The 60,948-nt window shown below is 44.2% G+C and overlaps 1 protein-coding gene across 1 annotated transcript; it reads right to left on the reverse strand.

Annotated features, from left to right (window-relative positions):
- Positions 1 to 46,496: 46,496 nt before the first annotated feature.
- Positions 46,497 to 59,351, reverse strand: ANGPTL5 (angiopoietin like 5). Its single transcript, XM_032844093.1, has 8 exons — positions 59,220 to 59,351; positions 57,507 to 57,651; positions 55,776 to 55,879; positions 55,196 to 55,289; positions 52,997 to 53,097; positions 51,232 to 51,352; positions 48,979 to 49,164; positions 46,497 to 46,816 (listed from the first exon to the last, which is right to left on the reverse strand). Exons 1-8 carry the CDS (start codon positions 59,310 to 59,312, stop codon positions 46,497 to 46,499), a joined length of 1,164 nt encoding a protein of 387 aa, XP_032699984.1. The 5' UTR covers positions 59,313 to 59,351.
- Between the last annotated feature and the right edge of the window lie 1,597 nt (positions 59,352 to 60,948).

Raw genomic sequence — 60,948 nt, forward strand, 5'->3', positions numbered from 1 at the left:
ATTTTTTATTCGGGTTGTCTTTTTGTTGTTGAGTTGTAGGAGCTCTTTATATATTCTGAATAATAGATCCTGACCAGATGTATCATTTGCAAATATTTACTCACATTCTGTAGGTTATCTTTTCATTAATATCCTCGTTAATGTCCTTCAATGCACAAAAGTTCTAATTTTGATGATGCTTAGTTTATTTTCTTTTTTTGTTTGTTTGTTTATACTTTTGAATTATCCAACAATCCATTGCCAAGTCCACCATCATGAAGATTCACTTCTTTTTCTAAGGTTTTTATAACATTAGCTCCTACATTTAGGTTGTTTATCCCTTTTGGGTTAATTTTGTACATACTATGAGGCACAGGTGCAACTTTATCTTTAACATGTGACTGTCCAGTTGCCCCAGCATCACCTGCTGAGGAAACCATTCATTTCCCATATGAGGGTCTTGGCGCTCTTGTTGAGAATCAACCGTATGTGTGAGGACTTATCCCTGGGCTTTCTGTGCTCTTCCACAGATCTTTATGTTAACACCACACTCTTTGGATTACAGTAGCTTTTTATTAAATTTTGATATTAGGAAGGGGGAGTCCTCCAACTATGTTCCTTGTCAAAATTGTTTTGACTCCTTCCAATACCATATGAATTTGTGGACTGGCTATTTCTGGGGAGGAAAGAAGGCTATTGGAATTTTAATAGAGCCTACACTGAAATCTGTAGGTCACATGAATATTAAGTCCTTCAATCCATTAACATATATAATCCATAAATGTAACCTTGATTATGTTTATTTATAGGTATTTCATTTTTTCGGATGCTACTGTAAATGAAAGTTTTCTTAATTTTATTTGTGGACAATTCGTTGTGGGTGTATAAAAATAAAACTGATTTTTGTGTATTGATCTTGTATCCTGCAATTTTTCAGAATATGTTTATTAGCCCTAATAGTATTTTTGTGGATTCTGTAGGATTTTCTACATATAAGAACATCTGTGGATAGAGATAGTTTTACTTCTTCTTCTCCAATTTGGATGTCTTTGTTTCTTTTTCTTGCCTAATCGCTCTGGCTAGGATGTCCAGTATAATTTTGAACAGAAGTGGCAAAACTGGGCAGCCTTGTCTTGTTCCTCATCTTAGAGGAAGGCTTTCAGTCTGTAACCATTGAGCATGATGTTAGCTTTGGGCTTTCCATAAATTCCTTTTGTGAGATTGAGGAAGTTTCCTTCCTCCTAGTTGGTTAAGCTATTTTTATCATGAAATGGTGCTGAATTTTGTCAAATGTTTTCCTGCATGAATTGAGATGACTGTGTGGTGTTTTGTTGTTGTTGTTGTTGTTGTTGTTCTTGATTGTATCAAAGTTATATTTATTTTCATATATTGAGCCTCACTTGAATTTTGTGAATACATCTCATTTGGTCATGGTATATTATGATTTTAACATGTTGCTTGATTGAATTTTATTGAGGATTTTTACATATATATTCATAAGGAATGTTGGTCTCTAGTTTTCTTTTCTTGTGATGTCATTATCTGGCTTTGGTATTAATGCTGGATCTAAAGCAAACCTCTTTTAGAATGGATGTAGTTGTTTGTTTGTTTGTTTTAAATCCAGTTTGCCTATCTTTGAATTTTAATTGGAAAGTTAATTCATTTACAATTAAATTACTGCCAAGGAAAGAATATTTCTATCTGTTTTCTATATTTCATAACTTTTTTCCTCAATTCCTTCATTATTGTCTTCTTTAGTGTTTAGGTTTTTTTTATAGTTTATCATCTTCATTCTTTGATTTTATTTTCTGTGATTTTTTGTTCCTTTCTTACTGCTTATTCTCTGCACTTACACAGCTCTGTCCTACCTCCCTTATGGTACTGTCATCACAAATTACATCTTTATTTGTTTTGTAACCATGACCATGTATTGATAATTTATGTTTTTGCATTTTAAGTCATGGGGGGGAAACAGTTACAAACCAAAAATCCAATCAAACAATGCTACTATCCCTTATATTTACCTGTGTAGTTAATTTTCTCGTGTTCCTTATTTCTTTGTGTGGCTTCAGGTCACCATCCTGTGTTCTTTCATTTCCATCTGAAGGATTCACTTTGGTATTTTCGTAGAGCAGGTCTGCTAGTCATGAACTACCTCTGCTTTTCTTTATCGGAAAAATGTCACAGTTTTTCCTTCATTTTTGAAGGATAGTTTTGCCAGATATACAATTTTTGGTTGGCAGATTTTTTTCTTTCAACACCTGAAATATGTCGTTCCATGCCTTCTGAATCCATGGATTAGGCTGAAATATTGCCCATTAATTTTAGTGAGAATCATTCATATATAATGCCTTGTTTATCTCACTGGTTTCAGAATTCTCTGGTTTTGTTTTCAACAGTTTGATTATGGTATGTGTCAGCATGGTTATCCTTGTGTTTATCCTCCTTAAAGTTTGTTGAACCTCTCAGATGTATAGATTCATGTTGAAATTGGGGAAGTTTGGGGCCATTATTATTTCAAATTTTCTCTCTGTCCCCTTCTCTCTGTCTTCTCTCTTGGGACTTCCCTGATGAATATGTTTGTTTGGTTGACAATGTCCAACAGACCTCGATTTCTCCATTCCTTCTTCTTTCTTCTCCCCGGACTGGGTAATTTTAATTGACCAGTCTTCAAGTTTGCTGATTCTTTCTTCTACCTGCTCAGATATGCTATTGAAACCTACTACTGAATTTTTCATTTCTGTTATTGTGATTTTCAGGTCCAGAATTTTTGTTGGGGTCCTTTTTATAATTTCTGTATCTTTATTGATATTCTCTGGTTTTTGAGACATCATGTTACTAACCTTTATATCTTTGTCCATGGTCTCCTTTAAGTCTGTTAGTGCAGAGGACAGTTGGTTTAAAATCTTTGTCTCATCAGTCCAATATCTGTGCTTCCTAAAGGACAATTTCTGTTAATTTCCTTTGTGAATTGGCTCTACTTTCTTTTTTTCTTTGCATATTGCATATTTTTTGTGGAAAACTGGATATTTGAATATTATAATATGATAACTGGAAATCAGATTCTTCCCCCCTTCTTGGATAATTTATTTTATTTTATTTTATTTTTGCTTGCTATAGGTTATACTGGTCTGTTTCTTTTATTACTTTTCTAAACTGTTTTTATAAAGTCTGTTTTCTTTGTTGGGTATAGTCTCTGAAGTCTCTGTCCCTTTGGCTTGTAGTCAGCTAGTGTTGACAGAGATTATCTTGAATGCCTGGGTGAAAGAAAGAAAGGGAGGAAGGGGGGAAGGAAGGGAGAGAGGGAGGGAGGGAGAAAGAGAGAAAGAGAGAAAGAGAGAGAGTAAGAAAGAAAAGAAAAGGGAAGGGAAGGGAAAAAGAGCCTCTCTCAATGTTTGCAGATTGGCTCTCTCAATTCTTGGCCAGGCTGTTTATAACTCTGCATTAGCCTGCACTTTGTGCTTTCCCAGCCTGAAGAATGGCCAGAGATGGAAGAATGGGTGTTCTCTGGTCTTTCTGAATATGCATTCTGCCCTGGGTTTGCACATGACTTTCTAGATTCCTGGATGTATGCAGGCACTTCTCAGTGCCCTAATCACCCAAAGAAACTCTCTCCCCAGTTTCTCTTCCTAGACTGTTGGAGTGTCCATTTTTAAAAATATTTATTTATTTATTTGCCTCAAATGCAATCTTTCACCCCAGGGAGTAGCACATTGTTCATTTGTCTTACAGTGTTTTTAAGAATGTCCTCTGTATAGCCACCCTTTGACCCCAAGTGAGTTCCAGGTTAGGTGGAACCAAAACAAGCACCTTACATCAGTCCTTTAGGTTATCTCCAGATAGTTCAAAACAGACAAAACATAATTCTTTGAGAATATGATCTTTCTGCTGCTTCCAGAACCAGAGACCAGGGTCCACATGGGGAACTCTGGCTGCTATCATCTAAGACCACCACCAGGCCTAGAAGGGGAGTGAGGCAAGAGCAAGCAAAATCCTACATAGCTTTCCTATTATGTTAAATTGCCACCACCAGCACCCCTTTCTTGTGCAGCATTTGCTTGCATTCTGTAAACCTGTGGCTATTTTCTAGAGTTCTGACAAAGTTGCTTATGACTGGTTTTGCTTTATTTTTGGGTATTTCTGTGAGGGATGGGCCTCTGGAGTTACCCATTCCATCTTGTTTGCTGACATCACTTTTTCAGATAGTTTTTTTTAATTTCATCTTTGATGTCTAGAAATTTTCAAAGGGGAAAAACCTGTTAAGAATTATTATCAAGAGGGGTGCCTGGGTGGGTTAGTGTGTTAAGCTGCTGCCTTCAGCTCAGGTCATGATCTCAGGGTCATGGGATCAAACCCCACATGGGAGTCTCTGCTTGGTGGGGAGCCTGCTTCTCCCTCTCTCTCTGCCTGTCTCTCTGCCTTCTTGTGATCTCTCTGTGTCAAATAAATAAGTAAAATCTTTAAAAATTTTTTAAAAAAGGAATTATTATCAACACCTACCAGATGATAACTTTCATGATGATTTCCTGACCATATTTATTTATATAAAATATATTTAAATACATATTTAGAAAGGTTTGTAATAAATGTCAGCATCATTTATGAAAGTGGCACATACCTGGAGAGCAAAAGAAACTTTAATGGAGTGGGCTTCCAATTCTTTTACACTATTCTCTTTATGTATAGGCTTACATCAACTCCACATGCAAAATCCCACCACCATCTTGGAACAGAACCCCACAATCAAGACTTAGGATGCTGGTGGAAGAGCACTTTCCCCACTGTAATCTGACAGGACATCTACTACCAGCCCATTGTCAGTGGCCATGAGTGAGAGAGGAGTGGTGAGTCAGCAGTATCTGTGTTTCCAGCCTATGTGCCCTCCCTCCCCTCTCACCAAATAACACCTTCTGCTCATCCCTCTGGAAGCTAGATCTAAGTCAAGATCAGCCATCTTAATGAAGTCTGAGAAGCATTCCCACATGCACTGATCTCTCTTTCCTCAACTTGTAGAGAATAGATTTTTAACATTTATTTTTGTTTTTTATAAAATAACATAAATACCTCAAACTCTTAAATGATAGTAGAATAGTAATCCTTGAAGATTAAAAGTTATTAAAGGCAAAAAAAAACCCCAACCCTATTTAAACATTTTACTTTTATACCTCTATCAATGCTAGACAAGTGGGATATACTCCAAAACACCATGATATCATTTTCCTTGTCTGTTAGACCCACAAAACACTATGTTGGTCATAAATCTACATATTCTTACTATTTTTCTAACTCCCACTATTTTTTACAAATAAAATTAATAACAAAGTGACGAGTTTATAACCAAAGCAAAAAAGGAATCAATTTCGTAAAAAGGCAAGTTCATACTACATATCTATGTTTTACCTTCATTCCAACCAATTAAAAATCCCAGGCATCTTAGACTCACACACCTGGATCTAAGAAAACAACATGTTTTCCAATTTTCCTTCAACTATTTTGAAGGCTGAAATATTTTGAAAATATGTAACAAAACAAATAGTTAGAGAAACATATGTACCAAGAAAATGTTATTTAGGGAAAATTATCAAGCATCACAAACATCTTTTGGGTTCTGTTTTGTTTCTGAGTCATGCCCAATTAATAACCTTTCCAATTGTTCTTTTTCTGTCTGATAGAGAAGCTGGAGTTGTAGTGGTGTGAAGGTAGGAGTGCTCCTTAGAGTCAAGGAGGTGCTGGCCGGAGGAATAAGTCTGCACGAGGCACGTGATAATAAAATGTGGAATGTGATTAAAATGAGCAAAATGTGCTCACTTTAAAAAACTTCTTTGAATTTTTTTTTAATACAAGGAAAAGACAAGCAACGATTGGTACATCTTCAAAGCATGACTCAAGGAGGCAATGAAATGCTCTATTTGAGGTTCTTACTTTATTTGTTATAAAGGATTTTGCAGTCCAAAGAGATGAGGACATGTTAATCACTAATACAGTTATCCACACTTTGAAGAGTGGAATCAAAATCCCCATCAGTCTTTGCTTTGTAATGAAATTTTCATGTGTTAATGTACTTCAAAATTACACATTGGCTTTTTTGTTAATCTGACAGTTTGAATTGCCATGAAAACCACTCATCCTGTTTTAGTGTGAATCCCATGGTGAATGGAGGGTCTCCAGGGCTCACCTTCAGAACCACTATGCCCACAAAATGTTGTTCTCCCTGTGAGGACATAGACAGAATTCAAAGTAACAGAAGAACAGTCGATGGCGGGCGTGAAACGCCGAGGTGCGATTATGGAGTACTAGGAGTGTGTTTCTGTGTTTGTTTTGGGTTTTTCTGACAAAGATTTGTAATTTTTCCACCCTCTCTATTGCCTTTGTTGATGGGCTCCTCAGGGGGCCTTTGGTCTTTTTGGATGTTCATGTTTGAAGGTACAGTTTAGTGAGGGTAGCCTGCAGATCTCAGGGACGCTAAACGGAGCCCTGCAGTCCCTTTCATGTAAAACTGCTCTACCTAAGGTCACCAAAGACTTCCTAACCATCCAACAAAGGCGTTTGCAATAGCAGTCGTGGCAGTACTGACCAGTTGCTTTTTTCCCCTTGACTTCTCCAGGGACATTCTCTGCCAGTTCTTGACGTGCTTCCGTTTCCCCATCCTTGCTGTCCGGAGTCTCCTCCCATCTGCCCCTTCCATGTTATTGCCCGCATTACAAATGGAGTTAAGTGTCTAGAAGAATCTTTAATTGTAGGGACAAAATGCTAGAAGGATCTATCTGAGACTACTTGAAAACAGTTGTGGTTGAGGTGGTAGGCATAAAGATAATTTTTTTATTGCAAAAACATAATTTTTATTTATTTTTTATTTTTTTCCCTTAAATTTTTATTTAAATTCTAGGTGATTAACATACAGCACAATAGTGATTTCTGTAGTAGAATTCAGTGATTCATCACTTACACACAACACCCAGTGCTCATCACAAGGGCCCTCCTTAATGCCCATCCCCCATCCACTGGTCCCCCACCCATCTCCCCTCCAGCAATCCTCAGTTTGTTTCCTATAATTAAGAGTCTCTTATGCTTCGTTTCTCTCTCTCCTTTTTTTATTTCCTCCTTCCCATATGTTCATCTGTTTTCTTTCTTAAATTCCACATTTGAGTGAAATCATATGGTACTTGTCTCTCTCTGACTTGTTTCACTTAGCATCATACACTCTGGCTCCATCCACATCGTTGCAAATGGTAAGATTTCATCCTTTCTGATGGCTGAGTGACATTTCATCTTCTTTATCCACTCATCAGTCAGTGGACATTGGTGTCTTTCCATAGTTTGGCTATTGTTGATAATGCTGCTATAAACATCACGGAGCATGTGCCCCTTTTGAATCAGTATTATTGGACCTTTTGAGTAAATATCCAGTAGTGCAATTGCTGAATCAAGAGTAACTCTATTTTTAACTTTTTGAGGAACCTCCGTACTGTTTGCTAGAATGGCTGCACCAGCCTGCATTCCCACGAACAATAGAAGAGGTTCCCTTTTTTTTGGCATCCTTGCCAACATCTGTTTCCTGACTTGTTAATTGTCACCATTCTGACATGTGTGGGGTGGCATCTCATCATGGTTTTGATTTGCATCTCCCTGATGATGAGTGATGTGGTGCATCTTTTCATGTGTCTGTTGGCCATTTGTTTGTCTTCTTTGGAAAAGTGTCTATTCAAGCTTTTGCCCATTTTTTAATTGGATTATTCAGGTTTTGGCCCTCGAGTTATACAAAACCTTTATATATTTTGGGTTCTAACCCTTTATAGGATATGTCATTTGCGAAAATCTTCTCGCATTCTGTAGGTTGCTTTTCAGTTTTGTTGATCACTTCCTTCACTGTGCAGAAGCTTTTTATTTTGATGTAGTCTCAATAGATCAATTTTCCTTTTGTTTCCCTTGCTTCAGGAGATAGACCTAGAAAGATGTTTCTAGGGGCACCTGGGTGGCTGGTTAAGCATCTGCCTTTAGCTCAGGTCATGATCTCAGGGCCCTGGGATCCAGCCCCACATCAGGCTCTCTCTGCTCATTGGGGAGTCTCCTTCTCCTTTTCTCTCCCTCTGCCTCTCCCTCCTCCACCCCGCTAGTGCTCTCTTTCTCTCTCTCTGTTCAATAAATAAATAAAATCTTATTTTAAAAAAAGAAAGATGTTTTATGGCCAATGTCAGAGAGTTTATTGCCTGTGTTCCCTTCTAGGATTTTATGGTTTTAGGTCTCACATTTAGGTCTTTAATCCATTTTGAGTTTATTTTTGTATATGGTGAAAGGAAATGGTCCAGTTCCATTGTTTTGCATGTAGCTGTCCAGTGTTCCCAACACCATTTGTTGGAGATACTCTCTTTTCCCACTGGATATTCTTTCTTGATTTGTCAAAAATTAATTGGCCATATAGTTGTGGTTTTGGGTTATCTGTTCTGTTTTATTGATCTGTGTGTCTGTTTTTGTGCCAGTACCATACTGTTTTGATGAGTACAGCTTTGTAGTAGAGCTTGAAGTCCAGAACTGTGATGCCTTCAGCTTTGCATTTCTTTTTCAAAGTTGCTTTGGCTACTCAGGGTCTTTTGTGGTTCCATACAAATTTTGGAATTATTTGTTCACATTTCTGTGAAAAGTGTTGTTGGTACTTGGATCAGGATTGAATTAAATGTGTAGATTGCTTTGGGTACTATAGACATTTTAACAATATTTGTTCTTCCAATCCATGAGCATGGATTCTTTGTGTCACCTTCAATTTCTTCCATCAGTGTCTTATAGTTTCCTGAGTATAGGTTTTTCATTTCTTTGTCTAAGTTTATTTCTAGAAAATTTATTATTTTGGTGCAATTATAAATGGGATTGTTTTCTTCATTTCTCTTTCTGCTGCTTCTTTATTAGTGTATAGAAATGCAAGATTTCTGTACATTGATTTTGTATCTGTGACTTTACTGAATTCATTGATTAACTCTGGAAGGTATTTTTGGCAGAGTCTTCAGGGTTTTCTATATATAGTACCATGTCTTCTGCAAACAGTGGAAGTTTGTTTCTTCCTTACCAATTTGGATGCCTTTTATTTCTTTTGTTGTCTGATGGCTAGGTCTTCTAGGTCTCTGCTGAAATAACGGGTGAGATGTTGATTGTTTCAACATCCTCGTTTTGTGTCTGATCTCAGGGGGGTAGCCCTCAGTTTTTCACCATTGAGTCTGATGTTAGCTGTGGGTTTTTCATATAAGGGCTTTATTATGCTGAGGTGTGTTCCTTCTGAATCTACTTTGTTGAGGGTTTTTATCATGAATGCATGTCATACCTTGGTAAATGCTTTTTCTGCACCTACTGAGATCATCATATGGCTTTTATCCTTTCTCTTGTTGATGTGATGTGTCACGTTTATTAGTTTTCAGATATTGAACCACTCTTGCATCCCAGGAGTAAATCCCACTTGATCTCAGTGAATCATCTTGTAATGTATTGTTAGATTTAGTTTGCTAATATCTTGCTGAGGATACTTGAATCTATGTTTGTCAGGGATATTGACCTGTAGTTCTCTTTTTTCGTGGAGTCTTTATCTGGCTTTGGTAGCAGGGTAATGCTGGCCTCAGAATGAATCTGGAAGTTTCCCTCCACTTCATTTTTTGGATTAGTTTGAGAAGAATAGGTATTAAATCTTAATGTTTGGTCTCCTGTGAAGCTGTGTGGGGGATCCTGGACTTTTGTTTGTTGGGAGTTTCCTGATTACTGACCCAGTTTTATTACCGGTCATCAGTCTGTTCAGATTTTCTATTTCTTCCTGATTCAGTTTCAGTGGGTTATATGTTTTGAGGAATTTATCCATTTCTTCTAGGTTTACAATATTCCCTCAAAGTTGTTTGTATTTCTGTGGTGTAGGTGGTTGTTTCTTCTCTGTCATTTGTGATTTTGTTTATTTTGGGTTCTCTCTCTTGTTTTGTGCTGAGTCTGTCTAGAGGTTTGTCAGTTTCTTGATCTTTTTAAAGAACCAGCTCCTGGTTTCATGGATCTGTTCTACTGGTGTTTTGTTTGTTTGTTTTTAGTTTCTATATTACTTATTTCTGCTCTAATCTTTATTATCTCCTTCCTTCTGCTGGTTTTAGTTTTTGTTTATTTTAATTTTTATTTTTATTTTTTAATTAACATATAATGTATTAATTGCCCCAGGGGTACGGGTCTGTGAATCATCAGGCTTATACATTTCACAGCACTCACCATAGCACGTACCCTCCCCAATGTCCATCAGCCAGAGAACCTATGCCTCCCCCACAACCCCAGCAACCCTCAGTTTGTTCTGTGAGATTAAGAGTCTCTTATGGTTTGTCTCCCTCCCGATCCCATCTTGTTTCATTTTTTCCTTCCCTAACCCCCAAACCCCCACTTTGCCTCTCAAATACCTCATATCAGGGAGATCATATGATAGTTGTCTTTCTCCAATTGACTTATTTCACTAAGCATAATACCCTCTAGTTCCACATCGTCGCAAATGGCAAGATTTCATTTCTTTTGATGGATGCATAGTATTCCATTGTGTATATATACCACATCTTCTTTATCCATTCATCTGTTGATGGACATCTAGGCTCTTTCCATAGTTTGGCTATTGTGGACATTGCTGCTGTAAACATTAGGGTGCACGTGCCCCTTCAGATCACTACGTTTGTATCTTTAGGGTAAATACCCAGTAGTGCGATTGCTGGGTCATAAGGTAGCTCTATTTTCAACTTTTTGAGGAACCTCCATACTGTTTTCCAGAGTGGCTGCACCAGCTGGCATTCACACCAACAGTGTAGGAGGGTTCCCCTTTCTTGGTTTTAGGTTTTATTTGTTGTTCTTTTTCTAGCTCCTTCAGGTGTAAAGTTAGGTTATTTATTTGAGATTTTTCTTGCTTCTTGGGGTAGACCTGTATTGCTATAAGCTTCCCTCCTAGAACCATTTTTGTTTCATCCCAAAGGTTTCGGATAATTTTGTTTTGATTTTCATTTATTTCCATGTAATTTTTTGTATCTTCCTTGATTTCCTGGTTCACCCATCATTTAGTAGCATGTTGTTTAACCTCCATGTATTGTGCTCTTTCCAGATTTTTTCTTGTGCTTGACTTCTAGATTTATTGCACTGTGTTCAGAAAATATGTGTGGTATGACTTGGATCTTTTTTAATTTATTGAGGTTTATTTTGTGGCCTAATATGTGATGTTTTCTGGAGAACGTTCCTTGTGCACTTGAAAAGAATGTGTGTTCTGCTGCATTATGATGGAATGTTCTGACTGGGTCTGTTAGATCCAGCTGGTCCAGTTGTCATTCAAAGCCATTGTTTCTTTATTGATTTTCCGTTTGGATGCTCTGCCCATCGATGTGAGTGGGGTGTTAAAGTCTTCTACTATTCTTGTATTACTATCAATTATTTCCTTTATGTTTATAATTAACTGTTTTGTATATTTGGGTGCTCTCATATTGGGAGCATAAATATTTATAGTTGTTAGAGCTCCTTGTTGGATTGTCCCCTTTATTATCATATAATGTCCTTCTTTGTCTCTCATTACAGTCTTTGTTTTAAAGTCTAATTCACCGGATATAAGTGTTGCTATCCTGGCTTTCTCACAACCTGAGTTTAATTTCTCTACTTCGATATCCTCATTCTCAGTACAATTGATAAGGAAAAGAGGAAAAGGAAAGGATAGGGCAAATGTAGGAGTACAAAAGACAGGCAGCTTTTGCAGAATTATTACATCTTTTGCTTGGCTATTTGGTCACCATATCTACTTAGATTAGTTAACCTGGACTTTTAAAATACATGCTCACCAGCGTTTGGAGTAACTCTGAAGATGTGTCCGGCTTCCTGGCAAGCTGGAAATCTGGAATTCCTGACCTATGGTTTGCATTTGTGTGTCACCTCCCAGGAGTTTGTGTTTTTTTAAGATTTTATTTACTTACTTGACAGACAAGTAGGCAGAGAGGCAGGCAGAAACAGAGGAGGAAGTAGGCTCCCCGCTGAGCAGAGAGCCCGATGTGGAGCTCGATCCCAGGACCCTGGGATCATGACCTGAGCAGAAGGCAGAGGCTTTAACCCACTGAGCCACCCAGGCGCCCCTGAGGAGTTTGTTTTTTTTTAACACATGGAAGATTTTTATCCCTACAATTTTCTGAAGATAATTCATGATGAATTCTGGAAACCAAGGGACTTAAAAAGGGACCACAGTGACAGTTAGTGACAGAGCATTAGCTCCTGGTAATAACACAGTGAGTAAAAACATCGAGCAATCAAAGATTTGGGGCTCAACCTTCAACAGAAGCATTATCTTTACAAAGGTTCACAATCACTACTTATTATTTTTATTGCAAAGTAAGGAGTACAGTTGCCAGACCTGACTTTCATAGGAAGGTCATTTCTGATCCGGGCCACACTGACTGACCTTGGTGTTGAGATAAGAGCAAGAAATCAGGGAAGGCAGTCCTGCTGGACAGAGAACAGGCAGTCTCGAAAGATGCGTGTGGCTTTTGCAATGACTAACCCTCGAGGGCCCAGCAGCGTCTGAGTCCGCTGACCCACAAGCACGGGGCAGAACTTAGGTTTCAGCTCAAGGCTTTGCAGAAGCTCGAGAACCAGATACCTTTTAACTCGTCACTCTTGCTTCTCTAAATAAAACATCATGAAACATGAAAAAAAAATAATGAGGGTCCAAGGGGAAAAGCAGAAATGCCTTGACATCCTGGAGTATGAAGATTAGAGGAGGACCCTCAGGAAGTCAGTAATTCTTGCCATGCGTCCCACGTGATGGCGGTGCTGCGTTCTTGGCTTTGGTGCCAAGTCTTAAACACCTACTTGCATGGATTGTAGTATACGGGAGGAACCATGTATGTGGAAGGTCTACCAATGTGCATACTTCCTGAAGAGAGCCAACAGCAGAAAGTGCACAAATAAGTAAGAGTTCCCAGAGCTAAGAGGACAAGCTCTTTAAAAAATAACAAGGAGAGGAAGGAAAGTAAGGTGAACGACTGTGGTGACCAGGTGGCATTTGTAGATGGAGAAACGAGAGGGAAACATCCACATGGTAAGTCTGCTGTGCTGTGAATGACGTTTAGACTTTAAGACAAGGACATCACGGAACAGTAATATAATGTCGTGGACACAGGAGTCACTGTCTAATCTGTTCAAAGCCCTTAATTGTGGAGCCTACTTGTGAGTTGATATTAATTGAATTTAAAACATCAAAATTCTCTTAGTCTTTATTTTTCATATTCAGATTTTTCTTGCTTAAATCTTTCTGCTTTTAAATAATTGGCAAACACCTAAAGCAGCACACATCACGTACCGTATATTTAGCACACCTGGATAATGGATTGGGCATGGTGTGAGTCAGGTAATCAGCAAGCTGTTATTTTTACAGAATACATCCATTACATCCATTTCACAGAAAATTATCATTATTACCTATTCAGGTGGTCTGGATGCATCCGAGTATATGAGGCTCTATACTGCACATACTTGTATTAAATACAAAAATGAAATGTGTGGCCAGTCATCCTTCTTTCTGAGTTTGTGGTTTTGTTTTGGGTGTTTTTTTTTTTAATTTATTTATTTGAGAGAGTACAAGCAGAGGGAGAAGCAGGAGAGGGAGAAGCAGGCTGCCTGCTGAGCACAGAGCCCGATGTGGGGCTCGATCCCAGGACTCTGGGATCATGACCTGAGCCAAAGGCAGACGCTTAACCCATGAGCCACCCAGGTGTCCCCTGAGTTTGTGTTTGTTTTTTTTTTTGTTTTGTTTTTTAGATTATTTATTTATTTATTTGACAGGCAGAGATTACAAGTAGGCAGAGAGAGAGAGAGAGGAGGAAGCAGGCTTCCCGCTGAGCAGAGAGCCCGATGCGGGGCTCGATCCCAGGACTCTGGGATCATGACCTGAGCCGAAGGCAGAGGCTTTAACCCACTGAGCCACCCAGGCACCCCGAGTTTGTGGTTTTTAATCACATAAACTTTTATGACAACCTCACAGGTGTCCTAGGACCCCGGCTCCATCTCTTTTCCCAGATTTTCAACCTCTCCCTTCTTGGCTATTTTCTCTAGACACAGAACACCCAAGAGTCGGCGTCTTGGAACGTGTGTGTGCACACACATGTACAGGCGTGTGCGCACGTGAACACATACCCCTCCTTACCCTGTTCCCGAACCCATCACCCTTACGGTTCCGCTTGGTTTCCCAGCAACGTGCGTGGTGCACGCGTCTGAACGGATGGGCTTCTGTGACTCCCCTCCCATGCATTTCTTGTCCACTCTACACTGACTTTCACCCAGTTTTACTAGTTACATCCTACTCTGCATATCCTAAAAACACATTTTGAGATTTGCTTTCCTTGAATTCTTGTCTTAGCGATCCTTTAATGATTCCCCAGAGCCCAAATCCCAGGCTGGTTTCTACAGAGCCCACGCTCTCCAGAGGAGTCTCGGGGTGGGGGGGGGAGTTGCCAGATGGGGACGAGGACGGAGAGGCGAGGGGGTGGCTTCAGGTGACAACAAGCCTCCCCTGATCCCACCGAGGCTCCGGAGGTGCTGCAGAGTCTGTTCCACCGGCAGCGAAGGATCAGCACCCTTGCCCCTGAGGCCAGATGCGGGGGCGCCTGCCAGACCCCCCCCCACTGCTGCTGCGCAAACCTCCAGCGCACGGAGAACTTGGGACTCCGGTGAGAGCACCGGCGGCATCTGCCACAGCTTCCTTCCCGCTGTACACCAGCTGCCATTTCATTCTTGAAACTCTTTCCCGGCTTCCCTGACAGCTGGCTGCTGTCCTCCTCCTCATGGTCTCGCGGTTGCCTCCACGATCCGCTCGCCTCTCGCCGTTGCTCTCACTCTGTGCCCTCCGGTGATCTCACTCGCTCGCCCGGCTCCAAACGCCGCGGAAGGCTGCTGACTGCCAGCAGGTGCCCTGCAAACAGCCCGAGACCGGGTCCCCTGTTAAGTTGTTCACTGAAGGAGTGATCTCAAGGGAGCCAGGGGAGGCAGTGGAGCGGGAGGAAACAGCCAGGCAAGAACGTGGTCCCGTCCGGAGGCTCGCTCTAATTCGATCCCCGACAAGGCTCTGGAAGGCCAACCGCAGGCTCCGTGGAAGGAGGCTGTACCCCCTCCTGTCGTTGTGACAGTCAGGCTCTGGTTTTGGTCAGCCCGGGGCAGTGCAGGCAGGGGCAGGGCTGGGGCGTCCCTGTCACTGCGACCGTCCCCATGCCTGAGCTCAGGGCACAGGTGTCGCAGTGGCCGAGGACGGAGACTCGCCGTTAGGCCCTGGTCATTCCACGTCCTGGTAGGCAGTGCCCCTTCTTGAGGTGGACGTGCCAGCGGCCCTTTGCTCCCAACGGACTTACCCCCACGCGGTGCACCCAGACCCCACAGGGTCATAGCCGTGTCTCTTCTCACGTACTCCTTGCCCTTCACGTTCCAGTTTTCTTCCTTTTAGGCCCCGGCAAGCTGTCGGCCATGGCCTCCGACCCCACACAGGCCCTTGCCTCCTGCACAATTCCCTCCACGCAGAGCTCCGCCCACAGGGGCGATTTTGCCGCCGGTGCTCAGAGCCAGCCTCAGCGGCACTTGGGGGAGTCAAGCGTCCGCTTCCAGCCAGCCTCTCTGTGATCTCATTGACCCTTTTCTTGCTTCACCATCTCGTCCCAGGGCACCCTCGCCGACCCTTCAGAAATAAATTCAGGCTGATAGGAATCATCAACAGTAGTGGTCAGTGCTGTGTGTCTGGGCCATTAATTCGTGGAAGCCTACCGGTGCCTTCCACCCTGGCCCCGAGGTGTGCAGGCCCCTCACAGGAGCTTCTCATTCACCTGATCTGAGGACTTGCCACATCCAAGCCTTGATGGGCAGCGCTGGGGTCATGGTTGCTGAGACCCCACCGTGATGCTGGGTTTCTTGTAGAGCTGTTTGAATGGTCTATAGTGCTTGCGAACCATGTAAGACTTGTCTTTACTCCAGAACTTTATGGGGCTGTGCTGTGTTTCTCTATTTGGTCTTCCAGAAACTCCACACAGCATCTTTCTTTACAGCAAATACCTCTGGAATTATGGGATCTGCTGGGTTGTAGAGCCCAAGCGTCAGGACTCCTCACTGTGCAAACTAGACCAGCTATAGTGTCCTTTTTTGATCTTCATCTGAGTCCCTCTCGCGGTGAGAAGGCTTTCATTTCACTAAATAAACTGAGCATTAAATTAACCCCAGGTGGAGACCCAGGAATCCCTACCAAGCTTTATGCTCCTTGCTTAGAGCAGGAAACACAAGATGCAGTAACCATCCCACGTTCTCGACGGTGTGTCAAGGTAGACCCCACACCCCAGACCACTACCCTAAATACTTGGGTAACATGTCACGTCCCTAAATTCTTCTAGGAAAACATGTCTGTTTTTTTCCTGACTTCTGGAGCACAAATGTTTTACCAACATGTTCAGAATACTTGCAAGTTCTTGCTGTTCAGATCCCATCGACATGACATCATTCATATGGGGGAACAATGGTCTTCTGAAGAATTTCCAGACAATCCAGCTCCCTCTGGACTAAACTATGACAAATTGTAGAATTAATGCAGCCTTGGGTAAGACTTGGTATACTGTTAACCCTCCCTTATCTGTTTCCAATCTTCCTTCTTGATGAATAAGCAAATGAGTGCATTTACCATATCAATAATGCACCCCGGGTGCGGACACAGCAGTGTTCATCTTCTCCCGCAAAGACGCTACACTTGGCATAGCAAGAGCTGGAGGCATCCTGCTGGGTTGGGTTCATGGTGGCCTATCAACGATGAAGTCACAGACGAGACTTTAATCCAGCAGGTCGTCCTAAAGCTGGAAGGGCTTTTCAGAATTGTCCTAAAATGAGGCCAAAAGCCTTTAAACCTCCTTTATCAGCTAATCATTTGCAGAATATTGTGTCCTGGGCAAGGCGGTGTAACCTTGCATGATAATCTGACGTGTCTGGTATGGAATTAACAAACGTATACTTAGACGTAAGTGACTGGGAGTGAGAATATCCCCATGAACGCACGTTTATACGTGATTATGAGGATGTAGTCACGACGCTCTGCTAATGCTTTACATGCATCATTCTACTTGATTTTCCTAATGCACCAACCTACGAGGCCAGTACCAAAAAGGATGCTGAAACCCAAGCAGGCCGACCTCAAAGTCCCCGCTCTTCATCTGAAGCATAATCAATAAACCCATAAAACGTAAGCAAACCACTCTGAATAACAAAATTTTAAAAGAAAGCTTCTTTTACTTTATGTGTAATTCACCTCAATTCTCTTATTTTGCCCAAACACATTCAACTTCTTGGAGTGATACTCAAGCGTCTATAGGATGCATTTCCATCCCATAAATATTTCCATGCTCCTTCTGATTCTTTTGGCATCATTTCAAGACACCATAATAAATACTAAATACTAATGTCTAAAAGTACGAGGGAGACCACTGTGGGTCAGACGGGTGTGTCAGGAGGCCATGGGAGCAGAATGTTGTTAATGAGTCATCCAACTTTATAGGGACTATTTTAGACTTCTTGTTAAAGCACGAGAACCTTTATACCTAGGTTTTCCAGGAATGCTTAATTCCAGCCTGTCTTCCTTTGGCGGAAAGTCAGCTGCAGTGGTACCTAGACAGTGCTTCGTGGGGTGAGAGCGGCACACAGGTGTGGGGAATTAGTGCCAGCTACATGGGACTCAAGCCATAACTTCCCTTTTGGAAAACAGAAGTATATTTTGAAAGCTCAGTGATCATCCTTCACCCCCCGAATGTTAGGCTGTTTCATATGGGATGGGGGGAGACATCTGGTTTCCCTGCACAGGTGTTCTCTGGGTACCAGCCTTTTGTGGGTCCCGGGGCGGAGCTGCCCCCTCCGGTGAGGGATCTGTTGAGGCCAACGCTGCCGACTGCACCTTCCCACAGCTACTCCTAAGGAACTTCATCTATGACAGCAGGGATTTCCATCCTTCTTGCCTTCCCCTGAATCCTGGGTGGAAATAGCGGTTGTCACCAAGGAGGCATTCAGTAAATTGTTTTGAATACGTTAAATAAAGGAGCAGATCTTAGCAGCTATCGCTCCATTGGCAGCAACCACTAACGAAAATTGCCTTCAGCATCTGCTCACCTTACCCACTCTAAGTTTTAGGGATTTCTTGCCTCTGGACAGCTCTTAGATTTCTAGCCATTGGATAGCTCAAAGGTAATTTCTGAGCACTATTTCTATAGAGCAATTCAAGAAGGAGTCCCTGCCGATCCCTCTAGGTAAAATCCTACACAGCCCTTTCCAACAACTGCTGTCTTATGGGATGGATCCAAAGCTCTGTGGCATCAGGATCTGAGCACAAATCCTATAGCCATCCCGGACTCACAGAGCTAGGGGTCAGTTTCCAGTCCCTGTGCGCAGCTCGGAGCCCTCTGCCTTTGACCGTCCCAAGGAACCTGTTCGGATCATTGACATTAACCGTCGTTCAGTTCAGCAAATGTGGACTGAGCAGCTACGAGGAGGCACACGCTGTCCCATGTACGTAACATACAGCTCTGATGACTGCAACCTAAGTTAAATGTGAGAATGTGCACATCTCCTCATTCCCCTTCCCGTGGGGATTTCTGTAGCGCCCTGGAGCTCACAGAACACCTTCGCAGGTGTTTCCTAACTTGGAGCTTCTCGTCAGTTCTGCGAGGCAGACATGTTTTGATTTTACAGATGGAAAAACTTAGAAGGAACGTGTTGCCTAAAGTCACACCAACTCATAGGCTCCTTGGAGGCCAGAAAACAGCAGAGCTGGGATTTTTACTCAAGTCAGGAACATTTACCACTGGATCTCTGTCCACTTTTAGGGACTACAGATTTTTTTGTTATTGTTATTCAAAGTAGGTGTTTATTAATTTATTTATACTTCTATTTTTAAGTACCTATTCAAAATACTGGAAATAACGATGTTTAAAGCACCTTTTCTCAAGGCTGTTTTACATTCTAACAGGAAAAATGAAACACATTTAGGTATCTATGAGCTAAAATAGGAAGTGAAATATGTCATAAAAGAGATCCAAAAAATAAAACCTCTGAGCCACATCACTTCCAGCTGGGGAAGGAGCAAGTGGGATTTTCTGCAAACAGAACATTAGAAATATGGACTAAAACAAAACAAAACAAAAATCTATTTAATGATCTCTGCAAAACATCCTACTATTTTAGTAAGTCACAGGCTACGGGGGAGAAAAAAAGAAAACTATGACCCCTTTAAAGTTCACGACATTCTTCGTGCATCAAAAAAAGCTTGAAGATGAAATACATCTGCACCAGTTTCCCTGCGGGCAGCTTAGGGGACATACGTGGGTGGGGGATCTCCGCCCACCTCCCGACTCCCTTCTCACTGAAGAAGAGTTTAAATTGTGTCAAAGTTACCAGCGTCCCACTTCCACGGATGGAACACACATCGGAGATGTGTCGTGGTCCCTGCCTGAGACCCCTCCTCCCCCCGGATTCCGAGCTCTTCTACTCTTTTCGCGGACCGTGCGCAGCTCTGACAGTGGCTCTCACACACACCCGATCCGGGCCAGCCCTGCGCGCCCCAGTGCCCGCGCCGTCACAGCGGGCTCACCCAGGAGGGAGCTCACCAGCCAGCATCGTGCTCCCGCAGCCTGCGCTCCTCCAAAGTGCCCTTGGTCATCGGTAGCCTGTCTGGTTTCTCACGTCAGTTTCTCGTCCAAGTTTCAGGTATTATACTGGGAAAAAGAAGAGACCCAGGGCTGGTTTTGCTTAAGAGGCCACCCTTGGGGCCGTTAGCTATATTTTCTGTCATTGGGTTGTGGTTACACGTGTCCCTAAGGATAGTTAGTACTTGTTTGGATTTTTCTTTCAATGTGCCGTTAACATAGAAGGTAAAATCATTTATCCGGAGGGTTTTGAGACGTTGAGATTAAAGACCTCAAGACCGTTGGAATAAAGTGGGGGCAATCACAGACTTGCCAACAGCAGCCCGGAGGTGAGGACAGGGGCCTCCAGGAGCAAAGGTGAACGAGCCAGAAAGCACAGGCACTATTTCGTGACAATAACCACAATTTAGATCATTGAGACCTAAAGAGCCGTGTAAATAAAGCAGTTTGTCTACATTTCATGTCTGCAGAGTGCCTCGTGGATCTGCACTTGGCAACTTCTTGGCACTCGTAATACTGGGTGCCTTCATGTGCACCATAAAGCAGATACGTTCATTTTCCAACAGTAGAAACTGAGGGTCCGAGCCATTGGTTTGGAGCAAAGTCATGTGATGAGTTGGTGCAGGAGCTAGGACGTGTCTCCGGCTTCTGGTGGCCACAGCCCCGGGGCTTCTCACCACCTACACACACGCTGAGGGGTTTCGAAACTTCCAACAGTGAGACTCGATCTGGCTTCTTGGTGGAAGTAAGTAGTAGAAGGAGCAAGTGAATTAGAGACCTCTGTAGAAAATGGGTTCCCGTCCTTTAAATCCTTTCTAACAGATTAATTACAGCTCCTCAAAGAAAAATAAATAAATAAATAAATAAATAAACGGTTGGGAAGACTTGGGGTCATTGAATAACAAATAGAAAGTTAAAGCTGGTTTCAGGTCATCCTATGACAAAATTGGATAATATGATTTTTTATGAATAGACAATGATCACTGAGAACTTACTACGCACCAGGCACTGTACTGAGTTCCTCAAACACGCTGCGTCATGGGCCCCTAACGATTTTAGGAAGGAGGCGTGGCTGCACCATCCATTTTATAGAGGTGAGATGAAGAAACGGGGAATTCTCCCAAAGTCACACAGCTGCAAAGTGACACAGCTGGGACATGAACGCAGGCGGGCTGAGTGCAGACCCCAAATCCTGACCGCGATCCTGCTCTCCTGGCTGCTCGTCACTGACCCAAACTGTGTCCAGGTGCTGTGCCGTCCCTATTACTCCGAATACACGCGATGCGTAGAATGAGCAAATTTCAGAGTCTAGGCAGAAAACAGGGGCGCCTGGGTGGCTCAGATGGTTTGGTGTCTGACTTTAGCCCAGGTCATGATCTCCAGGTCCTGGGATGGAGCCCCGCGTTGGGCTCCCTGCTCAGTGGGGCGTCTGCTTCTCCCTCTCCCACTGTTCCTACTTGTGCTCTGTCTCAAATCAAATAAATAAATAAATAAATAAATATTTTCAAAAAAGAAAAATCCTTAGAGACCAGGTAGAAGGTAAAAGCAGCTGGGAAGGGACTTCCATGGAGTCAGAAGAGGACCAGGAGAAAGTGTCCTCACGGCCACGAAGCGGGAGCCTCTCACGGGAGACAAAGGGGCTCCATCCTGACGGTGAACTGCACAGCGAGGGACGTACGATATTGAAGGGTCTTGTTTCTCGGTTCATCGGTGACCAGGAGTCCTCGAGTGCAGCCACTCTGGGTAGGGGGTAGGAATCGGATGCCCTGGGTAGGGGAGGACGTGGTCAGCACGGTGGCAGCTGGACGGGAGGGCGGCCGCTGGAGGGAAGGTGCAAGAGATCATGGCGACGCACAGACATTTGAGCATGTGCGGGTGGGGGTGACCAGTCCTCTGCAGGGAGACACTGGAGCTGAAAGAAGGGGACCGGGAAAATCCCCGAGAAGGGGAAGAAAGACGGACTCCACGCACCCGTGGGTTTGCCTGAGGTAGAGGAGGGCTGGCGTCTCAGGACGTCTGCGATGCCAAGTGGGGGCTGACAAATTGGAGTAAAATGCAAACTGCTGAACTCGGGGATTATCGGGGCAGGTGGAGAGGAGGGGCATGGCTGGCTGAGAGCCGTCCGAACTTGCCGGGTCATGGGAAGACTTGGGAATTCAAAGTAGGCGGAAATCGCTATCAGCCAAGGGCAGATCAAAGCGGGACACTGGGAACGCAGGGCCTGGGGGACAGGGTCAGTAAGAGTGTGTCACTGGGGAAACACAGCATGTAAACATGACACTGTCCCACGGAACTCGCTGTGTTTCGGGAAGTCCATTTATTAAATCTTCACCATGTTATTTTAGTGCAGGCAAATGATCGTGAGTCACTGGGTATGTGAAACTGCTCCCACCATGAAATTCTGATCGTTTCCAAGTTAATTGTTCCTCTAACATGCTGTGCCTGCCCCTCGGCCGCCTCCGCTACCAGCCGTCCCAGAGAGCCTGCCGCTCGCTCAGACCCTCCTGCCGGCATCCCGTCTCCCTGCGGCCATCAAGGGCTGTGGCCCCTCGCACACCCGCAGCCTGGACATCACCGGGAGAGGTCAGGCCGCCGCACACATACTCATCAGGCTCGGACAGCGTCGGCATCCCAGCCCAGCTGTGCGCACGCTGGGACTGGAGAAACGATGGTTTAGACTTCTCTGCGTCCTCTGTCTTGACTTGAATGAGGTCTGCCTGTTTCTATCTCTTCCGATTTCCGAATTAAATCTCCAGAAGAAGAGCAAGCGTCTTTCCTTCCTATTTCCTCCAGCACATTGATTCCTCTGGAATGAAGTTGCAAAGCCCCTGAGCTCAATAGAGATGTGACGCTTCTGTTCATCTTCAGGTTTGTCTCCTGCTGTCACAACCCTCCCAACCCAGGCCACCCAGCTCTGCCCAGAGCCTCCCCGAGAGCAGGCCACCTCTGCCAACCGCTGAGCCATCCTCCCCATGGACCACGGGTCCTTACAAAAGTCCAGGTCGCCTGTGGCGGGGGCCCCGTCCGCACACGGACCTGCTCTCCCCCAACTCTCCTTCCTCTGCTTTCGAGCTCCGCTCTGTCGGCTGGAAGCCCCGTCACACACACCTCTTCACCTACTTCACCAGGTAAAGTACTATGTGGCGGTGGCAGAAACTGTGTTCTGTTCGCCTGCAAACCTAGAGGCTTCCTAGCGCCTTGTCAGCACATGGAGATGGGGAGACTCTGCGGACGTGGAGACTGATTTAGACGACTTCCCGGGATGATGTCCCTCGGCTTACTTCACTCTACTGGAGTTTATCCGAGTAATTCTGCATAGTTATACTTTGTATGCATCTGGTTTCCATATGTGACTCATGAACGTGTGTGTGTGTGTGTGTGTGTGTGTGTGTGTGTCTTTGTGTGGATTAACGGAGTTTCTCAGTAGAAAGTATGACGAGACGACCATGAGACTGTGTTAAAGGCGGGGAGTTGGGGAAGGCGTTCATTCCCACAAGCCCCAAAATGACGAATACAGAGGCACAAATCCCATCAGCTTATGGCCAAAGCTTCAGATGCTGAACCGTTGTGCCAGCGTCCACACCACGTCGGTGGGCGAAGCCGCCTTTGCGGTCGTGCGACTTAGGCTCTGCACGACGTCACGCTCCTCCAGTTCCTCCTGAACCACTTCTACTGAAAATCTTTTAAAAAAATATTTCCAAGGGGCGCCTGGGTGGCCCCGTTCGGTGGAGCGTCCCACTCTTGTTTGGGTTCAAGTCATGATCTCAGGGGCGTGCGGTCAGACCGAGTCGGGCTCTGCGCTGAGCAGGGTCTGCTGGAGAGTCTCTCCCTCTGCCCCTCCCACCTCTCTCCCTCTCTCTCTATCTCAAATAACAAGATAAATCCTGAAAAAATACTTTCGATAATCAGTAAAATAGAGAGGTGTGTTCACAGAATGTCCAGGTTGTCTAAAAGCCGTCAGAGGAGGAACGGTAGCTGCCACCAGGGAAAAGGAAGGAGCGGTCTCTGGGCCCCGCGCCAGGGAGAGAGGTGGGAAGCCTGTTTGGAGCCGTCCGGTGTAGCAGACAGTATTCTAGACGAGCTACCTGCATTCTCACTCTTACCCATGGCAACTCCAAAAGGCGACTGCTCTGTTCTCCTCCAACCACGTTTTTGAAGCTGAATATTCACAGATTACTAATTACTTAATAGAACGGGCTACATGTTGAAATCACTGAGAACAAACCCCATCATCCTGGCGCTCGTCTCTCAGGGGACCGGTCAACGCCCGTCTTGCAGGGACATCCTCACGGCACTAACCCCTCCTGTGAGACAATTCCCACACCACCAATACCCACCGACAGAATGCTGCTCTAAGACCCAAATGTGGTGAAACCTTACGGGGAAGCTCTTTTGGTCAATAAATACTGGTTTTCTTTCACTTTCCTGCAGGTCAGCAAAATCCCAATAGATGATTGCCCAAACCAATCCTAGAGTTTTTTTTCTTTTTTTCTTGATAACTGTCATGGAAACTTGCTCAAAAAGAATAATGGAACGGATCAAGCTCTACCCTCATATTTTCACACTAAAAAATACGAGTGAGCCATTCTTCAGCCGATCAAGACTCTTTCATAAACCAATGAGAAATTTCTAATTTGATCCCACCCAGTGAGTCTCAGTATCCGTGTATCAAGATCTTTTACGGATGTCATCATTAATGTGCTCTTAGAAATACGATTTTGTCTTGACATTATTTTCGAATGTGGTTTTCTGTCCTCTTAAGTGTGACGCTTCATGTGTCCTTGTCACCATATGAGCTCTAGGAGATCACAGCGACCAGTTTCCACCACGCAGATGGTGCGTAAAATGAAATTCAGTGCTACCCACGAGCACAGTGCCCTCACAGGGACCTGCCGCCCTCTCTGAGCTCTCTCCACAGGGCAGTGACTGGCATCATTGGGCCAGTCCTTCCCTGGCCGGTAAAACCGACTCCACGTTTGAGAATCGTAGTGTAAGGAAACAGGAAATCTTCCTCTTTACCCTGTAGAGCAATTAAGTGTTGTCATGGACTCCTCATTTTAAATGCACTTCTTTTTTTTTAATAATTTTATTTTTTATAAACATATATATATATAAATGCACTTCTTTTTCTTCGTGTGTCCACACCGCTCCACTTTCGCTGGAGGCATGACCTCGCACTATAACCTAAAGACAAAAACCAGCCCTCGTCGTGGAGCCCAAGCTTGATGACAAAGTAAGTGCAAGACATCGTCCAAACATTTTTTTATATTTTAAGTTCTTTTTCAAACGATTATTTTCAGGAGTGCTTTTTAGAAGAGTAGACACACATGCCTTATTTAGTCGTTTGTTTCCAACGGCGGGCCGACACGCAGGGGTCCTGTGTCCGTCTGCGCTCAGCCTGTGCTCCCATTCTGCACCTGCGTCTCGTGAAGTCTAACTGGCCCCCCGTGACCGAGAGCTCGAATGTCTTTGGGGCGGTTTAGTTCACCTTGACGGGGGTCAGACCGACTCCAGGCTCAGACCTTCACGCATAGATCGTGGGCAAGTTTAGCCAGATGGTGTTACCCACGTTCACGAGGAGACAGTGTGCCCACTCCAGAGAAAGACAGCGATGGATGAAACAGAACCACCGTGTGCTCTGTCTCCCTTCGTGCATCGAGAGCTCTTCACGCCACCTGTATGCAGCGGGGAAACAAAGCATCACAGGAAACCGTGAGCACCGAATCATCCTCTCCGCTCCTCTCACGTGGCTTTCCTTTTTCCCATTCTCTGTCCCTCTGGCAGCCCCAGCAGCCCACCAGCCCCGTCCCCGGCCGCAGTTCCCCGGTGTAGGAGGCGCAGTTCTGACCACACCGAGGACAACCGGGAGATGATCCCGCAATGAGCTGCATCTTGGACCCGCCCCACCCGCCATCCTGGTGCCGGAAACCTGTGCCTTCCCACAGTTTTCTCTGGGTCATCCTTAGAGGAGCCCTAGTTAGGGACGTTAGCTGATAAAAACCCCTGTTCTCCCTGCGGTTGACTCTTCCGGGTCCCCCTTCACCCGTTCAAGAGCAGCAGCAGCGTCTGCAAACGTTTTGTGTCTCACATAGGTTGACTTTCCGTCCGTCAGCCCGGAAGCTACGCAGCACCTTACTGGCGTCAGCAGCGACTTCCCTTTTCCAAGAGATTTAACCTTGTTTTTTAACACAAGCAGAGACACCCTCGCATATCAAAAACTTGTTCCACTGACTTAACTGTACAACCCGAGGAAACACTAATGGGGACAGTGTGTGTTGTCCTGCGTGATGAAGTCAGAGCTTTTGCTCAGAACTACCCGAAATCTGGTGGAAAGGGTACGTCCAGCCCCCGGGGAAAAAGAACAGGATTCATAGAAAACATCCTTTCCGCTGTGCTCAGCTAAATGGAGAACGCAACTTCAAAACGTCCCCAGGAAACATGACTTGCCAGTAGTTTTAGAAGCCGTGATTTTCCTATTATTTTCCAAGGAGGAGAGGTTGATCCCACACATATTTTCGTTACCTCTGAGGTTTTGGGTACCAACTCATTCCAAACGGCTCAGAGATGGGGAAGAAACCTTCCCTGCTCTTCAATGACATTCTTCCAAAGTCATCCTGACCTAAGGAAAGCTCCCAAGTCAGAGTATTGTCTTAACAACGTCACCCTGCGTCAGAAATGGCTTGTTGGAACAGAGCCGTGAGCCCCACACCCTGAATTTCTGATCCGGTGGGAACGGGAGAGGGCCTGAGAATCCACAGTCCCGGCAGGTGCACAGGGGAGGCTGCAGCTGAGATGTAAGCAGCACGCTTCGGGAGTAACGGGAGGCTTACACCATAGGCTACCGTGTTTATGACATCACTGTCTGAAACTAATGATTTGTTTGTGAAGAGAAGTTAACAGTGAAATGGAAAAGAGAAATTGCTCTTATTACGTTCGGCTAATGGAAAGAAAAATTTATGTTGGGTGATCTAAAAAACAGTTCTTTCAAAATAACAAGGTGATGTCAGGATTCCTATCCGGGGTCAGCTGCCGGCACAACGGTGAATGCATGGTGCCGTCCCACGGTAGCAGGTCAACTTCCAGCGACTCAAGCTTCACATCGGAAAGACAGCTGGCATGCTAGCAGGCACGTGTCACTGAAGCCATTCACGAGGGAAAGGAGATCTGGAGTGGAGCAAGTGGGAACGTGGGGGAGAGGGGGTTTGTCCAAGTGGGAGGTTTGAAAAGCAAAACACAGGCTCACCTGTGCCGGGACAGCCCAGCCCACCAGCACAGGAGAGTCTGTTGCAGACTGCACAAGTGACTCCTGGCTTACACTGCAGAGAACCTTTCCAGGCCTGGGTCTGTGACCGTGGTCTGCTTCTGGCCTTTCTTCCCAACTTCCCAGCAGAGCAAACTTCCCATTTTTAATTACATGATGCCACCCTCAGGGCCACCTAAAAATGATACGTTTCATGTGGTTTGATTTAAAGGGAATTCATGTTATAAAGCATTCCTGGAGGGCAATTTGACTGTGTTAAGTCAAAAGCTCTCTAGAAGCATATGCTTTTTGACCCAGCAAAGCCACTTCTTGGAATTTATTCTGAGGGAAATCAATGTGAATGTGTCTTCACGCGTTTAGCAACATAGATATGTGTCAGAGCAGTCTTTACTTTAAAACACTAAAATTCTGTCTATGAGCCATTTAAATATTGTAGATGAATTTTTAATTAGCATAGAAAGATATTAAAGATACAGTATTACATTTTCAAACACAAATTTAAACAGTTTGTTCTAAGTTACTAATTTTGGAAAAATGTGATAGGAATATGTGAAAGACCAGAAGTAAACACCAAAATATTAGCCTCCCGTCTCACTATTTAGAGACTAATAACTTCCGAACATTTTTTTACGTGTTCACATTTTTACACTTATTTGATTAGTTTTACAGTAAGAAAAACAAAATTTGAATCATTTAAATATTTCATTTTTTTAAAGGCTTACTTATTTATTTTAGAGTGCAGGGGTGAGGGGCAGAGGGAGAGAGAAAACCATCAAGCCGACTCCCCCCCTGAGCAGGGAGCCCAAGGCTGGGCTCGATCTCACCACCCTGAGACCATGACCCGAGCCGAAACCAAGAGTCCGACGCTTAACCAACTGAGCGACCCAGGAACTCCTTAAATATTCTTAAATAGTTATGACTATAAACTTCTGGTTCCATAAAAGATAGTGAAGACAACTGAGACTTTGAAAAAGTTCATTTCATTGGCACCTGTGAACAGATTCTTGTCAGGTGGTGTCAGGATGGTGAGATCTTACTCTGCTCACCCACAGCAGGAAGACAGCGAGCTAAGCTGATCGGTAGAAATATTCAACAAGACAATTTAACTCTGTTTCACAAACAAAAGCCCTTTTTCCCGAAGAAAATACCCCCGGGTGAAGGACTGACCAGTCTTTCAGGAGGGTCCTGTCACTTCTCTGAAAGAAACTCTGTGGTTTTGAGGATTCTGCTCGATGCTTACTGAAGATAAAGGAGCAAAGTGGGCGTGGGACTTGGGTTTGGTTTCCAGTGGAGAATACTCCTGCTCGCAAGAAGGCAACTATTCCGGTATCTACTCATGACCAAACACGAACGTGGTTTCCTCTGGGTACCGAGCGCTCGCACGCTCTCCTGGAGGTAAGTGGGCCGGCTGTTCACAGCCTGGTCGTTGCTCCGGGTCAGGAACCCTCGGGACACGGGTGGAACCGCAGGGCGGCCGGTCACCCTTCACGCCGAGCATCGGGGCTCGCTGGCGCCCGCACGCGCGCCGGTTCGGCCGGAGCCTGAAACACCAACAGCAACTCCTTGGGAAGTCAAGACGCCTCAGCCCTGGGTCCTGCTTCCTGGCTCTAGTGACAGAGTGTCCACGAACAGCTCTGTGGGTTCTGGATTCTGGATTCCCGGACGCCTCCGCTGTCATTGTCTCAAGAAGATGACTGGAAAGACGTTCGGAAAAGGTCATCTGTAAAGCACATGGTTCTTGTGGCTCCCACATTTCTGTTCCAGGCTCCGCTCGCCGCTGAACACATATTTGTCACTTTACAAACGCACCAAAGACATGACACAATCACACACATAGTTCACCGTGTCGCAGGGGCGCTTTATCAAAATGCAAACTGGAAACAATTACAGGGTATTTATAAGGACTTCCTGTTGGAGGTGGAATTTTCCATTCTGAGCTGAGCAATGAAGGACAACTTCCTATTAAGAAATTGAACACTAAGGAAATGCCTGTGACTGTAAATGGCCATTTCCCGTCTATTTTAAAATTAAAGCTCATTAAGGACTTGGTTTAAGTATTTCATTATAGACTATGTTTAATGTCTATGTTTGGATGTATCTGAGTTTAATCCTCATTTTGGAGTACTCGAATTCATATCCTTGATTTAATTTTTTTTTAAAAGAAGATCACTTCCAGAGTTTCTGGGTCTTACCCAGTTTTTCCCTTGAGTGGCTTTGGTATCCGTACCAAGTTACTATTTGTGAAGCACTTTCCCATTTTCACAAGCTATTCACATAATTTATTGTTGTGAGCCTCAGTTCAGATAATGTTGCACAGGCAAAACATAATTGTTTTGTTTTTTTAAGTAGAGGAATGGAGAAAGAAGTTAATATTACAGTTTAGCACTTGTAGACCATCATTGAGTTGGTTTTTGGTTTTTGTGGGGTTGTTTTTGTTTTTAAAGATTTTGTTTATTCATTTGACAGACAGAGATCACAAGTAGGCAGAGAGGCAGGCAGGGGTGGGGGGGGGCAGGCTTCCCGCTGAGCAGAGAGCCCAATGCGGGGCTCGATCCCAGGACCCTGAGACCATGACCTGAGCCGAAGGCAGAGGCTCAACCCACTGAGCCACCTAGGCGCCTGTTTGTTTGTTTGTTTGTTTGCTTGTTTTTTAATAAAAGTTCTCGTTTAAACCTCGCAGGGACGGATTATAGAAACACTCCAGATGAGGAAACAGAAACTCAAGAATCCTCAGAAGTCACTCAAAACTGAGGAATCAAGAATAGTGGGTTTGGGGCCATAATTGGTTAAATACATAACAACATCTATAGCTTATGACTCCATTTATTGAGTATTTCTAACTTTCAGTTTAAAACGTAATATAACTTCCTTTGGATATTTGGAAGTTTTCCCTTTAATGTTCTGAGAACAAACGTCCTTCTCCTCAAGGCAATTCAAGTGAACCACTGAACCTTGAGAAGTCAGGAGTCCCACATCAGTTGTTGAAGTACTGCGGCCCCATGCGATATCCAAAGCAACCCGTATTTGTAATAAGGTTCTCCAAAAGCTAATTCTCCTAAACAGGCTAATTCTTCCTTCTCAGCCTGCGTGCCTTGTCTTCACTTGCCCGTCCATCCTTCCGCTCAGCCACACTCCCTCCCTGTGCCGGTGTCTGTGCCGTGGGCTGTGATAGTCCCACCTCCTGGGAGCTCAGCAGCGGGTCGACTCCAGGAAAAGTGATGCAACTTGAAAAAAAAGATATATTAAGGAATGTGACCAGCTGCTTAGGGCCTACAGAAAGAAGAAAATATAAATATTTATTTATATGTTTAACGTACCTTTGCCAGTCCTGTGTCATTTTTGAACTTGGCATTTGAAGTAATGTTCTCTAAGATTCTGGACAAACGCAGCAGCATCCCCAGTGTGAATTTTAGTTCAACAAAGCAGTGCTCTTTAGTGTCTCCCATAAGCGGTTTCATATCTTGTCATAAAAATGTTCAGTATGGAGCCAGAAAAAGAAATAGAGTCGACATTTTAAAACTGATAAATGTCATTGAAAAATCCATGAATTAAGATTTGCATTTGGGATGGTGTTCCCATATGATGACCCCAGGGCCCGGCAGGGTCAGGGATAAGCTCTAACACAAATAGCCCGTGATTTGGAGGACCAGTGGTTCTTTTATTACTGCGTTCTTTCTCCTATAGCAGATTGGCAAAGAAGGATAAATGTTATTTGGGGACTTTTTCGGGTTTTTTTTAAATTTTTTTATTTGAGTGTCATTGACACGTGCGGTGTCACGTGAGTTTCACATGAGTTTCCGGTGTCCAACACGGTGACTGAGAGTCTCTCTGTCCCGCCATGCTCACTGTGTGTCCCCAGCTGTCCCCACACACAGCACATTGACAACACCACTGACTGGGTTCCCTGTGCTGTGTCTTTCATTCCCATGACGCACTCATACCGTAACTGGGAGCTGGTGTCTCCCACTGGAAGCCCGCCGCCCAGCCCCTCTGCTCCGGCAACCACCAGTCTGTTCTGTGTATTTATAACTCAAACTTAGTTAAACGATTAAGTACACTCCTGCCCATACGTCAATAAATTGCTTCTTAAAAACCTTTCAAGTTCTATTTTCCCAAACCATAAAAATATCAGATATTCTTAGAAGCCAAGGGAGACCTATGATTACAGTTCAGCTCTCTGTACAGTTGCTAAAATAAATAAAGGTGCGCCCACACACAGTCTCCCGGGAAACAGGGCCCAAACTTTTAAGGTACACAGCATGACCCACAATCCTAAAAAGGATATGAACCACTGACATAAATGATAGCTATCGAGTCTCTCCTGCTCTAAAATGCTCTAATTCTATTACTAAACCTGATAATTATAAAGAGCTACATTTTCACAGTCAAATATTTCATAATTAACATGGATTGGACTGCAATTACACACTACTTTAAGCTTCAAGAAAAGAATGAAATTAACTTCTATTTTTAAGACAATACTGAAATAAATGTTTTTGTCCTTTCCGCCTTGGGATCACGCATTTTGGAACAGAGGCCATGAATGGATTTTACATCACAAAGGAGGGCAGGAAGGGCAAAGGTCGAGTGCTCCCTTCCTGGAAGGCCCCGTGACTTGCATCACATCACATCACAGTAAAGCCCCCAGGTATCCCAGGCTGTGCATCAAACATTCCAGACGCGTCCTTCCTCCAGTCTGTCACCTCCATTTTAAAAAGCAATATAAGGGCACCTCGGTGGCTCAGTGGGTTAAGCCTCTGCCTTCAGCTCAGGTCATGGTCTCAGTGTCCTGGGATCGAGCCTGCTTCCCCCTCTCTCCACCTGCCTCTCTGCCTACTTGTGATCTCTCTCTCTCTTTCTCTCTGATAAATAAATAAAATCTTAAAAAAAAAAAACAAAAAAAACCAATATACTCAGTTAGAAGCCGAATAGAATACATTTGGTATAGGAACCAGACACGGAATGGGAGAGATCACGTGGTCTCTTCATCTTCTGAGCAGACCTCTTAACCTCGTCCAGGTCTTGGCTTCCTGTGTTATAAAAATCAGAAAGTGGGAAATCACCTCTGCTCCCGTTCCCCGCGTCTGCCGAAAGCTCCTCGGCCCAGACACCCCGCCGTCAAATCGCCTGTGGCTGGTTGAGAAGAAGGCGGAAGCCCCAGCAGAGGAGGGGGCCCACCGAGCCCAGACTCCCGCATCAGAAATGGGCGTTCAAAGATGCCAGGAGCACACATCGGAAGAGTCCCAGCTGTCTGGGAGGAAAGAGCAAGAAGACCACACAGGGACACATTCAGTCAAACCGTTCACTTGGACTTTGCCACGTGAGAATTTGGAGAGATTCTGAGATTCTGGACATGAGCTGCCCTTCTCCCCAGTCATCACCGAGGTTAAGTGCGGACCCTTCGAGGGAGATACTTAAGGGAAGTTTTGTATGTGGGTGTTTACACTTTTTTTCTATATCTATGTCAGTTAAAAGTGTCCAAAGACGAAAAATAAAACCAACATAGTGTAACTTAGAGATTGACTTAAAATTTTAATCAAATCTCTGTGTCCTCTGCAGCAGGGCTCAGCAAACTACAATCTGTTCATATTCTTGTAAAATACATTTTTGTTGGGGATGCAGGGAGGGACGTGAGCATTGTGGCAACATAACAGGTCCCTCCTTGTCTCCCTCCCCTTCTAACAACTGAGCGTTGCGTCAGCAGTTTCTCCAGAGGGAGGACGTTCTGCTACACCTCCTGTGCCTTTAGCCGCCTTCACCCGCCCCCATCTCCAGCAACTACCGGTCTGTGCTCGGTGTCTGTGAGTGTGTGTGTCTATTGTCGATTCCACGTGTAACTGTATTCATCTTTCTCTGTCTGAGTTATTTTACTTAACACAAAAGCCGCAAGGTCCATCCAGGTTTTGCCAAATAGCAACATTTCCCTTTTTATGGCTGAATACTATTCCATCGTGTGTGTATAGACACCACATTTACCCAAGAGAAATGAAAATATCTGTGCCAAATGCACTTACACAAGTCTCAAGTCTTTCTTACTTTCTTTGTAAACAGTAAAGAAACAAACAAACAAAAAAAGGAAACAACCCATATATTGTACCAACTGTAAAATGGACATATTTGGGTGCATTCATTCAATGGAAAACTGCCCAAAAACAATAATGAACAAAATACCAGAACACACAAGTATATGAACTTCAAAAACATCAGCTCGGACTAGAGGAACAATACACGAAAGAGAAAAGATGGACCAAGAAGAGGAGAAGAGGGGATATTAGACTGGTGATCAGCGTGTCCTCTGTCCTAAGGAACATGGATGCTTACTTACATTGATCAAAACACATCGAACTGCACACTTAAAATTTACATACAATAAAACAACAGATTTTAACTAAAAAAAAAAAGAGGCCATCTACAATACCACACACGGTGGCCATAGAGATGAAAGCCCCAGGTTTGCCTTCAAGAAAGGGCCTTGCTGTCCCTCAGCGCTCTGCAACCGAGACGGGGCCTGAATGGTCTGACGGTCCCCAGCCCTGTCCCTACTGGGGCAGCCTGCCACCCGTGACTGGGGGGGCCTCAGGAAGCCTAACCCTCCAGCCTGACCTAGGCCACCCTGACACCCTGACCTTTAATTTTTTGAAGAAACTCCACACTGTTTTCCAGAGTGGCTGCACCAGCTTGCATTCCCACCAACAGTGGAGGAGGGCTCCCCTTTCTCTGCATCCTCGCCAGCATCTGTCCTTTCCTGACTTGTTAATTTTAGCCATTCTGACCGGTGTGAGGTGGGATCTCACTGTGGTTCTGATTTGTATTTCCCTGATGCTGAGTGATGTGGAGCACTTTTTCATGTGTCTGTTGGCCATTTGGATGTTGTCTTTGGAGAAATGTCTGTGCATGTCTTCTGCCCATTTCTTGATGGAATTATTTGTTCCTCAGGTGTTGAGTTTGATAAGTTCTCTATAGATTTTAGATACTAGCCCTTTATCTGATAAGACATTTGCAAATATCTCTTATCTCCTGTCTTTTGGTTAATAGCAACTTTAGTAGGTGTGAGGTAATATGGCATTGTTATCTCATGGTTTTTATTGGTGTTTCCTTGATTATTAGTGATGTAAAACACTTTTCATGTACGTGTTGGCCATCTGTATGTCTTCCTTGGGAAAATATCTGTTCAGATGCTCTGCCCATTTTTTAATCAGATTGGGGGTTTTGTTTTGTTTAATGTTGAGTTGTGTGACTTCTTTCTATATCTTGGATCTTAGCCCCTTGTCGGATATATGATTTGCAATAATTGTCTCCCATGCAGTGTATTGTCTTTTCACTTTGATTTTTATTGTTTTTATGCAGAAGGGTTTCAATTTGATGTGGACCCAGTACTTACTTTTAATTTTGTTGTTTTTGCTTTTAGTAGCCCATTGCAAAAACCGTCACCAAGCCAGGTCAGGGAGCTTACGTCCTACGTTTTCTTCTAGGAGTTTCATGGTTTCAGGTTGTAACTCCAGTCGCACAGGTGTGTGTCTCCCGTGCTGGGTCAGTGTCTGTGTGCGGGGTAAGACAGTGGCCCAGTTTCAGTCTTTCACATGGTGCTGCCCGGTTCCTTCAACACCGTGCGCTTAAGAGACTGTCCTTTCTCTAAGGTATATTCGTGGTTCCTTTGTCACAAATTAATTAACCCTATTTCTGTGGGTTTGCTTCTGGGCTCTTTATTCTGTTCTACTGATCTGTATCTGTTTTTATGCCAATACCATAATGTTTTTTATCATTTTGTAATATAGTTTAAAATCAGAGAACACAATGCTTCTAATTTTGTTCTTCTTTCTCAAGTTTGCATTGACTCTCTGAGGTCTTCTGTGGTTTCATACAAATTATAGGATTATGTGTTCTATTCCCATGAAAAATACCATTGGAATTTTGATGAGGATTGCAGTGAATCTGTACATAGCATTCAGGAGTACGGACATTTTAGCAATACTAATTCTTCCAGTTCATGAGCCTGGTATGTCTTGTCGTTTATTTGTGTCATCTTTCATTTATTTCATTAATGAGATCTTTCACCTCCCTGGTTAAATTTATTCTTAGGCATTTTGTTCTTTTTTTTATGCAACTCTAAATGGGAAAAGTTTCCTAAGTTTTGTTTCTGATAGTTCATTATCAGTGTAAAGAAATGCAACACATTATTGCCTATGGAGTTTGTATCTCCAACTTTGCTGAATTTATTACTTTTAATAGTTTTTTAATGGAGTCTTTAGGGTTTTCTATATATAACATCTTGCCGTCTGAAAACAAATTTACTTCTTTTCCAATTTGAATGCTTTTTCTTGCTTGCTTGCGTAGTTGCTCCAGTAGGACTTCCAATGGTCCTATAAATTAAAAAGAAATCTGATTGAAGAAATTCAAGGTAAATTATAGAATATTAGAATAAGTTTACTTTTTGCTAACTTGCTTCATTTTGTATTCAGGCACATGTTTAGTTTATAATGTGCTATGGAAAAAAGCAATAAAATTTAAGAGTGCATCCCCTGTGTAAGCACTTCAAGTTACAGAAGTTCCAGATCCTACCATTATCAGCTGCTGATTGCAAAAGTGTCTAAGAATTGCTTAGTTGGTTGGGGAAAGCTGTGAATTTTAGAAGGCTTCCCCTAATAAGTAAGGACCTGACATTTAACAGAGGGTATTTTGGCGGGACCTGGGTGGCTCAGTCGGTTAAGTTTCTGACTCCTGATTTTGGCTCAGGTTATGATCTCAGGGTCATGAGATCGAGCCCCGAATCAGGCTCTGCGCTTACCTTAAGTCCGCTTAAGCTTCTCACTCTCTCCCTCGATCTCTGCCCCTCCCCACCACCTGCACATGCGCTCTCTCTCTAAAATAAATAAATCTTTTAAAATAAATAAATAATAAATAAAAAGAAGGTATTTTGAACCTTAGAAGTCAATAATACTTGCTTATAATCTATGTCTGAATTATCATAAATTCAGAGCTAGTGTAGATAATTTTATTTTACAATTATAGGTGCATTGTAATGATACTACATATTTTAAACTCATAAAATTAGTGACTTTTTCAGTCAGAGCAAGACAAATACCATATGAATTTATGAACTAAAACAAATGAGCAAAGTTAAAAAGAGAGAAAGGCAAACGAAACAGACTCGGAACTACAGAGAACATTGTCAGCAGAGGGGAGGTGGGCGGGGCTGTTGGGGAAACAGGTGATGGGGATGAACAATACAGTTATCATGATGAGCACTGAACAATTGTCCAATAATAGTATCATTGTTGAATCACTATTTTGTACACTTGAAACTAGTATAACTCTGTATGTTAACTGGAATTTTGAAACTTAATTTAAAAAATCAATGACTTCTTGTGGCTTTTAAAAAGACATTTTAAAAAGACAAAAATCTTGGTGTAGGAAAAACCTACATCGTTATTTTCATTAATTAGTTAATTAAACTTCATTATTTTAACAAATTATTTAATCGCCTATTACCAGTAATATTAAAGGTTATATTGCCATCTGCTGGTGGATATTTTAAGATTATCCCATAATTATGTAATGCTTATTTTGTTTTAAATTAAGCTTAACATTTTTGCTATGGTTTTCAATGAATGTAAACTTCATATTAAAATTGGAAAACTCACACGAGAACACCGTTGGACCATCATGTAAATCTGGAACACAGTTAAGGTGTTTTCCAAACTAGGCTCTGGGGAAACACATACACGTGGGTCTGGCTCACCCCCCTCAGCTCTAGTCTACAGGACACCCAGTCGTGTCGCAGAAGCTAAGGCCGTCCATACCTGGGTGGAGAATATTCCAGAAGCCTGGGGTGGAGAATATTCTCCAGCAAAGGCACGGACGCTGAGACAGCAGACAAGTCCAGGGTTCCCCGGAATCGTGCAAGAGCAGTGCTCCCATGAAAGCAACCAGTGGCAAGAGATAAAGAAAAGCATAAAGAAACGGAAAATATATGCAAAATCAAGAAAGTTATGGGGTCCCTCAGACAGGGCCCTTACAGCCTTGCCGCCGCCGACACAGACGCTGATGCGGATGACCTCGCATCCTGAATGCCAGCAGGGGGCTCCGTGAACTATTAATTATTCTCCTAAGAAGCATGGCCATGTGCTAGCGTTATGGTCAGTGCTGAGGATTTTTTTATAAGATTTTATTCGTGTATTTGAGAGAGAAAGAGAGAGAGAGAGAACAAGCAGGGGGAGGGGCAGAGGCAGAGGGAGAAGCAGCCTCCCCGCTGAGCAGGGAGCCTGACACGGGACTCGATCCCAGGACCCTGAGATAATGACCTGAGCCGAAGGAAGACGCTTCACCGACTGAGCCCCCCAGGCATCCCTGTGTTTAGGTTCTCGGGTGTCTGTGCAATGATAAATTTCACAAATGTTGACCGACACAAATAGCTAACATTCACAGGTATCAATAGAAGTTAGATGAAAACAAAGCCTAAATACACGTGAGCTCAGAATTCTGTTTTGTTTTGTTTTCATAAAACAAGAGGAGTACCAGAGGTCCTTGTCTAGTTTCCCACCCCTCTTCCTTCCACGCACATAACCAACTGGCCAGGCTTCTATGAATTGCCCACGAGGGTCCCCGAACGTAATCATCAGCTGAGTGTCCCAGCTTTCCACATCATGTCGCGAGGGCCGCGCCTACTGCCCGAGCCTCCCAGGCCACCCACGTGTCTGCATAAGGGTCGCACTGTTTCAGCTTCACTCAGCCCGAACCATGAGGTTGCTTGCACTTCTGGACCCATCGTAATGGTATGTTTGCCTTCTTTCTCAGTACCCCTGCCAGTCTTCCCTCTTTTCTCTCAGGGGAGCACGACCGAGTCAAGAAACCTTTTGTGTTGGTTCTGTGTCCCAGCCTGAGGGTCGAGCGCTCACCGTCCAGCGTCCGTTCTACTCCTCTGACTCCTGGTGGTACTTCTGCAACTCCTTCGGGCTGGGTTCCCGTTCCTCCCTTAGCAAATCCGGTGCCTCTCAAACTGGATTATTCTGTCACTGAACCGTGACAGACCCAGAAGCCAGGACAAGAAATGGGGAGCAGGTTCCACAAGGGCTGGGTTACTCTTCAGGATGGATGTCTATGCATCTGCTGTCTTTCCACATGAGAAACCACTAGCCCTTATTAGGAAGGTGTGGGCCGTGTCTGCAGAGTCAGGGAATCTGACGAGCCAAAATCTATGGTCATCTACACAGATGTCCCCATCTCAGGTGTGAGGGGCCCAGATTCTCCCAGCAAGGGCCCTAAACTTGACATGATGGGTCTGCCTGGACAGGACATTTTAACCTTTTTGGCATTCTATCAACTCCAACCCTTGGACGCTGGGCTTGGTCATTCTTTCTCTGCCTTCCCGATAGCAGGAAACAAACAGTTGGGTTTTGTTTTGCTTTTTTCAGTTTCAAGTTTTTATTTAATTCCAGTTAGATAACATACAGTGTAATATTTGTTTCCCATGTAGAATTTGTGATTCAGCATTCTGTACGTCACCCGGTGGTCATCACAACAAGCACCCTCCTCCACCCCCTCACCCATCCTCCCGTCCCCCCACCCACCTCCCCTCGGGTCACCATCAGTGTGTTCTCTGGAGTTCAGAGTCTGGTTCTTGGTTTGCCTCTCTCTCTCTCTCTCTCTCTCTCTCTCTTTTATCCCCCTATGTTTTCCTGTTTTGCTTCCTAAATCCCACGCATGAGTGAAATCATGTGGTACTTGTCTTTCTCTGACTGACTTATTTTGCTTCGCATCATACACTCTAGCTCCGTCCGTGTCATTGCAAACGGCAAGATGTCATCCTTCCCGATGGCTGAGTTATATATGTATATACCACATCTCCTGTATCCATTCATCTATCGATGGCCATTTGGGTTCTCTCCATAATTTGGCTATTATTGATAATGCTGCTATGCATATTGGGTAAATGTTTCTTTATACACAATTAATAGGCCTTTTGTCTGTCTTTCATATCTAATTTAACTTGCCTGTTTATTATCTTTCTGAGTCATGAAGATGCTTAGCAATAGGAACCCGATTCATTCATGCTTACTGCTTCTCCTTCCTCCTGGTCTCACACACTGGAGGCTTACCCCTGCCAGGGGCTTCCTTTGTCCCTGCGGTCGCATGGCAGCAAGCCCCGGATGAAGGTTTGTATGTGCTTCTCCTGCCACCCGCAATGGAGTCCTCATCACCCCCGGGGCAGGGAGAGTCCCAGCTCCAAAACCCCTTCTCCTCCCCTGGTTTTGACTCCTTACCACATCTGGTAGTAATTGCTGCACACTGCGTGTTCAGGAGGCTGACCCTGAGGCTGAATCTGGGGTGCAAGGTTTTTTAGGAATTTACATTTATGAAGGGAACAGGAGGAAGCAGAATTGGGGAGAAGGAGAAGCGGAGCTTCGGCGCAGGCCCAGCAGGTCCAGAGTGGATATGCGCTCCGGAGTTCTCCAGCCTCGCTGCGCTGACAAGCCTGTCTGCTTTGTGCTTCTTAGTCACCGGCTGTGAGCTTCCCTGACCAGCGGGTGACCTTGCTAAGCAAGGTGACGCTGAGACCGCAGCCTACAGCGGGCTGCATGCTGACCTCCCCTCGAGGGGGCTGTGAACCCTGACCCGAGCGATGCGGGTCGCACGGCTCCACGTCTACCACGCGGTGGCAGTAGGGAACCGGGCTGAGCTAAGGGAAAAGCACTGCGGGTTGCGGCGGCCTGGAGCTGGCGGAACCCGGGGAAGGCCCCTGGAACTGGATCCGAGAACGCGCGGCTGAGGGACCCAGAACGTGCACCTGGGGGACCGAGAACGCGCACCTGCGGGACCAAGAAGGTGCACCTGCGGGACCTAGAATGTGCACCTGCCGGACTCAGAACGCGCACCTGCGGGTCCGAGAACGCCACCTGGGGGACTAAGAACGCGCACCTGGGGGACCTAGAACGCGCAGCTGCGGGACCTAGAACGCGCACCTGCGGGATCGAGAACGCGCGGCTGCGGGTCCGAGCTGCGGAACCCCGCGAGCACCACACTCAGGCAGGCTGTCTGCGGTGATAGAGTTACCAGATTAAGAATTAAACTGTAAAAGCAGGAGCACCGAGGAGTTGTTCTCTGTTGGGGGCCTCACGCCTAGAAGGGGTTAACCCAATAGAGCAACAGTTCTTGGGAACCTCTTCAACCGAGGACCTTCACAGGTGGCGAGCTATCTCTAGAGTGCCACCGTGTCTCCCTGGTGATTGTTATGAGAATATTGTAAGGTTTGGCTTGTTGCCATTGCAGCTGCTGTCTCAAGACTAAGCTAATAAGGCTCCTATGTTTTGTGAATATTGAGTTATGGCCTAAGAGTCCAAACCACGAAGGTCAAAGCTGTGTGATATCTCTGCATGACCAGCTATTCTCAGGCCAAAATAGAAACTAGCACCAGATGTACAGGAGGTGATTCCCTTACTGTGTGGTATAAATCAGAACTCTGTAAAATAAACTTCGGCACTATTGGACATCCTCCTTGGTGCTCCTCCTGCTCCCATCTCTTTGTCTCTTAATTTCTTTTCAGCATCCTCTTACCCTCACGTTCCTGGTCGATTTGTCGCGCCGGCCGCGACAGCTCTCTTGCTTCTCCACTGATGGACAGAAATTTAAACTCAAAGGTGGCCCCAGCCAGGTTCTGGCTTCTATGTTGTGAACAAAGAATTTCTGTCAACTGAGGACTTCCCAGGAGGGAAGTCTCGAGTGGCTTCCCAACACGAACTAGGTGATCACCACCGACCCTCAGCTGCGTCCCGTTAGGGGATGCGGAAGGCACTTCTTGTGCGGTGTCGTCGGAGGGCACAGGCCGTCATCTGGGGAGCCCAGGCCGGCTCTCCGCAGGCAGACCCGCCGGGGGACATGCTGAGAGTCAGCTGCTCCCCTCGTTTCAGAGACAAGAAGCCTCGGGAGCAGCGAAGTCGAGTAAGAGCCCTCACCACAGGGCCCTATAGGCCCCACTTGTTCAAACCCTTTGTGTTAAAAAGCTCTGCTGCGTGTTATAGAAATGATGCTGTTTTTGGATTTGCTCGTTGTTATTTGAACATGAGGCCACTTAGATCAAAACACATGGGCATCCCAGGAGTGTTCAACTTTATCTGTGTAACAGAAATCCTATGTCTTGAAAACAAGGGTCTCAGTTGACCCCCGCCCCCCCGTCCCCCAACCCCTCCGCGTGCAGAAAGCCATGGGCCTTCACCTAATTCCGGCAACCCTGCCTGGTCACAGGCCAGCCCTCCTAGTAAGGGGAGGCCATCAGGACCAGGGCACACGAATAGCCACAACTTTAAAGGACACCAGTCACTAAGGGGATGGTTTGGCAGCATAAGACAATAAGGTATGTTGAGGACCAGGGGCTGTTTTCCAGTCTGGCCAAAGTCAGCCCTGGCAGAGGGGGCCGCCTGGGGCTGAATCTTACTCTAGCATCCAGTGGGTACGGAAGCCCATCCTAGCTTTCTCCGGGGGAACGTGCTGAAAGGCTCAAGGCTCACCATGCCCTGGAAAAGGAAAGACCCAAACCTTCCAGGGATTGTTGGCTTGTAGTCTTGGTGGCTAATTCCTGGAAAAACGAGATGCTCCTGAGATCTTCTCATCACTATGGACACTTGCAGGGATCAAGTAAATAGATGCTTGACCCAAGACTGCTCTATCATAAGCCTGCTGGGTCCCAAAGACACCACGTGATTATTCCCCCAGTTCCTCAAAGTTCTATTGAGTAGATGTCTTTGGCCAATAATATATAAAAAATCCAGGGGCTTCTGGGGGCTTCTGGGTTAAGCATCAGACCCTTGGTTTCAGCTCAGGTCATGATACCCGGGTTGTGGGATGGAGCCCTGCCTCGGCTCGGTACTCAGCAGGGACTCTTCTTGGGATTCTCTCTCTCCGTTTGCCCCTCCCCCAGCTCAAATAAATAAATAAATAATATCTTTTTAAAAAAATCCAAACAGAAGCCCCTTTATCCCCCAGTTCCGTCACGAATCAATCAAAAGCAATGTCTCAAGCGTACAAACATCTCTAACGTCTTAGAGAAACTCAGGGTAAGGATGTGTAATTACATCCCCTCTTGGTTTCCTGGTGTGGCGACTGATGACTCTAGATACATCGTAGAAAATAAGGAAGAAAAATTTAAGTTTAATCAAGTGGGGACTCCCTTTACCCTTGTTGTGCATGAAAGCCTGGTGGGATATAACCCGGCTGGGGAACAGCCCTCTCAGGGCCAGCGAAGACCCCAAGCCCAGACAGCAGTCAGCAGCAGCCCTACGGGCATGAGGAGAACATCTCACTAATGTCACACTCTTTCTCTAATGCTCTAAGTTCAGGCGGCATGTTATTACCAAGCCAGCTCCTAGGGAGAACATGGGCACGAGGAGGGACGCGAGACAAGCTGGAGGCTGCAGGCGGAAGGAAAGCAAGGGCAATCCCAGGCCAGAGCACCTACATGAACAGGAACCATGAAACCCGCTCTGCGGCGAAATTCCACTGTCAGTTCCACGACGGCCCCGCAAGGGGGAGCATGAGACGAGTTGTGCCTGTAGCCCAGGAAAGATGTTTGTGCTTACAGCTCGGGGGAGGAGGGGGCCCAATGGGAACAAAGGCAGTGGGCTTACACAATGGGGCTGTTCCCTGGCAAGCCAGCCAGCAGCCCAAAACCAGCAGGAGAATTTCATAAGCATTCCACGGACAGTTCCGGTCCGCTGGGGCCCTCCAAGTAAAAACTCCATGCAGAATTTGGGGCCAGATGTTGTAGGCTTTAGGGAGCTTTAGAGCAATCCATCCTTTGTTTCTCAGAAAAGAGAATCAACCCGTAAGTAGAGTGCGCAGCAATTCCCAGAAGAGAGTGCAAGGCCACTATACGTGGCCTGACGTGTATCCCAGGCCAGACTCTACCCATGGCTGATGGGCCTGTTCTCTCCACTCTGCTGTTCCTGCTGGTGACTCGACGTGATTTTTGAGTACATGGCCAGGACCCTGACATCTCACATTTCTAACATCAGTGTCTCCCAGCCGTACATTCTGAAGACGGAGGCCCTCACTAGGCAGTTCAAGCAAGGTTTGCAAAGTTTAGAGCCTCCCTTCCGTAGGTTCCAGTCTCTGTATCTGTGATCAGTTGTCAGGACCCCTGTTGACTATCACCGGCATAAGGTGATTTTTTTTGCCTGTGCCCATGGGTGTCTCTCAGTCTGGTTTACCAGAGGTTCAGCCCACAGCTTCTCCCTGACGTCAAAGAAGAGGTCATTGGGAAGCCCAAAGATTTTATACCCCTCACCACCAACACTCTGCTCCAGCTTATCCCCAAATGATTTAAATTCCTAAAGTTGTAGACATTGGATACTCAAAAGGGAGTCATCCATCAATGTACCAACCAAATGAGGGACGAGTGGGAGTCTAGAGAGAGCCCCTTCTCTGGCAAGAAATAAAATGATTCTTTCCATTTCAAACAGAAACATTTCTCTAGTCACAAAAAAGAATAAATAACTGTTTTTAAAGTCAGGAAGATAAAATTCTTATTTGAAAAAAAACTAATTCCAAGTTCTCCTTGGATAGGAGTCAACACTGTTATTAGCTCCTGTGGGCCCACGGGAACACCATCTACCCAAACCATGAACCACAGCCACCAGAAGACTCTTCCATTTCCCACCATACCACTGCCTGTCAAGAAGACTATAAGCCAGACAGGGAGGGGTTAAGCCCACAAACACCCAGTTTGTATAAGTTCCACTCAGGACACGTCTCTGCTCCCTCAGCTGCTTGTACATCACGCTACCACAGCCAGGAACTCTCTTGCTCGGGCCAGACTCTCGGGTCTAGCATAGTGTCTGGCAAACAGGATGGTTAAGTCTCTCTAAAAAATATTCTCCAAATTCCACGTTGAAGTAAAAGGAAGTACGTAGGCCTCCATCCCTGCTCACAGCTGGAGAAGCTGCTTGTCTACAAAGCTTCAGTCCTGGAGAGGATTAGAGCAACCAGGCATCCCGAGGCTCGGAAAAGCTGTCATTGACTGCCGGCCACCACCCAGAACAAACCATTTTCTTGGGTTAAGAAGCAGATGTGATGAAAGGTGGTGAAGGAACTCTCCTCCCGGCCTGAAGGGGGCTGCTGGGAAGGTGCGTCTAGCGTCCAGGAAGAGAGTGTTCGTACACAGCCAGTGGAATGGATTCCCAGAAAGAATAATAAAGACAGAAAGGACGAGGGACCCAGGCAGCCTGGGAAGAGCTCAGAAGTGGAACCATCTCCCCCACATCCCACTAGCAGGGTTGAACGTTATCAGTTCACTGAGGCACCGGTTCCAGAGCTCACAGTTCTGCAGGGCCTGGATCTTTAAAAAAGTAGGATTGAGGAAATGAGACATGTGCCACCCATGATGGAAGAGGAGGGACTTTGTCTTCAAGCCCCAGGCTTAGAAGTCCCGGGAATGGAATCAGTGGTGAAGAATAGCTATTACCAAAAAGACAGAAGGTGACAGATGCTGGAGAGATGTAGGGAAAAGGGAGCCCTCGTGCACTGTTGGTGGGAATGTAACTTCGTGCAGCCGTCATGGAAAACGGTGTGGAGTTTCCGCCGAAGATTAAACATAGAAATGCTACGTGACCCACCCATTCCACTTCTGAGCATGTATCTAAAGGAAATGAAATCACCTTCAAAGAGGTATCTGTACTCCCATGCTCACTGCAGCAACTTAGTGTCCATCAGCAGATGCGTAACCAAAGAAAATATTGTATATGTGCACAATGGGCTGTTATCCAGCCACTTGAAAACGGAAGGAAATCCTGCCATTTGCAGCCCTGGATAAACATGGGTGGGGGCCTCACCTCCAGTGCTCACACGGGACGGGGTCCTGACCTCCAGTGCTCACACAGGATGGGGTCCTGACCTCCAGTGTTCCCGGAGGATTGGAGGGAGTTTTGACCTCCAGTGCTCACACTCCACTGTTAACACGGAGCAGGGTACTCTTGATGGGGCTCAGTCGGTTAAGTGTCCAACCCTTGGTTTCAGCTCAGGTCGTGATCTTAGGGTAGTGAGATCGAGCCCCACATTGGGCTCCACTCTCAGGGCAGAGTCTGCTTCAGATTCTCCCTCCCTCCACCTCCCACTCAGGCTTTCTCTCTCTCAAATAAATAAATAAAATCTTTTTTAAAAAAATCCCTTGGTGTTCTCTGGGTCTGCCGTTCCCTTAACCTCTGCCCAGGTGTTTCCATTCTGCGTTTACCCACAGTGTTCCCACAATCTGCCGGCCTTTACGGTGGATGAGCAGGCAAAGCCCCAGGACCTCGCCGTGCGGGTAAAGGAGAGGGTGCCTCTGAGCCTCCACGAGCACCCCAATGTCCAGCATCCACATGAGACACGGCGAGCTAAGTGACAAAATGATCTCCTGAATCTGTAGGTAGATGTGTTTCTGGAGCTCATGTCACTGCAGATGTCCAAACCAGCGGACCCTCAGCTCTGTGTTCCTCCAACCCAGCAGACGTCTCCCCCCTGCCGAGGCACAGAACCTCAGCGGTGCCTCCAGGAAATGCACGGGAGGCCAGGGAGAACCGTGCTCCCCACGTGCGACCTGACCCGTGCAGATCCGGGGTGTGACTTGGTCGCAGCCTTGAGAGGTGATCGGGGCGAAAGCCATCTTGCATGGTGACCCTGCCAGTTTTGCCCGTCCCTGAGCTCAGAGCAGATTCTCCATCCCGATCGAGCTCAGCCCTGTGTGGGCTGATGTCTCCCCTTGACCTACATCCTCACATGTATTTCTAACCCAGTCCGCGTCCCACCGCGGTGTGTCACCTAACTCTGGACCACGTTTGTTTCAGTTCAGTGCCGACTCTTGTCTCGCTTGTCTTTTCATCAATGACGGGCGCTCAGCTCAGGATGTCCCCTGCCGTAGTTCCGTGGAAGACGGAAGAGCTGCCTCTAGACCTCTGAGTCATGGCTTTCTCCATTGTTCTGCACGTAGTGCGGTTCCTGCCATTCCCGCTGGCTTCACACAGGATATAAAGGGTCCACACGTGCAGTACGTTTACTGCAAACTAGAGTAAAATTATTAACCACAATGAAATGAAAGAAAGGACTTTCTTTGTGCAGTAAACTCTTACTACCTGTAAGATATTGTGGAACCACCTGGAAATAGTAGTCTTTAAGCTGGATATATATATTAGCCTGCACAGTCATACCTTATATCAGCCTTCAGTAGAAATTATCTGTGGATTATAAAGTTAAGTGTTTCCAATGAATACAGAAATAACTGTGATGCTCTCTTCTATTTTCCTAACCATCTACTATAGTACATGTGCTTTGAAGAGAAGGGACAATTCTTTGAAAGGACAGTAGACTCCAGGAGGACAAGGTGAAATTCCCTTAAAACAAATTTTATTATGGATTGTTAATGCACTTAGTAGTAAAAGCATACATTGAGCCATGTTTTATAAAACTCTACAAAAGTAAAGATTTCTAATTAAACCCTTAACACCTAGATGTCATCTATATCAAATTCTGGCTGAAATGTTTGAAACAGTAAAAAAGAGAAACCATTTAAAATCCCTTCTGTATTATCAAAAATATCTACGCAATACACACAGTTGGAAAGGACATTACTTAAAATAAGGCTTGTAAGTTCTTCTGATCTTCATTGAAACAGATTTAATCCTGACGGGCACGTCGTTTCTGGTCCAAGTGCCCCACTGGATTCCAGCCGCAAGCGGTCTTCCGGGGAAGCGAAGAATGCCGTTTAGGTTCACTAGCCCACACCGGCTGAACCACCAGCCGGTGTTGTTCCTCAGGTGACTACAGCTTGTCACGGACTGACCCCCGACCAGGCACACAGGGCGACAGCCATCATTATCCACGTCCGATGTGCTGAAAGGCATGGCATTTTGGTTTTCTTCTTTTCTGAAGCCCCGGAAGGCATCGCCTGGGTAAAACAGATTTTGTTTGCGTGAGTACACTCAGACGCACTTCTTGTCCTTTTAACTGACCTTTACCCAACCTGTTGTTACAGAGCTTCGCATCTAGAGCTAAGGTTTCAGTTATTTTCTACCGCGTATGGGTATGAAAATCTCTCCTCCAGACTGCAGTATAGCAGAATCTGGAAATGAGTTCTGCAGCAGGACAGGTGTCTGTCAGTGGATATTTGATATAAAATCACAATCCAGCTGGAACTTTGGCTCTGGAGACAGAGTCAGATCAGTGAGGCCAAAAATGATGCTGTAGAAACCTGTCATTCTCTGGGGAAGGGTCATATGGTACTTGGTTAATTTAGGAAAAAGAAATAATAATTTAGAGAAAATGATAATTTCTATAATTTCTGTGCTTTCAAATCCCACATTGGGTGTAGAGATGACTTACAAATAAAATCCTTAAAAAATAATACTATACTATACTATACTATAATATAATATAATATAATATAACATAATGCATAGGTCCATTTTTAAGAACCAGCCCAGGAAAACTCACTGCCATGTTTCCTGTGAGAGAATACTTAGAACATGACACTGTTTTCTCTGAGAACCCAAAGAAAGCTCTCTCAAGTTTTAGAATCCAGAATATTTGTGCTCCTGGAACAACTGTGTTGTTCCAAAGTTCAAATTTCGTATTTCTATCTTTGCTCTGAGGTCAGAATCAAATGTGCAGCTCACCTCCACCATGCACCTGATCACACGTAACCCCCCCCCCAGTTTTATCTGTGTTTTATCTTTATGTTCTACCAACACCTTTTCTTTATCTCGATTGGATTATGTGATCATCTGTTGAAAGTCCCTTCACCTTATTGGGAAAATGAGGAGTATTTTCTGAGAGCAAGTCTGAGGGCTCTGTGACGAAAAACTTGTGTCATTATAAATCGTATCCTCAAGACCCTCGTCCAGTAGAGAAACCCACAGAAACGTCTCCTAACATAACAGGGTCCATACTGAGTTTTCCTCTTTTACAGATGCAGCATGAAAAACCACATACTGTAACTCTCGAAACTTTTCCTTCTATACCGAGATTGGAATTTCAGACTGTCACCTAATATCCCAGGGCTAAGCCCCTTTGGATGTCAGGGACCCCAAGCTTGCCCAGCCCTCCCTCACACTCAGCCGTTTTCCTCCCTCGGTGCTTGGCTCAAACAGCTGTCTTTGCCAACATCCATTGGCCAGAAAGCCCGTCCCTTCTTCCAAGTACAGATTAGTGGGATCAAGAACAAGGATGCCACCATCTCCGTCTGTGGATACAAACACCTGGGCCCACGCTTCCTGAATCAGTTCTGCAGTAGTGTTACTTTTGAAAAACCTCCCCACGTTGAATTTCACATTACTCCTCGTTAGAAACTACCCTTCCTGGATCAGTCAGCTGGGATCCTCCTCTCCCTCTGTGAATCCCCAAAGCTCTGTCGATACTCAGTATTCCAAGTTTTTGGTGTTCTTTATCCTCCCACTGTATTGTACTCGGTTAAAGAACTGGAAACGTATCTCACTTGTAAATATACACAATAAACAAGTGCCACGATGAGTAAATTAGGAGAGTTGAATTTGGTATGAACTCAAATTTAAGATCTCAGCATCGAATCATAAATTTGACATGAAGAATTACATTTATTTGGAAATGAGTAGATGCACCAAAGTATAGTGGGAGGAAAATAACCCACTAATCTAGTTGTTCCATCAACCTGGCTTCTTGCCCTGGCTCAGGTGTGACGAGCTGGGACTCGTGGGCAAGTCCCTTAACCTTTCAGGTTCTTCAGCTGGAAAGTGAGAAGAACGGAGATCAGCTCTGACACTCTACCATTTCTAAATGCCAGATTGTCAGAACATGAAAACGTCAGCAGTTCCTTCCCAGCCTGGCCCACTCACTCTCCCAAAGAGTCAACTGCAGCCACACACGGAAAGTAAGTTTTAAAGAGTAGAAGCTCTTCAAAATCATGGGGTAGTTCAATGGTCACAGCAGGGCTTCAAAACTGAGTTTTCTCCTTTCTAATCTGCTCGTTACCAGTTATGTGTCCTAGACCAAGAGAAACGCATTACTTTGTCTTCGCCTGTTACTGAGTCAGCTGTATTTAAATATCCTGCATGATCTGGGGAATAAAAAACTTACCAGCATTTCCTGAATACCGTCCTAAGTGCATCTTAAAAAATCTTGTTTCGTCTTCTAGCCAAAAGTTATCATATGACGCATAAGCAACGGTGTCATCTTCCGATTCCAATGTAATATACAGCATAAAACTGGTATTTTTCTGATTTACTATATAAAAAATCTTTTTTAGTCCTAGCCAAAATTCGCCTGTTAAAAAAAAAGGTTTTTTACATATTTCAATACAACTTAGAATAACCTTCATTATTGAGCATTTGCTGTTGTTCAGTTTTTAACACTGAAGGGGCTCACCTAAATTATTTGAGAGACTAGATGGTCCTCGCTCAAGTTATCAGTGTTTGCCTAATTTACAAAATATATATAGATATATATGTATTTGTATATGCATCCATATGTATGTATACATGCAGTACACAATGTGTGCGTGTATATGTAAGTGTATGTATTATGTGTGTATGTACACACGCACACACATACAGTCCTCCCCCTTCTACTTTACCAGACTGGGGTAACTAGACTGCTTTATGTTTATCTCACCAAAACAAACTCAAAAATCCACTTAATGACTAATGAAAATTTCAAGATTTACCTCAAGGTATGTCAACAAAAAAGCTGTTGAAATATTATGGCAGGTAACAAAATGATGTGTGCCCATAAATGTTAAGTTTCAAACTCCAAATCAGCAGCTCCTAAGGAAACATTTCCTGAACACGCTCAGTTGAAATTACTTTTTCTGTCTTTCAGAATGATGCCCGGTGAATAAGCGTTTCTTCGCTAGAATGCAGCGTGTCGGCTTCCAGTGAATAATCATGTTATGTCATGTGGTGAATGAAAATGCGTTCCAGGAAGAATGAGGAAACTCGGGGCTGGGACAGCATGCTCCCTGCATGGTCTAGCCTCGGGCTTTGGACCTCCCCCTGTACACCTTGGCATGGCCTCTGCTCTGACATACTTTCCCCCAATGAATCCTGAGGTGACTGAAGGAAGGACAGGTCTAGAGGAAGCCAACTCCGGAGAGTTAGGGGCGGAGAGACCAGCACTCACACCGTGGAAACCCTGGGTAAGATGCCAAGTTCCCCTCCAGGGCTGACGGGGGCGCTCTAACTGCACACCCTCTAGGAAGTGAAAATTGCCCTGAAGGACAGGAAGGAAGGGGAATGGACCACTTGGTGTCTCCAGTCCATGACACTCCATTATACGTGTCCTCACCATCTTGCCCCTCTACCCAAACCCTAATTTGAGTTTACAATGTATTTTCCTTAATCCCAAGTTTATTTTTTAAACTATACCCAGTACAGCCTGTTCCCCTGAGATACACCCGCCTGAAGACCTTTGTCTCAAAACTCAGATAATTTCTCCTTAGAAATAAGCATCAAGTGAGAAGGATGACAATTCAGAGCCTGTAGATCTAGGGCTACTGAAATCAGGAGGTAGCCCTTGCCAGAAAACTAGAGGCAACACTGAGAACATACAGTATCTTAACCAGCCGCCTTCGTAACACTTTATAACATGTGACGTCCTTTCTAAAATCATCAGCGTGCAGTTGGGATTGTAGCAAGAGAACTGACACTGCCGCTTACTAAATCCTTGGATGATGTTATTACGGGATGTTACAGCTTTTAAATTAGAACAGTAACTTAAGATAAGCACTTAAGCATGAAAGTGGTCAAAATCTCCTGCAAAACTTCCAACAAAGTTAAAATTCTGCAGTGTTCAGACGTCCTGGCATTCCCATCTGCCAGCGAAAGTAATGCTGTCATGTGGCATAATGTGAACAGATTTCACAATGCCCTCGGGGTGTACAGTTTTCAACTGTTGAGCACAGGGAGTTTTACTGATATTTTTATAAACTATTACTCCAAGGTCATGTCATTTGAATTTGTACTGCCGTGCTCCTCAATTCTCCCTTCGCAGAGACATACCACTCAGGGCAAACATTTCAAGGTTCACGACAGCCCAGCCCGCCCATTCAGTGTTTCATTCCACAAATAGTTGTTGAGCATCTCCTGGAATTCTGCTAGGGGCAGAGTAAATACTTAATAAATACCCAGGTTAGAACTTTCACTCAGTGCCAATTTAAAGATAAGGATTTCCAGATCCCAAATGAAGACCCACTCATTCTAAGTAATATGAATGAAGAGAAAGTAATTTGAGAGAGAGGATATGCTGTTTTTGCTAATGATGTGACCAACAGAGGTACAGTACACAGGTCTCATGCCGAGAAGAAGAAAAAAAAGAGGAGAACTAAAACCCGACCTAAAAGATCACCAAATCCATCCAGATAATCACACCAGAGCCTTTGGAAATCAACGATCCCGTCAACCCTTTTCTGTATCACAGTCCATCCACCTCCTCGGTAATCCATATCACACATTACCTAAAACAGACGCAGAAAAGACAACAATTATATACCATCCTCTTCATTTGTTGACATAAAACTCATGCTTCACCCTTAAGCCTAGAGAACGGGAAGAGTGTCCCACTGAAAGTTCCAGTGTAGCTGTGTGGGCCTCATGTATTCAGATGTAAATCTCTGGAAATAATGCTGTGTGTTTTAAGCAAACGCGTGGTTAAGCGGATCGCAGTCCCTGGGGCAGCCATCCGCTCACGTGCAAAGCGTCGGACTCTCGTATTCCTCAATGCTGTGGTATTTTCCAGGGGAGGGGTAGTGCTACCAGGTCTGCTGTGGCAGAGCGAGGTATCTGCAGATTAAGCCCTCCCTTCCGTGAAAACACTGCTTTTTTAAGTGTCCATTAAATATGCCCGTGCACCTGTCTTTGATTACTCTTTTCTCCAACAGCCCAGAGGCCCGTGTGCGGACTGGAAGCGGCACACAGAAAGTGTGACCTGTGTCCCCACCTCGCCAGGGCTTCTGGCTGCACCTGTCAATGCCCCAAGAGGACAGCTGAACAGACCCAGAGGAGCGACCTGGGAAGAAAATCCAAGCAAGCATCCTCATCGGAAACTCCCTGCACACGCAGAAAGGCAGTGTGGAGAAAGTAAGGGAGTAACACCTTCCCACGACTTGGAAAGGTAATTGTGCTTCCCACTCTTGACAAAATTAGAAGCCTTCCCTCTCCACCTATGTTCAGGCTCATTTTTGAATCTGTAGGTGAAGCAGGTTAGGTAATTTTAAAATTATTTCCCACCTAAACCCCAATTTTTGGACGTGTTAGCAATAGATGATAAAGTAACGGTAGTAAAAAAATAAATAAATAATTTAGTAATTTCGGGATGAGAAAGTGATAGTATCTACTCAGGAGAAAAATCACTTTATTGTGTGATGAGATTATCAGTAAGGTGTGATAGTAACATCATAAACTTCCTTATGCACCAAAGAGTAATCAGGAAAAATTAGATATAATTTCCATGTTCTTTTATATGTACTACTAGGTTACTATTATACTGTGATATTATATATATCCTGTCAGTAGCAGTAATTTCTGATAGAAGTCTCTTCCAGAAAGCATAACACAGGACTACTAAAGGTAGACAGGAGGGTAATTTATCTAGACGGTTTTAATTTAAAAATGGTTTTGTTTAAAAAAAGATTTTCTCAATCTGTCTCAAACTTTAGTGAAAGGTTTTTTTATAATTATTAATGTCTTATATAATCACATAAAGTCATTTGTCACCTTCAGGCGTAGAAAGGGAAATCAAAGTTCCTGTAGCATGTTCTGTGGCAGAGCGCGCTACTTTCTGATACCCACAGCAGTTAAAGCAAGCATCTGTGTGCACGCTTCTGCCTACTGCGAAGACAATATAAGCTCCTAACATCGGATGGATTTCTTTCAAAGAGCACAAACATGTAACATCAAACGGAAAAGGGAAAGACTCTCAAGCTGTTTCACAGGTTCCTGGTTTGGGCAAAGAATTTCAGAAAACCGAAATTTGCAACTGGAACTTCTATCCATTTGTATGAAAAATTTCAAGAAAAAAATATTGAAACAATTGAATTCTTTATGTTAAGTAAGTAGATTGGCTGCTTATCCTGTTTCATATGATAAAGGGAAAATTTTACCTCAAACGGGTAACTAGATCCTTCCGGGTAGATTATATACAAACCACTTGGGGTTTTGGTGACAGAACCAATGGTATCTTTAATATCCGTACAATCTAAACCTAGAAAGGTAAAATCAGTGAGTTAGGGTATTTTCAAGGACACATTTAAGACTTAATCAGTTTACTGGAGAGATCTGACAGTGCTATCTGAAATTATAATTTCCATTAATGATATGATGATTTTAACTTCTTAGACATGAAAAGTGATTTTAATTTTAGAAATCAGGAGAAAATACATGCAAGAAATGGGATTAAGGAATTTATTCTGCTATAACCCTTCCCTAATAACATCGCTGTCAGTGATTAGCACTCCATACTGCTCTAGTGTTCATTTGGAAGCCACATTTATTTAATATACTTTATAGTTACATATTCTCTCACCCAATAAATAATGTTCTTTCCAGAATCTAACCTTCTTTTGGGGGCATAATGTGTAAAGAAAATCTATATGAATGGGAAGGAGAAACCTAAATGAATACATAGATTAACGAAAGTAACACATCCTTGACCACTGGAAACTTCAGAGACACTACAGGGGAACTGCCATTATAAGGGCCAAAGTGAGAGGACAGGGAAATCAGTCTCTCCACCAAGAAGAAGTTGTGCTTGAGGCCAGAGCCTGCTCTGAAGCCAACAGTTAGGACTGGAACACTTGGTAACCATCCTCTGCAAAGATCCCACTTCCCAGGGGACTGTAAGCATATTATGCAGATATGGATATTACATTTTCTTCTAAGATACTTTGTAGTATCTTTTATAAGTGTAATAAAATAAACGCAACCCTTACACTGCTAATTACCCGGAGAAACAAACACATGCGAGCCTGAGACTCCAAAACCAGAAGCCTGGGTGAGAGTCTGAGCCCTATTCCTTCTCAGCCAAGAACCCAAGAACCCGTAGCTAGGTCACGCAACCCCCTTTCTTCTTCTCTCATTGTAACAGTACTATCTACTTCACAGTGTTACTTTGGCGATTACATAGTGGGGCATAATAGAAAGCACAGTGCCTGGCAAACAGTACTTATTCAGAAAATGTTATGTAGCAAAAATCAGCTGTTAACCATTGTTTGCTTCCCTCTTTATTTCCAGAAGACATGGATTTGTCGCCTTTGTTCTGAATTGCAAAGAGACATTTGTACAGAAGCTCACACTCAGAGACAGGGTAGGTGCTCACAGCAGAGGACTGGTCTGGGTGGGAACACGCTGCCCCATTGCCACCCAAATAAACGTGAGCATACTCTTTAGCTTTTTCTGGGCTGCGTGTTCCTCCTCTGATGGTGGCCATCCTCACAGCAAAGCCTTACGTCCTCTTATGGTGCACCAGCCACTATTTGAAGAGCTTTTCTGGCACTTGGTCGTGTCATCCTTGCAACAACTGTAGGAGGTAAGTGCTCTCGCCGGTTTGCCGGTACGGAAACTGCACGAGGCAGTGGAAGGCGGGCGGTTCAGCCGCGGAGCCCACACTCCCAACTACATGAGGCACACCAAACCAATTTAAAATAAAATAACACATGGAAGTGCCCGTCTCACACCTGACACTTAGGAGATTCTCAGCAATTGTTTATTTCCTCCCATTGTGAAGAAGAAAGACCAGACCGTAGCCCTCAACAATATTACTTACTCGGAGCTCTGTTAGAAAGTCATATTTATGAGATATGATACAGTATTTTCCTTAGAAACCCAGGCCTCTAGGAGTTACTATGCTATATTTTTATACAAAAAGCTCTACATGCCACTTCATTTCTGTCTTTAAGTTTCTTTTTCTTTTCAAATTTTACGTTCCAATCTGAAGTACTTGCAACAGATCAAAAATGCTCTGTACACGTGGAAAGACCCTGAAACCTTCTTCTAACTAAAGATTAGTCATGAATGAAACGTAGGTCAGCCCAGGAAGGACGTCCCTGAAACCGTGGGGTTTGCAACAGGCCCGGGAGGCACCTTTGGCTGAGCGCGGGCCTTCAGGAGCTGGAAAACCTTCCCACCTGGGGACCGCTCATTGCTGGGACTGGAGTCTGCCCCGCCAGGTAGGACACCCCCAGTCTGTCCGGTAAAGCAAGCTGTGTTTGTAAACACGTCCTCCAAAGGCACCCGGCCGGCCGCGGGGAAGCTTGAAGCAATTAAAGGCGACTGGGAAAAGTCTGAAACAGCAAAGTTCTCACCATGCGACTGCACCGGCCTGTGAGGAAAAGGCTCCAGCGGCCTTCGGAGGACTTCTGTGGTCAGGAGGAGGACCCGGTTCGTGAGCTCGTTAACCTGAACACACGGGCGCACCTTTAAGCATTCTATACTCAAACAAACCCCTAACGCTGAATTCTACAGCGGGTCTCCCCCAGCTTCTTACAACCCCAGCTCTGCAGTCTATAATAATGCCCACTGCCCCCTGCCCTCCACCGTGGCCCCCGTCCCTGCAGCAAAGCCAACAGGGTCCCTGCAGGTGTGGCCCGTACCGGCCCCGCCCGGGCGGTGAACAGCCCTGCAGGCCCCCAGCCTGGCCCTGCCAGCTCCCTGCTCGCACCTGGCAGGGCTCCGGGCGGGGCTGCGGGGTGCCACGTAGGGCCTGCGTCTGCCTGTTCTCCTCCCAGCACCGGCCCCTTGTCCGCCTGAGGCTTGCTGCCATGCCTCTACCGGAGGAGGGCCTGAACACGCGTCCGGACCTGAACGCGCCACGGAATGAAGCCGCTGGGCCTCTGACCGTGTGGGCAACAGGTGCCCCAACAAGGCGGCCGCGCGGATCCGTACCTGATTGGATAAATAATCCAAGGAACTCTGTTGCTCGTCCATCATATTTCTTAGCAGCTTTTTGGTACTCCGGGTGTAGGAAACAATAGAATTTTGCAAATTTCCTTAAATCATAATGAAAAGTGTTTGCTAAATATTAGATTGTTAGAGAGAATAGAGTGAAAGAAAGATCCTGAATTTTATGTGATTTGGGATAAATATGTAGACACAATAATATCTCAGTCTATCTAAAGGCTCCAGTTAGTATAATTTTCAGTTAACTCGGGATTAACAAAGAAAACAACTGTCTTAGTACATTTTAATGAAACTGTTCTAATAGTTTAGTTGACCCCCAGGTAATTTAAGCTCATGTAACAGAGGGACAACATTCTCAATATTAATTCTCACTTCATAAGATGAGAGATAGAAAAGCAGGAGGTCTAGAAGTCCTCAATTCTTACCACATAAGAACATAAAAAGCAATAATCCATATCATGCAAGTTAATTTTCAAAATAAATCTTTCTCTTAATTTGTTATATTAATGCTGTATGTTTTCACACAAACAAATAGCAAACACAAATACACACCAATACCAAGTCTTAGCTGAAGTTTCAGTTGGTTGGTTTCTGATTGAACTTTTACTGTATATTTCTTATATATTTTTCTTTTTTAAACTATTTTTTATTTTAAAGCAATCGTATTCTTAGAAGGGTTGCCAGAGCAGCACAGGTGACCCCAATCACTGGAGAGCGGCTGCTGCGACGTCTCTGCATATCAACCTGCACTTCCTCCGCAAAGACGTTCTCTCCAACACAGCCCTCAAAATCGGTAACTATGCATCCAGGACGCACACTTCCCAGACCAGTCACGGTGACAGTGTCCTTTACAACAAAAACATCTACATAGTATTGAACGACGACTTTATTTCTGTGTTCCTGATTTTCACTCTCCCAGCAGATTCGTTAATACCCCAGCTTCATCCCTCTTTTGTACTTTCCGTCTCTCACTTTCTGTTAGATTCTTCCTGGATGCAGACATCTGTCCTAAGGGACACACGGGCCACTCAATCACCAGAGAAACCACAGACGCTCGTGTTGCAGCCCATAGTCGGGCCTAGGACGTGCCCCCTGGAGGAGCTAGCCCGGAGCATCACCCCCTCCCTCGCCGATCCCTTTTCTTACATCTCACAGGTAATAGACCCTGGAAACTCCTGCACTGTTGCTGAATAGTTTTAAACAAAAATCAAGACTTTGCACGTCTGTTTTTATGGTTTGCTACATAAATTTGTAATAGACCTATTGGAGCAGCTATTCCTCCTCAAAACTAAGGTGCAATTTCCTAGTGGCTCAGAGGGAAGATTGAAAATAGCCATTGGCAGATTGACAACACGCCCTCGGTGCCCTCTGCCCTCTTCAGGCAGCAGGTGCCACCAGGCTGCATACTAGAAGGATCCATTCGTTCACTCACCAAATATTTACTAAGCACCTACTATGTGCCGAACACAGAAAACCTCCGGCCTAGGGTGATCAAGATATATATAAAATGACCCAAACACATCAAGGAAGGCACGTGACATGCTGGGTGTCACACGCACCTGATGAATTACTGGACACCACATGTGAAACTAAGGACACTAACTGAATTTAAATTTTTAAAAAATGACCCAAACAAAGCTAAGGTCTATTTCCTTCTATGTATACCCTAGAAATAATAAACCATATGCCCTTATAGTTGTCATTTTTAATACTTACTACACATAAAATGTTTTTCTTCTCGCGTGATTTTAATTTTATCATCACATGACTCCTCACAGTCTCCCTTATAAAGAGTATCATCACTTTTACTCCCATCTTTTGCATCAGATACACCTTCTACAACGTTCACTGATGGAGAATCCTTTACATTAAAAAAATAGAAATAAGAAAACAATATATGAAGTACGTTCCATAGACAAAAGTAATACGAAGAGCACATGGAAAAGATGACATTTCAGGATGTACACAGGGATGATTGTTAGAAAAGAGAACAACAATGAACGGGTTAGTTAAACTTCCACAAATAAGCCTTATGGGTAAATTTTAGGTAAGAATAAAAAGTATATGTTAATTCAGTATTTTTGCTCTGCCTTTTTCTTCTCCAATTCCTAAAGGATATGTTTAGGGTCTACTTTCAGTAGTGGCTCCGTGGCCTTGACCTTGAACTTTGGTGCATTCCCTTGCCCAGGAGTCCATCCTCCAGGCATCCATCTGGCCGTCTGAAGTTCCTTAACCAGGACTAAAAAGGTTCCCTGAGAGATGTACACGTCTATGCCAAACGGACTTTCTGCCAGCAGCTATTAAGAATTGGGGCCTTGGGGAGGGGGATATGAGGAAGGCATGTTGCAATAAGCTAGCTAGCTACAGATTTGAAAGGTCAAGTTCTCACTGATTTGAAACATATCAATGACAACAGTAAAAAAAGAAAAGAAAAAACAACCACGGAATTTTGCTTGGCAAAATCAACAACAGATGTCATCTTGGAAAGTCAACCACAGCTGCCATTCCAAACGTATTTATTTCTGTTGGTAAATCGTGGTTTTCCAATATGAAAAAATTCTTTGGTAGAAGTCACACAGATTTAAATAACTGCTATTTAAAAAAAATAGTAACAAGCTTTACCTTCCTTTGACCTGGATATTGAGAAAAAGGTAAAGAGCTAATCATATTATAAAAGATAGTTGTCCCAAAAAGACGCTGCCATTTTGTTACATTGACCTATTTTTAACTTCTTGCTCTTTCCCCTCTCCTCCTGTAATAACTGGCATATAGATGTTTTCAAACATGTGGGTCACAACCACATTTTTTCAGATCTAAATAAGGTTTTTAAATTTTTAGTATTTCAGGGAATCATGTTATTTTGTGTGGCTTTCCTAAAATTTATTCTTTCTTCAACCTTGGAACTTTGGGATTTCGTATTTTTACTATGGTAAATACATTGTATAACATTTTAAAATTATAAACCAATATTTGAATATGTACAGATTCAAATCCCCATCTACCAGAGTATTGCGTACACCTTATTAGCTCTGACAGTGACATTGTTTTAAATAAGTTTCTAATTTCCTAGGTAACCTTTCACAAGGCTGTATTTGAAATACAAATGTTTATAAAATACTCATTTTTTAAAATAGCAAACTGAATTTTTTATTACCTATCAGATAGTTCCTTATCAAAGTTAACCCAAAAGTTGCTGGCTAGTTTTTAACCTAAGCCTATAATTTCTTTAAAATGTTTTTCATTAGCCATGTGTTAAGTGTCAGTCCTCAGTTTATGGTTTCTTAAGTTTAAAAATAATCTCATTTAAGCCGTCTCAGCATTTCTAATTAAACTCTTTAATTCTTCCACAATTATATTCAAACTTCTAGTATATCTTGAAAACAATATAATCATACTTGCTAGCTAAAACAATATTGCTGAAATTCTTACCGTAGAATGATGTACACGGTTACCTTGTGTAACTTCTCCACAAATAAAAATAAATGTATTTAAGAATAAAAGTGAAGCTTGAGGAAGATACATCGTATTCTTTTTGGAGAAATGAAAAACTTCTTCAAGTATCAGTCCTCTCTCTGTGGAAAGAGCTGCAGTGCATAGAGTCTGCAGTTAAAACCTTCTGGAAGGTGTTCAACAAAAACAGAAGCCAATACTTACTGGTTTCCATGCCCTCGTTTGAAACAACACCCTTCGTATGAAAAACAAGGTAGCCTGTAGAGATCCTGTCATTTTCAAGTTATACCAACCTTTTTTTAATGACTGTATGCCTGCTGTTAGAATACAGGCAATAACTAGGTAAATAAGCTAATAAATAAAGCATGAATTTATAAGCCCATCTAATGTTTATGAGTAGGGTTTTGGGGGGTTTTGGAAAAAAAAACACCTTTGATAAAATATCCCTCAATAATTGTAAACCAGTGTGCATAAAATAGTAAGGAAGTAGACATGAATGATGGAGTAGGAAGAATGTTATATTGAAATTGTTTTTATAAAACACTAAGCAGAAATTTAATCAATGTGGACATCCTGGACACCTAACTCAGTATAAAGCACGCTTCTCCCTGAATTTAGCTATCAGTGATGGTCATATTAATCACATAAATGCCAAATATCTAGGACTCTGATTTGTATGTTTTATGTCTGTGTTACTAAAACTTCAGAAACTCTGAATGTCAGGGAACTATTATTGAAAATTCCCGCTCTCTGAGAGCTAATAGATCAATGAAGGTAATGAGTCCCCAAGAACCCCCTTTCATGATTCCTTCTTTTCATTATATACACACGCCTCAATATTCACTATATTAAAATAAAATAAAAGGATCCAAACCTTTCCTGAGTCTTGCTCCCTGTTCCAGATATTACGTTCTCCACTCCCTTTCCCAGACGGAGAACTACAGAGCACCAACGGCACATAGCGTCTCTGGGGCTGATAATGCTGACGGGCACAGTAGGCACTCCCATGCTGATTAATGAATTAAAATCTTCAAACAGGGCGCCTGGGTGGCTCAGTGGGTTAAAGCCTCTGCCTTCGGCTCAGGTCATGATCTCAGGGTCCTGGGATCGAGTGCCGCGTCAGGCTCTCTTGCTCACTGGGGAGCCTGTTTCCTTCTCTCTCTCTCTCTCTCCTGCCTCTCTGTCTACTTGTGATCTCTGTCTAAAATAAATAAATAAATAAATTAATTAAAATAAAAAATAAGATAAAATCTTCAAACAATTATGTATTCTCTGATGGTCCTTCCTCACCACCCACTATTACACCCAAACGCTCTTCCTCTTACTCTCACAGTTTCTCCAGGGGACAGCCTGAAGTGGCTGGGAGGATTGGCTCTGAGACCAACTGTCTGGGTTCCAATCTTGTTCCTGCCACGCCTTTGCTCTGGGATCTTAAGCAAAGATCTAATGTCACTATGGCTTAACTACTTCCTTTGTAGAATGAGGTTTATGCTGAGGAATCAGTGATTTAATATACATAAGCACTCAGCATGGTGCCTGGGAGAAAGCAGGGGTGACCATTATTCCTACTATTTGACTTGATCTGTAATGCGGTTCTAACATTAATGACACCATCAATGACCTTTATAATCTGTATGAGGCATTGATGAGCACTTAGCTTTAATCTGTGGTTGAAGTCTTATGAAACTGTAATGAATATGGCAGGATT

The sequence above is a fragment of the Lontra canadensis genome, unplaced genomic scaffold (genome assembly GCF_010015895.1).
Source record: "Lontra canadensis isolate GAN:19392208 unplaced genomic scaffold, GSC_riverotter_1.0 scaffold147, whole genome shotgun sequence".
Classification (NCBI taxonomy): Eukaryota; Metazoa; Chordata; class Mammalia; order Carnivora; family Mustelidae; genus Lontra; species Lontra canadensis.

Coding starts and splice junctions, on each gene's coding strand:
- ANGPTL5 (XM_032844093.1), bottom strand. CDS start 59,312: ATGTATCTTCCTCAAGCTTCACTTTTATTCTTAAATACATTTATTTTT. Junction 49,165..51,231: donor TGGATTTGGTGATCTTTTAG/GTCGGGTTTTAG, acceptor TTTTTTTAACAG/GCGAATTTTGGCTAGGACTA. Junction 46,817..48,978: donor ACGGTATTCAGGAAATGCTG/GTAAGTTTTTTA, acceptor TGTTTTACCCAG/GCGATGCCTTCCGGGGCTTC.